The sequence below is a fragment of the Heterodontus francisci genome, unplaced genomic scaffold (assembly GCF_036365525.1).
Source record: "Heterodontus francisci isolate sHetFra1 unplaced genomic scaffold, sHetFra1.hap1 HAP1_SCAFFOLD_58, whole genome shotgun sequence".
NCBI classification, from domain to species: Eukaryota; Metazoa; Chordata; class Chondrichthyes; order Heterodontiformes; family Heterodontidae; genus Heterodontus; species Heterodontus francisci.
In genome coordinates, this window is record NW_027142006.1 from 803,783 (window position 1) to 875,871 (window position 72,089).

Here is a 72,089-nt window from a genome sequence, read left to right on the forward strand (position 1 = left end):
ATGCTGGTCTCCCCTCTCATTAAGGATGGGGATATTTGTGGAACCTCCTGTTGATTGTTTAATTAACCACCACCATTCAGGACTGGATGTGGCAGGACTGCAGAGCTTTGATCTGATCGATTGGTTGTGAGATCACTTAGCTCTGTCTATTGCATGCTGCTTCCACTGTTTGACATGCAAGTAATCCTGTGTTGTAGCTTCACTCATTTTTAGGTCTGCTTGGTGCTGTTCCTGACATGCCCTCCTGCACACTTCATTGAACCACTATTGCTCCCTTGGCTTGATGGTAATGGTAGAGTGAGGGATATGTCAGGCTATGAGGTAACATATTGTGTTTAAATACAATTCTGCTGCTGCTGATGGCCCACAGTGCCTCATGGATGCCCAGTTTTGAGTTGCCAGATCTGTTCATTTCTTCCCTCAGATATAATTGGAAAAAAATTCCAAAGGAATGCATGTACTAACTAAAAAGGAGAGAGAAATAAATACTGACAAAATAGATGGCAGCATTTGCAAGGTAAAAAGATTCATAAGTTTTATTATCGATGAGTGAGAGGAATATATCACACTTTGGGGCTTCTGTAAGTGGATTTACTGATAATTTTGGGAATTGACAGGAAGCTGCTTCATGGTTGGTGGAACAAACTCCGGCCCTTGGGGTGGAGCCAACAGCTGCATCCGTCCAATAACAGACAGAGTAGAAGTACTGTATCAGGCCTTGTTAGCTCAGTTGGTAGAGCATGAGACTTTTAATCTCAGGGTCTTGGATTTGAGACCCTTGTTGTGTGGTTGTTCTTCCCTTTTTCAGACTTCATCGGCAGAGAGTTCAAGGGGTGTTTGAAATTAAATTCAACAACATCACCAGATTTCAACTCCCCCCCTCCCAGTGTAGTTGAATGGACCTTCAACCTCTGCCCTCCCCCTTCCCCTCCCTCCCAGAACTGCAACAGGGATCCCCTTGTCCTCACTTTCCACCCCACCTGCCTCCACAGCAGCACAGTGGTGCAGTGGTTAGCACTGCAGCCTCACAGTTCCAGCAACCCGGGTTCAATTCTGGGTACTGTCTGTGTGAAGTTTGCAAGTTCTCCCTGTGTCTGTGTGGGTTTCCTCCGGGTGCTCCAGTTTCCTCCCACAAGCCAAAAGACTTGCAGGTTGGTAGGTAAATTGGCCATTATAAATTGCCCCGAGTATAGGTAAATCGTAGGGAAATATAGGGACAGGTGGGGATGTGGTAGGAGTATAGAATTAGTATAAATGGGTGGTTGATCGTCGGCACAGACCATGTGGGCCGAAGGGCCTGTTTCAGTGCTGTATCTCTAAACATAAACACATCCAAAGGATCATCCTCCACCATTTCCGCCACCATTTCCGCCACCTCCAGCGTGATGCCACCACCAAACGCAACTTCCCCTCCCTTGTCAGCATTCCAAAGGGATTGTTCCTTCCACAACACCCTGGACCGCTCCTCCATTACCCCAACACCTCTTCCCCTTCCCAAGGCACCTTCCCATGCAATCGCAGGAGATATAATACCTGCCCTTTTCTGTCCTCTCTGCTCATTATCTAAAGCCCCAAATACTCCTTTTAGGTGAAGCAGCGATTTACTTGTACTTCTTTCAATTATGTATACTGTATTCACTACTCACAATGCGGGCTCCTCTAAACTGGGGAGACCAAAAGCAGATTAGGTGGAACACCTCTGCTCAGGCCGAAAGCATGATCCTGAGCTTCTGATTGCTTGCCATTTCAACACTCCCCCCTGCTCTCATGTCAACATTTCTGTCTTTGGCCTGCTCCAGTGTTCCAGTTAAAATCAACCCAAGCTCGAGGAGCAGCACCTGACCTTTTGATTCGGCACTCTACAGCCTTGTGGATTGAACATGACTGGTGTCAGGCAACCACAAGCATTAGCACACTTTGTCCCAGGACAGCTTTGTTATTTAATCTCTCCTGCCCTCTGCCCTAACAAACACCTTCCCCTTTGTTCTCTCCCACATGCCCCTCCCCTTCACTTGTTTAAAACCTAATTCTTTTCTAACCTGTGTCAGTTCTGATGAAAGGTCACAGACCAGAAATGTTAACTCCGTTTCTCTCACCACAGATGCTGCCAGAGCTATTGAGTATTTCCAGCCCTTTTTGTTTTTATTTCAGATTTCCAGCATCTGCAGTATTTTGCTTTTATTGTGTCAGAAAGTCTTTCCTTGATTCAGGACTCTTACCTCTCTCCAGAATCTCTCTGCTAAAGATTGAACTTTATCTCATTTCACTCACAGCTCAGGGTCAGTGTGGCACAGTGGGACTTCTGGCTGTCTCTCACTTCACAGTCCATCAGTACTGAGAAAACAATGGGGAATATTACTCACATGTTGTGTTCTGTAACTTTTTACAAACACTTTAATGTATATATTGTCTTCCAAAGCAGTGACAGAATGGTGGCTTTAGTGTGTTGTTGAAATAGCTTTGTTGAGTTCGTGCTGTACTAACAATTAAACAGTTCTTGGTTCAATACCAAGTATTGGCACTTTCAAACTCTCCTGTGTATTTTTCTTTGGCTCCAATTGTCAAGCTGCATGATTTATTCTGAAATTAGCACCACAGAACCAAGGCACCAGCGAGCATGAGGAGCTGAAATTAGCACAGATCAAATCCACTTAATACTTCTGACTGAAGATGGTTGCAAATGCTTCAGTTTTGCCTTTTGCACTGACTTGCTCAGCACCACCATCATTGAGGATGTGAATGTTTTTGGAGCCTCCTCATCTTGTTAGTTATTTAATTATCCACCACCATCCACGACTGGATGTGGCAGGACTGTGGAGCTGTGATCTGATCCTGAGGGAGATATCCGTGCGTGGAATGGCGGGATGTATGGAGAGTGATCCTGAAGAGGGTGCCTGAGCCTGGAGTGGAAGCTTTCTGTGGAGGTGCAGGAGTAGGCCATTCAGCCCCAGTGTTTTATAAAGGTTTAGCATAACTTATTTGCTTTTACTCTATGCCTCTAGTAATAAAGCCAAGTGTCCTGTTTGCTCTGAGCAACCTTTTCGAACCTTGATCAAAAAAGATTGGTGTACATTGTCTCATTCTTCCTCTCAAACTGTATCACTTCCCAATTCTCTGTGTAAAATTTTATCTGTTGTGTGAAAGCCCATTTTACCAGTGTGTTTAAGTTCCTCTGAAGTGTGTTACTGTCACTGGCATAGGATGAAATTCACGAGCATTCTTTGATGCTATCTCCGTGGAAAGAGCAATCTTACCCACTAGCTCAAATTGGGATTTTGTGTGTTTAGTATCTTTCCTCATCCACCAATATAAGCACAAATCTGTCTCATAATGTACGGTCTAAGAATGTGCCAATGTTGCAATGTGGTGATAAATTCTTCAGTGTCACAATGTACTCACCAACTGTTTCACTGCTTTTCTGATTTCTGGATGCAAGTTTGTAGCTTTCCGCGATCTCTAGTGGCTTAGGCTTGAGCCTCACTTCAACGAAGAAACGGAAAATTATGATTTAAAGATTACACTGTCAATCATTCACATCTCTGTCTTCTCCTGAACTTCGAGTTCAAATTTGTTTGTGAAGTTGAGTCACACGTTAAGACAGCACAGTCTTTTTCTTTGTGAAGGAAGTGATTTGGGAAGGGCTGTTTGAAACTGTCCCTTCTTGCACAGAAATTCAGTGCAAATACTTGATCACTCACAATTTCCTTGAGAGAAATTTGTTCACAATCGCATTCGACACGGAAACTGCCTCAGCATTAATCTCACTGAAGCAGAATGTGACCGTGTTGTTTGTTTCAGAATGTTGGTGCCGTTATTTGTCGCTTTTAACCGAGACTGGGAGACAGGGCAAGTTTGATCCGAGGTTGGAATATATTATCATTCAGGAGCAAGAAAAATCAAAAGGAACAAAATAAGAAAACCCAGTCTCTGGATTTGAGAATCTGTAGATCCGCTTTGGGAAAGTGAATCAGAGCAGAATGAAGGGTGAACTGTCCAGAAGAGATGAAGACACAGCTCAGTCAACACGTTCCCCTGGTTTATGATGCTGGAACATTCATCACACAGAAATGATTCAACCCAATGACAAACATTCTTACAGCTGATAATTTATGCTACTGATTTAAGGATGTCTCATGTGGTTACCGAGTGATGACGAGAAGATATTAAACTTTGTTCTGTTCAATCTAGCTGTGATGAAGTTTGAATTTTTCTACCTTTTATAAACAGTATTTGAAGGGTCTCGGTAACAATGTTCAGTGTTGATGAGAGTGGGGTCTGGGTGAGAAGCTGCTGAGTGTGACAGCGTCAGGACTGGATGCAGGAAGTTATCTGACAGTCTCCCTCTATCTCTCTAATGGGTTTGAGTTGATTTACGACTGGTAGCTTTTATTTTACTTTTCTTATTCAGAGATACAGCACTGATACAGGCCCTTCGGCCCACCGAGTCTGTGCCAACCAGCAACCACCCACTTATACTAATCCTGCATTAATCCCATATTCTCTACCACATCCCCACCATTCTCCTACTACGTACCTGCACTCGGGACAATGTACAATGGCCAATTTACCTACCAACCTGCAAGTCTTCTGGAGGTGGGAGGAAACCAGAGCACCCGTCGGAAACCCACACAGACACAGGGAGAACTTGCAAACTCCACACAGGCAGTACCCAGAACTGAATCCTGGTCGCTGGAGCTGTGAGGCTGCGGTGCTAACCATTGCGCCACTGTGCTGTTGTTGGTGTTTTGATAAATGAAGGAAGTTCCCTCCACCCATTTTTTTTGGACAGACAGTGTGGTATAAGGATGTAAAGGGTTAATGCTGAAGATAGTGGGATCAACCCCTCCCACTGTCAGAGTGATGATGAAACAGTCACATGAGATGAAGTTTGGGAGAAGAGAGAGCAGCACCAAGGATGCTAGCTTAGCAGGCTTGATGAGTGTGTATAGAATATTGTGCAAATTAGAAAGAGTTCTTAGTTCTTTCAGCAGGAAATGTGTCCAGAAAATATCGAGAAACTCACAATTTTATTATTCAGGAGACGGAACACAGATATTAATTCCAAGTGACAGTTCTGGGACCAATTAACAAAAAAAGTAGAGAATAATATTGCTCACTGATTGAAATCCCCCAGTGAGGAGACAGTTAAACAGGTGATCTGTTGGGGCATCCTTCGATCCAAGGTTTCAGCAACATTTAATCTCCCTTTTTGGTGAAATTCTCTGTTATTTGCAACTTTTTTTATCAGCTTTGATGGGCGAGTGAAAAAACTGAAAAAATTGAACAGTTCCATCCTTTCTTTTCTTCCTTCTTCTCTTCTTTCCATCAGTTTCTCTTTTCTGTCCCAGATCAATATAATGATGAGAATCCCACTTTAATCTGTTGCTTCTGGTGTTTTATCCATTCCAATCAAAATTTCAACATTCCAATCAAATCTATTTGTTATTCCACAGTGTCTCTCCATGTGTTTTATTCTGTTGTATTCTCTCACAGTCTGTTTGATGATCAATGTTACATCACACTATCTGTTCTGGTGAAGATCAGAAGCAGTGATATCTGTTTACACCACCCGACAAGTCGGCCTGAGGCTGTGCCTCGCAGATCACGGGGAGTTAAAGCAATTCTTCCAGTCAGTTAGTTCAGTTGTAATTTCATGAGAAATTCGGTCATCATGACTTCGTCAGTGACCTAATAGTTCAGGTGTCTGAGTGATGTTAATCATGATGTGATGAAATGATTGTATGTTCTAGTCTTTCCGTGGTGGGTTTTCACATTGAGTAGAAACGAGTTGGACATGGTCTGGAAATGTTTCACACCACTCCATTCCCAACTTCATTTACTTCCAGAAGGTCTTTTTCCATCATTACACAGCTAGCTGCACAGCCAGAAACTGTGCTGAAGGTGACAGCTATGTCTAACCAACTGACAAGGTGGCTGAGAGGTTAAGGTGATGGACTGCTAATCCATTGTGTTGTGCACACGTGGGTTCAAATCCCATCTTTGTCGTTAGTTTATGAACTGTTTAGTGCATTGTTTCTGTTGGGGGAGTTGATGTGTCAAGTCAGCCTCGAAACCTGTTCTTGTCCATGTCCAGACAGTGATTCCAGAATTGGTTATACTTTCTGAAAATTGAGACAGACAATTGGAATTCTTCACCCAAACTACACTGGAATGAAGATCAAATAGGGATCACGAAACGGAGCAGGATTTTCCCTCCCCTCCTTCCTTCCATCTAGATTTGCACCAAGTGAAAGACAAATGGGAAAAGCAAATGGCGAGGGAGCAGATGCAGAAAATTATCCTTTGGCAAGAAATTTATTTTCAAATCTTCTTGATAGATTAAGTGAGTGAGCAATGCTTTGGCAGTTGGAGTTTAAAATGAGTGTTCATTTAGTACCTACGACAGATCAGAGTGTTTTTTTGTAAGAGGTGAGATGTTAGAAACGGCGGAGGAGCAGAGACACGAATGCTGAATTAAAAAAAGCTCGTGGACTGGTAGAAAATAATGTGAAAAGTGATTAGAATATGAAGATTGGAGCTCATATTGCAGTGATAGAAAGCTCTGTGCTCCTGAAGTAAATGTCCAAGCCCAGATTGTGGGGAATCTGTGGAGAGTGATTTGGTTTTTATTCATTCTTGGGTGTGAGTATCGCTGATAAGGCGAGCATTTATTACCCATTCCCCTTGCCGTTGAGAAGGTGGTGGAGAGCTGCCTTCTTGAACTGATGCAGTCCATATGGTGCAGGAACACCCACAGTGCTATTGGGGAGGGAGTTCCAGGATTGTGACCCAACAACAGTGAAGAAATGGCGATATCATTCCAAGTCAGGATGGTGAGTGACTTGGAGGGGAACCTGCAGGTAGTGAGTTCCCATGCATCTGCTGCCCTTGTCCTTCGAGGTGGTAGTGGTCACGAGTTTGGAAGGTGCCGTTGAAGGATGCTTGGCGAGTTGCTGCAGTGCATATGGAGATGGTACACACTGCAGCCACTGTGTACTGGTTGTGGAGGGATTGAATGTTTAGGGTGGCGGGTTAGGTGCCGATCAAGTGCGCTGCTTTGTCCTGGATGGTGTTGAGCTTCTTGAGTGTTGTTGAGTGGGATGTATTCCATCACACTCCTGACTTGTGCCTTGTAGATGGTGGACAGGATTTGGGGTGTCAGGAGGTGAGATACTTGCTGCAGAATTCGTAATCTCTGACCTGCGCTTATAGCCACAGCATAGATGTGACTGGTCTAGTTACGTTTCTGGTCAAGATGTTGATGGTGGGGGATTTAACGATGATAATGCTTCTGAATATCAAAAGGTAGATTTTTTTTCTCTCTCATTGGAGATGTTCACTGCTTGGCACTTGTGTGGCCAGAAGGTTGCTTGTCACTTATCAGCTCAAGCCTGAATGTTGTTCAGGTCTTGCTGCTTGCAGGCACAGAAAGCTTCAGTATCTGAAGAGTTGTGAATCATCATCTAACATTCCCACTTCTGACTTATGTTGAAGAGAAAGTCGTCAATGAAACAGCTGGGATGTTTGTGTCTAGGACACTACCCTGAGAAACTCCTGAGGCAATGTCCTGGGCTGAGATGATTGGCCTCCACTAACAACAACCATCTTGCTTTGTGCGAGGTATGACTTCAACAAGTGGAGAGTTTTCCCCCTGATTCCCATTGACTTCAATTTTGCTGGGGATCCTTGATGCCACACTCATTCAAGGGCAATCACACTCACCTCTCCTCTGGAATTCCACTCTTACGTCTCTGTTTGGACCAAGCTGCAATGAGATCATACGAACATAAGATCAGAAGTACTAGTAGCAGGAGTAGGCCATTTGGCCCCTCGAGCTTGCTCCGCCATTCAATAGGATCATGGCTGACCTGATCATGACCTCAACCCCACTTTCTTGCCTGCCCACATAACCCTTGGCTCTCTTGTAGATAAAAATCTTGAAGACATTCAATGACCCAGCCTCCACTGCTCTCTGCGGTAAAGAATTCCAAAGATTAATGACCCTCTGAGAGAAGAAATTCCTTCTTAAATGAAATACCCCTAAATCTGAAGCTGTGTCCCCTAGTTCTAGATTCCACCACGAGAGGAAACATCCTCTCAGCATCTACCCTGTCAAGCCCCCTCAGAATCTTATATGTCTCAATACGTTCACCTTTCATTTTTCTCAACTCCAATGAGTATTAGTCCAACCTGCTCAACTTTCCCCATAAGACAACACCTTCATCACAGGAATCAATCCAATGAACCTTCTCTCAACTGCCTCCAATGCAAGTATATCCCTCCTTAAATAAGGAGACCAAAACTGTACACAGTACTCTCGGTGTGGTTTCACCAGCACCATGTACATTTGTAGCAAGACTTCTCTACTTTTATACTCCATCCCCCTTGCAATGAAGGGTGACATTCCATTTGCCTTCCTAATTATTTGCTGTACCTGCATGGTAACTTTTTGTGATTCATGCACGAGGACACCCAGATCCTTCTGCACCGCAGCATTCTGTAATCTCTCACAATTTAAATAATATTTTCCTTTTCTATTCTTGCTACCAAAGTGGATAACCTCACATTTTCCCACATTCTCCTCTATCTGCCAAATTATTTCCTGGAGCTGAGAGACCCTGGCAGAACCTAAATTGTGCATCGATGATCAGATTATTGCTAAGTGTGTGGTGCTTGATAGCACTGTTGGTGACATTTCCATCGCTTTGCTGATGATTGATAGTCGACTGATGGGGCAGCAAGTAGATGACTGTGTTGTCGCTCCACTGGAACAGCTTGGCTGAGGGCGCAGCGAGTTCTGGAGCACAAGTCTTCAGTACTAGAGCCGGAATGATGTTCGGGCCCATAGTCTTTGCTGTATCGAGTGCCTGCAGCTGTTTCTTGCCATTATGTGGAGTGAAGCAAATTGGCTGAAAACTGGAAGCTGTGATGCTGGGAAACTCAAGAGGCCAAGTTGAATCATCCACTGAGCAATTTCTGACTGAAGATGGTTTCAAATGCTTCAGCTTTATCTTTTGCACTGACGTGCTCGGCTCCACCAACATTGAGGATAGGGATGTTTTTGGAGCCTCCTCATCTGGTTCGTTATTTAATTGTCGACCACCATTCATGACTGGATACCTAGTTTCTCAGGGCAGTGTCCGAGGCCCAAACATCCTCAGCTGTTTCATTGATGGCTTTCTCTTCAACATAAGTGAGAAGTGGGAATGTTCGCTGATGATTCACAACTCCTCAGATACTGAAGCAGTCTGTGCCTGCAAGCAGCAAGACCTGAACAACATTCAGGCTTGAGCTGATAAGTGACAAGCAACATTCTTTGATCTGATCCTGAGGGAGATATCCGTGCGTGGAGCGGCGGGATGTATGGAGAGTGATTCTGAAGAGGGTGTGTGAGCCTGGAGGGCAGAATCTGTGGAGAGTGGTCCTCAAAGGATGTCCGTGTCTGGAGATTTAGGATCTCTGAAGAGGGTCTCCAAGCCCGTAGTGCTGGGATCTTTGGAGAGTGATCCTGAAGTGGGTGTCCGAACCTGGAATGGCGGGATCTGTGGAGAGTGATCCTGAAGTGGGTGTCCGAGCCTGGAGTGGCGGGATCTGTGGAGAGTGATCTGGAAGTGGGTGTCCGAGCCTGGAGTGGCAGGATCTGTGGAGATTGATCCTGACGAGTGTGTGTAAACCTGGAATGGAAGCTTTCTGTGGAGGTACAGGAAGAGGCCATTCATTCCCAGTATTTTATAAAGGTTTAGCATAACGTATATGCTTTTACTCTATGCCTCTATTAATAAAGCCAAGTGTCCTGTTTGCTCTAAGCAACCTTTTCAATCCTTCTGACATTGGTGTACATTGTCTCTCTGCTCCTGCACCCAGTTTAGAATTGTAACCTTTCATTTATATGGCATTCTTCCTTCCAAATTGTATCACTTCACACTTCTCTGTGTAAAATTTCATCTGTTATGTGAAAGCCCATTTTACCATTTTTTTTTTAAGTTGCCCTGAAGTGTGTTACGATCACTGGCATAGGACAAAATTCCTGAGCATTCTTTGATGCTATCTCCATAGACAGAGCAATCTTTTACGCGAGCTCAAATGTAGGATTTTGTGTGTTTAGTATCTTATTTCACCCACCAATATAAGCACAAATATGTCACGTAAATCTTGTTCACTGCAGTCCCTGCTGCTGTTTGCTGCCTATATTTACAGACTTTTATCTCAACCTCGTCACCATGTTCTCTAATATATTCAGGGGGCATCAGCAGAGAAAATGTTCAACAAGCGTGGCAAGTGCAAGGAAGTGTTTATTTATGTCATTATGTCATGAACATAATATACAAATTTTTACATGTGTGAATCATCAATATGTGTCTTCATAAATGGAACCCCGTCACAATAAACACTGTCACCTTTCAATCTTTAGCGGACAGGTTTGACGGCCTGATGTGTGTGATTCCCATATTAATGTGTTTGTACAAAGTTCAGGGAAAGATGGAGATATGAATAATTTACAGGGAAATCTTTCAAACATATTACCACATCTCTCACTCACAAAGATCTGCAAACACATGGATTCCAAAAGAACCTGAGTACAAAATCACCTAAAATAAACACTGCCAGAGAGACTTGCAATAACCTGCAGCTCAGGGAAAGTACATGATGTTATGGAAGGGATTCTGTTTCTTTTGTTAAAATATTTTTTGAAGAAGTCATAATCAAGCTGAATAAGTGTAGGACCAGTTCTTTTTCAAGAGGGCACCAAAAGAACCAATTTGGCAACTATGTTTACTGGTTGTCACATTCAAGTTAAGTATGGAACAGAAACCCTGGTAACAGGGAGAAATGTGGACAGAGAAGTCAGTCATGCCCCTTGATTGGACAAGCTTGGCAGCAGCAGCGCAAACCTAAGACGGCAGAAAACTCACAACCTTTGGTTGTAGCAGTCAGTGTGTTTTACCTGCTGGAGTGAGCAGCTGATAAAGTTAGCCTGAAGGATCGTCAAGGAAGGAGAGAAGACCACAACCCAGTTTGTTTTCCAGAAAATCTTTAAAAGTCCCTGAGAAGTCCACTGAGTTAATTCATCTTGTCGCATGTCTTTGAAGAAGGCCTGCTAAAATTAATTCTCAATGCCTTCTGAAAAGAACTGTTCTAAAATACCCTAGTGACCTGTCTACGTATACTCGGAAGTTAGACTGTATTCCAGTTTTGGAGCAACATATCTCATCTGATGATTTCTTCAAAAATGAGCAAATAAACAGCCCAAGAGGTTGTTTTTGTCTGTAACAGAGTGCTGAATGAAAAAAAAAATCCCTTTTATTTTTTCAGCTATCCGGTGTGTGTGTGTGTGTGTGTGCATGTGGCTCGAAGATAAAAAAAAAAGGACTTTAAAAGTTGGTAAAGGTTAAAAAGGAACTTTTAAAATTTCCACCTGTGTGTTTATGCTTTACTTCATGACTAGTTAAAACTTGTTCGACAATAAATTGATAATTTTGTTGTTCATTAAAGAAACCTGGTCAGTGTCTTCTATTCTGGGAAAAATAGAGTATATGATTGACTGTATCAGTATGTGGGAAAAGTTCACATAGATGTTGTGACCTGTGGAGAAGTGGGATGAGAACAAAGAGTGCCCTCCTCTGCCCTTAGTTGTCACAGCACTTGTGATCTGGCTCAGTAGCTTAATTGGTTCGAGTGTTTGTCTTCTCATCAGAAAATCTTGGATTCATATCCTTGCTTCAAAAGTTTAGCTATCAATCATTTACATCCATTTTCTTGTGAACTTTAACTTTTCTTATGAAATTCATTCACAAAAGAAAACAGCTCAGTGGTTGCCTTTGTGAAGGATGTGAGTTTGAAATGGCTGTTCCTGCTCGTACAGATGTCCAGTGCTAATATTACAACGGCAACTTAATCCCCTACAATTTCTTTGAGAGCAATGTGTTTGCAGTTGCATTTAACCTGGAAAACAGCTCAACATTAATCTCACTGAAGGAAAGTGTGACCGTGTTGTATGTTTCAGAGTGTTTGTGCCATTTTGTGTCTCTTTTAACCAAGACTATAACACGACGCAAAGTGGAGGGTTGATCCGAGGTTTAGAATATATTATCATTCAGGAGCAAGAAAAATCAAAAGGAACAAAATAAGAAAACCCCGTCTCCAGATTTGAGAATCTGTAGATCCGCTTTGGGAAAGTGAATCAGAGCAGAATGAAGGGTGAATGGTCCGACTGCCCAGAAGAGATGAAGACACAGCTCAGTCAGCACGTTCCCCTGGTTTATGATGCTGGAACATTCCTCACACAGAAATTATTCAATCAATATTCATCTGCCAAGTCGGTCTGAGGCTGTGCCTCGCTGATCACGTGGAGTTAAAGCAATTCTTCCAGTCAGTTAGTTCAGTTGTCATTTCATGAGAAATTCGAAGTCATCATGACTTCGTCAGTGACCTCATGGTTCAGGTGTCTGAGTGATGTTAATCATGATGTGATCAAATGATTGTATGTTCCAGTCTTTCCGTGGTGGATTTTCACACTGAGTAGAAACGTGTTGGACATGGTCTGGAAATGTTTCACACCACTCCATTCCCAACAGGCCATGACCTGATGTGATGGAAATGTCATTTACTAAAAGAAGCTACATTTCCATCATTGCACATCTGGATGCACAGTCAGGATCTGAGCTGAAAGTGACCATCCTGCCCAAATTTCCATAGAGGCAAAAACGTAGACAGATAGTCTTCCAATGCCATCTACATGTAAGCAGGATTTTAAAGGATAAGATGCAGTTTTTAAAAGTCATTTCAATCTTACTCGAGTCTTTGCAAAGAAGCCAGATAAATCTCGATAAAAAGTCATATATATTTAGAGATCTTTTAAAAGCACTTCAATCGTGTTCATAAAAAGTCAGATGTAAATTTAAGAACTCTGATAAGGTGATGCTAAAAAATTACATGCAATTAAGAAACAAAATACAACATTTAAAATGTCTGAACTCCCTCTGAAAGTTGACCCCTGCTGCTGCCGGTGTCTTCCTGTAATAGTGGAACTGTTGTGTCAACAGAAAAGTCCTTCCCGAGCACCCCTGAGCCTGTTGGTACCGGCTTTAATCCAACCCAGGTAAAAATCAGGGTACGTTGTGGGCAATGAGCCCAAATTGCTGAACTACAGGTCCCTGTCACTTTAAAGAGTGGGCTGGTGCGATTATGATCAGAGGCTCCTTCTAAGCACATTTCTCACCACCACAACTTCCAGATGCTGGTGTTAGTGTGTGCATGTACTGGCAGTTGCAGTGCTGTTCAGACCCTCAATAGCAGTGAAAGTCTCAGAGTTCACCACTATTGGGCTGCAAAATCCAGGCCAATATCTCACAGTCCTGTTAGATTTGCTCTCCCTCTGTACAAAATCAAACTCCACACATTGTCTTTCACTCACTCCTGTTTCCAGCCCTGATGGTGCAGAAATCCCCTCTCAAAGGTACACAATCCAGTTGATTTCTGATCAAATACCTCCTTCCTCATTCAATAGAGGAAACAGAGACATGAACAGGAGTCAGGTGCAAGAAAGTTTCACCAACAGAGCAAAGAAAGGCACCAACAAAAGTCACACCTACTTTCCAAATCATTTCACTGGAATATTCTTTCACTTCTTTTGTAAGTGACTGCAATAAATCTGAAAATGAGCACCATGAGGATTGTGTTCACTGGTCACTTGTTCTCCTGTGTTTGTCTGTCAGGTTTGTAATTCCATTTGTATTGGATATTGAAGAGAATCTCTTTTCAAGATGATTGCACATTGTACTGTGTTTAAAGCAACCAACTTGCAAAATGGAAGATAATGAATGTTTCAATACCTGTGTGACCAGATTCTTCCAATGCTTTTCAACAGCTAGGTTGATGATGCTTGTAATCTGTATCCTGTGGAGAATGGGAGAGGAGAATAAAAACATGGTGCATGAACAGGACAGACTGTGTAAAATGGGAGCACAGAAATACTGCCACCTCATTGAAAGTTAATGAGATTTATTCTAAGTCAGACACCTGTCCACAATGAACAAGTGAATACATTAATTGTCCACTTTCAATCTAAATGGGACTGAGGTTCCAACAGAGAGGTTTTCTGGAAAATACATGCTGCAGTTTTAAAACTGATGAACTGTAACATCTTATACTAACTTTCAAATAACTGTAGTGATTGTATAGTTCCCATAGTGGAGAGAAGGAGTTGTTTATAAATATAAGCAGAAAGACACATTTGTGGATTGGTGAATGAGCTTTAACTTTCTGAAATGTATTTGTCCATTGGTTGCAGGTCACTGGAAATTCTTTTTTACATTTCAATTGTAGCAGCAGCAGTTAGCAGCAAAATGTCTGATTAATCAGAGTAGTGGGTCTGGGAAACACTTAAACAGCCGAGACCCTGTAAAACAGAACTCCAAGTAATAGTTTAAATAAGGCACTGAACTGACAGAGCGGGAAAGGCCTGCTCAGGTCAGGAAAAAATACCCGACCCGAACCCGACAGAACCACATTGGACCCAAGCCCGACCCGGCCCGAGTATCTCCATTTATTCCCATGCCCAAACCGACCCGAGACTTTCCCGACCACCGGAATGTTCACTTTACCTACCTCCCGATTTCGAATCTACAGGAAGCTGCAGCATGAGCGCAATGACGTCATAGAGATGCTCACTTGCTCACTGAGCAGACTCAGAGTTTCCCTCCTTGATGACCCGGACTCCCAGCTTAGGTTGGCTTTTCAACTTTTGACACTTATTAAACTCAACTTCCCAGCAGAGTTAAATGTAATAATTACTGTGTGTGTCCGACACGGACTCAGCCCGACCTGGACCCAGCCCGACCCGAACCTGGCCCGACCTGAACCGAGCCCGAAAGCCAGACCCGGAAGAGCGACCCAACACGACCCGGACCCGACACAGGTCGTCGGGTCCCGTTGGGTTCAGGTCGGGTGGCAGGCCTTCACAGAGCGGAGGTCAGATGAGGATTGAATTAATTTCAATCACTGAATCTAAACAAGAAGTAAATCTGTCAGGAATGGAAGACTTTGCTTTATCTGTGAGCTTGTGGCGCAACGGTAGCGCGTCTGACTCCACATCAGAAGTTTGCGTGTTCAAATCACGTCAGGCTCAGTTATATTTTACAGCAGCTCAAGTTCCTGGATTTTATATCAGAAGAGAGTTCGTTCTCTTGGAATGTTCGTGCATGGTAGAATTTCAAGATCAACTTTAATAGATTAAAGTCCTGATTTCTGGTTCCGTTCCATTTCCATGCTCAGTTCTTATTTCACACTGTTTTATATCAGAACAATGTTTCAGGGATGTGATGTGTCCATTGTTTGTACAATTGCTCTGTCACCCAGTGTGAGAAATAAAACACAAACCGCACAGCGTGCGGCTCAAACCCATACCTGGCTCTGTCTATAGGCCGCTTAGTTCAGTTGGTTAGGACGCAGTGTTGATAACAACAAGGCTGTGGATTTGATCCCCATGTGCGCTGTCACATGGTCAGTCATTAATTTGACACATTTTTGTAACACTTAAAATCCAACTTTTAGATGCAAACAAGTTTACATAAAATGTCAAAGGGAATTTATTTTGAATAACATCCATTGCATCTTTGTCACTGGTCTGGAGTAACACAGAATTCTTTCCAATTATCTTCCGTTTGCTGATAAACATTGAACTCGTGGCCTGTTCTCGTTAATGGTCACGCGCAGCAAAAACAGACAGAGCAAGTCTGACCGCCCAGAGATGTGGAAAAGGCTTCAGTTTGGGACATATGCAGCAAATCAAATGTTCACCCGGCCCCGAAAGATTCAAAAACTGGGGAAAAGGACACAAGGAGATAGAGAATAAGCTAAAGCTGACAACGTAAATATTTCCCATCCTTGACATCTCTCTATTCCAATCCAACCTTCAGAGTTGGGGAAATAATTTCAGTGTAAATTGTGCAGCTCAAGAGTCAAAACCAAATGGCGATGCAGAATAAAGGAGAACTGCCAAAACCCCAGATTGAACCAGGGATCTTCAGTCGAACACACTCCCAACTGAGCTATTTCAGTCTCACAGGCTTGGGATGATAAGTGGCAAGTAGCATTCGCACCACACAAGTGCCAGGCAATGACCATCTCCAACAAGAGAGAATCTAACTATCTGCCCTTGACATTCAATACCATTACAATCACTGAATCCCCCACTATCAACACCATGGAGGTTACCATGGGTAGCCATACAAATAACGTGACGAGACGAGCAGCTCAGAGGCTTGGAATCCTGAGGTGAGTAATTACAGTGCAGCTGTTGGCTCCACACCAGGGGCTGAATTTGTTCTGTAAACCATGAAGCAGCTTCCTCTCAAATCCCAGGTTTATCAATAAATCCTCATACAAAAGCCCCAAAGTGTGATATATTCCTCTCACTCATCCATGACTCCTGACTCCCCAAAGCCTGCCCACCATCTGCAATTCACAAGTCAAGAGTGTGATGGAATACTCTCCACTTGCCTGGATGGGTGCAATTCCAACTCAAGAATCTCAACACCGTCCAGGACAAAGCAGCCCACTTGATTGGCACCCCATCTACAAACATTCGCTCCCTCCACCATCGGCACACAGTGGCAGCAGTGTGTACCGTCTCCAAGATGCACTGCAGCAATGCACCAAGACTCCTTAGACAGCACCTTCCAAACCCAGCGACCTTTACCACCGAGAAGGGCAAGGGCAGCAAATGCAGGGGATACCACCACCTGCAAGTTCCCCTCCAAGCCACACACCATCCTGACTTGGAACTATATCGCCGTTCCTTCACTGTCGCTGGGTCAAAATCCTGGAACTCCCTTTCTCACAGCAATGTGGGTGTACCTACCCCACATGGACTGCAGCGGTTCAAGAAGGCAGTTCACCACCACCTTCTCATTGGCAATTAGGAATGGGCAATAAATGCTGGCCTAGCCAGCGATGCCCACATCGCATGAATGAATGAATAAAAATGTGAAGTATCCCTTGTGTCATTGTTTTGGTAGAAAATATAACCCTGGTGGAATTGCCCCTCCCAATCACACCTCACTTCATAGAACATAGAAAATGGAGAAAATTTATGGCACAGAATGAGACCATTTAGCAATCGTGTCTGTGCCACCTGAAAAAGAGCGATCCAGCCCAATCCCACTTTCCAGGTCTTGGGAATGGGATCTGAACAGATGTCAGAGCTCACATTATGTGAATGTTCTGTTGAAGTGTTGGTGAGCTGATATACCAGGGGAGATTCACACTGTTGGACACAGTGTGAAATACATTCAAGTATTTATAAAACATTACAACGTGTGAGTAATATTCCCCATTGATTTCTCAGCACTGGTGGATTGTGAAGTGGGAGACAGCCAGAAGTCCCAGTGATCCACACTGACCCTGAGCTGAGAATGAAATGAGAAAAAGTTCAATCTTCAGCAGCGAGATGCTGCAGAGAGGTAAGAGGCCTGAATCAAGGAGAGACTTTCTCATACTGCTGTTGAATCTCATTTCAAACACTCCTTGAACTCTCTGCCGAGGAATTCAGAGCTGGATAACGCCTATAAAATCAGCCGAAAAAGGAAATAGAAAACACCCACCGTGGGCTCAAACTCAAAAACTTGAGATTCAGAGTTTCATGCTTTCATCGACTGAGCTCACCAGGCCTGAGACAGTGTCCCCGTCCTGTCTGTTATTGGACGGTGCAGCTGTTGGCTCCACCCCAGGGGCTGAATTTGTTCTGTAAACCATGAACCAGCTTCCTCTCAAATCCCAGGTATATCAGTAAATCCGCTTACAAAAGCCCCAAAGTGTGATATATTCCTCTCACTCATCCAGAATAAAAGTTACATCTTTTGCTCTTTTTACCTTCCAAACATTGACTTCTATTTTACTCAGCATTTATTTCTCTCTCCTTTTTCTGTTGTGCATTTCCTAATAAACATTTCATTTCAATTATTTATGAGGGATGAAATGAACAGAAAAGATTTTCTGCAATGGTACCGGGGTGTGGGACAGAGTGAGTGGTTCAGATCTGGAATACACTGCCTGAGAGTGTGCTGGAGGCAGATTCAATCGTGGCTTTCAAAAGGGAATTGGATAAACACCTGAATAGAGAAACTTTGCAGTGCTACAATGAAAGGGCAGAGGAGTGGAATTTGCTGATCTGCTCTTGCAAAGAGCTGTCAAGGACATGATGGACTGAATGGTCTCCTTCTGTACTGTCACCATTTGATTCCTTGATTCTAACTCTGTCAAAGTTGTTCTGAACTTGCTCTGCTCCAAGGAGAACAACCCCAGCTTTTCCAGTGTCTGCACATAACTGAAGTTATGAGGAACCATGGGGAACCCACTGTAAACCTTCCTCCAGACAGAAATACAACTGTTCACCACCACACTGTGACCCAGCTGTTCACATGATTTGGATGCGGGGACCAAATGTAGTATTTCCAAGTTTGCAGATGACACAAAACTAGGTGGGAATGTGTGTTGTGAGGAAGTTGCAAAGCGGCTTCAAGGGAATTTGGACAGACTTAGTGAGTGGACAAGAAATTGGCACATGAAATATAATGTGTCAAAATGTGAGGTTATCCACTTTGGTAGGAGAAACAGATGTGCAGATTATTTGTTAAATGGTAAGAGTGTGAATGTACAAAGGGGCCTGGGTGTCCTTGTCAATAAGTGACTGAAAGCTAACATGCAGGTGCAGCAAGCAATTAGGAAGGCTAATGATATGTTAGAGGATATGCAAGAGGATTTGAGTACATGAGTAGTGAAGCCTTGCTTCAATTGTATATAACCTTGGTTGGTCTGCACTTTGGAATACTGTGTGAAGTTTTGTTCCCCTTACCTTAGGAAGGATATCATTGCCATAGAGGGAGTGCAACGAAGGTTCACCAGACTTGTTCCCGGGATGGCGGGACTGTCAAATGAAGAGAGATTGGGGAAACTGGGCCTGTATTCTGTAGAGTTTTGAAGAATAAGAGGTGATCTCATTGAAACTTACAAAATATTTAAAGGGATAGACAGGTAGATGAAGCTAAGATGTTTCCCCCGGTTGAGGAGTCTAGAACCAGGGGACACAATTTCAACGTAAGGGGAAAGCCACTTAGGACAGAGATGAGGAGAAATTTCTTTACTCAGTGGGTTGTGAATCTTTGGAATTCTCTACCTCAGAGGGCTGTGGAAGCTCAGTCATTGAGTATGTTTAAAGCAGAGATTGACAGATTTCTAAATACAAATGACATAGGGGATATGGAGATAGTGTGGGAAAAAGGCATTGAAGTGGACGATCAGTCATCATCATATTGAATGGCAGGGTGGGCTCGACGGGCTGAATGGCCTACTCCTGCTCCTATGTTCCTATCAGTCTGCAAACTTCATATGCATGCTGTCATTGTCCCTTTTATTCCATGGGCTTCAGTTTTACTGGCAGTCTAGTATGTGACATCATCAAGAAGGTTTTTAATAAGTTTAATAAGGAGAAATTGTTTCCAGTGGCAAAAAGGTCAGTAACCAGAGGATGCATTTATCAGGTGATTGAGAAAAGAAGCAGAGGCGAAATGAGGTATGATTTTTTATACAGTGATGTGTTGTGATCTGGAATGCACTGTCTGATCAGGACTTGAAAGCAGCTGCAGTCGTAACTTTGAAAAGCAATTGGGATAAATACTGGAAGGAAAAATGGACAGATTACAGGAGACAGCACTGACACAATGGACCAAATGGTCTCCTTCTTTGGGTATCATTCTATGGTTTTATGAACATAATGTTGATACAATTCGCTGAGTTGGAAGGGAAGTGAACCCAGATTCCGGGTATTCTAAACACCAGACCCAAACCAACTGAACAAGCCTGTTGTTTAATCTCTGTTTTTCACACCAGCTTCTCCTCGCTCTTTCTGTGTTTCCAGCCTGGTCTGTTCCTCTGACCTTCATTCCTGACACTCTATTGAGAATGGCCAACTCACTGCACCTCTCACTCACACCGTCACTCCACCCCTTCACCCACTTCCAAACCTCTCTGTTCAACAGTACCTCACATCTGCTCCTCTGCTCCATTAATATAACAGGAAAACATTTTCAAACAGACATTTCCAGACAGTGAACGTTCCAGCAAGACAAGGTAAAGATCAGATTCATTCACTTTAAACACAGAGAGAGCAGCTCTCCCTGTTCAGTCTAAGGAGCAGATGTGGTTTCACTCCCATTAGTCTTAGAGACATGGGCCAGAATTTTAAGGGACCGTTGGAGACGGGAATGGAGGCCGGGGAGGGGGAGGGGGGGTGTATAAAATAGGGATGGAAGACGTTGGACCGGATTTTTCTGTCGGCGGCTGACATGGAGGGCAGACTTCGCACATCCACACGGCAAGAAGGCATTTAAAGTATTTATGAATCCAATTGTCAGCAATTTTATTCACTGGATCCAATTGAACTAATAGAACACGGGAACCACGGGGCTTCAGAGCCTCGCCTGGTTAAAGGAGGTGACTGGGAGGTGGGAGCTGAGTGTTGTCTTCACTGGGAAGCTATCGGGTGAGGCAGCGTCACTTGGCAGCAAGGGTGGAGGGGGAAAGGGCATCGGGAAACACTGTCAGGTGTGGGGGCCAATGTGCCAGCTCTGCAGAGGGAACAACACCAGGGTGCCATTGGGGCAGTGCCACTTCATTGAGGATGACAAATGAAGTAAATGTGGCTGGGTGTTGTTTACTGTGAAGGCCTTGCACTCAGGGAGGGGCAACCTGTCATGGGCCTCATTCGAGGCTCCCATTGAGGAGGAGGAGGAGGAGTAGAGAGGAAGGGAGGGAGGCGCAGGCACCAGCAGGGGCACCACAGCAGCTTGGGGGCCCACAGGAAGGCCAGCCTCGAACAGGAGGCTGGGGAAGGAGGCAGAGGAACACGTCAGCCGAGGTTCAACTACCTGCAGATGTCCGAGTGACAGTGTCTCCGCAGACTGCACCTCTCCACGGAGGTCGTCACTGATCTCTCTGCCATGATGCAGCTGTGCCCCATGCGACTTGGTGGGCACCTGATGCCAGTGTCACTGAAGGTCACCGTGCCACTGAACTTCTGCACCACCAGATCATTGTGGGGATCCACTGGAGATATGTGTGGAATCTCACAGTCTGTAGTGAATCAGTGCATCAAGGAGGTCACCAATGTCCTGTTCAGGAGGGCCGGTGACTATGTGCACATTGATCCAAACAGTCAAGCTGAGAGAGCTATAGGATTTGGGGCCATCGCTGGATTCCACCAGGTGTAGGGTGTCATTGACTGCACCCATGTGACCATCAAGGCTCCTGCAGACCAGCCAGCAGCCTTCAACAGGAAGGGCTTCCACTTGCTCAGTGTGCAATTGGTCTGCGACCACTGCAAATGGATCCCATAGGTGTGTGCACAAATCCCGGGAAGCAGCCACAACGCCTGCATACCAAGGCACTCCCAGGTGCCAGAACCTTTCCGCGGCCCCATCCGCTTTCAGAGATGGATCATTGGAGACAAGGGCTACCCACTGAGGACATGACTACTGACGTCTGTGAGGAACCCACGCACGGATGTAGAGGAGAGGTACAACACCTGCTGCGGGTCAACCCGAGCGACCATCAAGGAGGCCATTGGTCTCCTGAAGATGAGATTCAGGTGCCTAGATCGATCCAGTGGAGCCCTTCAGTATGTCCCGGCGAGGGTCTCGCATATCGTGGTGGTTTGCTGTGCACAGCACAATCTGGCATTACAGAGGGGTGAGGTGTTGACTAGTGAGGATATCGTGGAGTGTGATGTCTCCTCTGATGATGAGGATGTGGAGGAGGATGCTGCCCAAGCAGTGCCAGATGAAGAACCTCAGGCACAGCAGGAAAGGGGCCATGAGATACACACAAGGGAGACATGAGACACCCTTATACATTCAAGTTTCCTTTGAGCCTTACCACCTTCTGGAACCACAGCAATAAAGTCTTAGCTTTAAGCAGCCCTGTTGTCGCCTCCTTCCTTCTGCAATGAAGCGTCCAGGTACACATCGCACAGTGACAAGGCCGAAGCTTTGTGAACTCAGGGCTTGGTCCCTCACTTCCAGCCCCTTGGGAGGAAGGGTTTAAATGAAGTCCCAAAGGGCATCAACAATAGGAAGGAGACATAGTGAGAGAACATCATTTCTTTATTCCGTGTGACACCAAACGCAACCCTATCCATCTGGAATGCACATTCACCATGAACCCTAAGTGAATCTAGGTGCTCTTCTTAAATCTTTTCCGGGTGCTCCGACGTGGTGCTCCCCCTGCTCTGTCAGCTGAGATGGAGACAGGCTGCTGACCTTGCTGCCCCATGGCTTGGGATGACATTGGTTGCCGTCCTCTTGCTGCCTGAGGCCTGGAGGGCCCTGGCACACTGAGGGCCTCCTGCACAGGTACAGAGACCCCCCTCTGTCATCGAGGGTGATGGAGGCAGGCACTGGCATCACTGGTGTCACTGGCAGAGGGGCTTTAGAGCTACTGTCCACACCAGGAGCACCCAGAGAGGAGACCCCAGATGTAGCAGCCAGCTGCTCCTCCCCAGTTATAAGACACACTTGTACCTCCCTGCTGACCTGAGAGGGACGTGGACCTGGTGGAGAGTTCAGGTGCCTCGTCCCCCCTCTCGCCTTGTCACCACTGGATGGAGCTCATGGACAAAGTGATGGAGTGCAGGTCTGCGCACATCTCCGGCAGCCACTGATTGGTCGGCTGGATCTGGCTCTCCATCAGAGTCACCAATCTCTCAAGGAAGGAAGCCAGACACACCCCCATCGGAGACAGTACAGCATGCAAGGCCTGGATGGACTCCTCCATCATCCGAGCTTGGGTACACATAACCTCCGGCAACTCTGCCAGATGTTGCCTGACCTCTTGCTGCAGCTGCAGCATTTCCCGTGTTGCTGGTTACACCAGAGGCACGTCATCAGCCTGGGACTCAGCATGGGCCTGGCCTCCCACAGACTCCCAACTGCCAGTGGCCTCGGCTGTCACAGCCTCCGTCAGCTGCCCGGGCCTGTCTGTGACGTGCTCACCAGCTTGTGTGACCAAATCTAACAGCGAGTGGATTCCCACCGAGTGAGGGTTTCTGTGCTGGTGGAGGGTGCAGGGGAATGATGTGACGGTGCACCCTCTGAGGCTCCCACCTCCTCCTCAGTGGTGTCCGGCTGTCCCCCAGTCTCTCCAGCTCTTCACGCTTGTCGTTCATCCTAGCCTGCATGAAAAAACAGTGACATTGAAGGGTTAGGGTCTGCCCATCGCGACATTCCAACCACCCCTACTGTGCAGCTCCATTGATGCAGTGGTGAACAGATGTGCAGTGTGGTTCCTTTGCAGCGGATGCTCCCTTGTGCCCCGGGAGATGTTCAGTCACTCTCTTGGGTAGGTGACCCTGTCTCTCCATCAGCTATGGAGCAGCTGCCTTGCTGCCCGGCCTGTTCCATGGCCTCCTCCTCCATCGGGATGAGGACACGGAGATAAGGCACTCCACCGCCAGTCTTGACACGCTCTTTCCGATTGTGGGCTGTCTTCTCCTGCAGCCACTATGATGAACAAAGTTAGTCTCCCAGCGGGGACAAGCCCAACATCTCTGATGGTGATAGTGCAGCAGTCCATGATGGGGACACACGTATTCCTCCAGCATGTGGCCCCCTCTCGAGGGACTGTGTGAGTTTATAAAATGACTGACATGCACTTCTCACCGAGATGCAGCCAAGCCTCAGGCAGCATGTCCTGCTGCCCTTCCCCAATACACATGACTTAGTGGTCACTCCCTTTCCACCAAACACTCCCTCTCACTCTGCCACATGCAATGTCCAAAGGGTCCAAAGTGTTTGGAGTTCTCACCTGAGCAGCCTGGATCAGGTCATTGATCCACTTCCTGCACTGGATCCATGTCCTGGGGGTGACCCCACAGCTGCTGACTTCACCTACTATCTCCAGCCAGCTTCACTTGGTCAGGTGGGCAGGTCTTCACCTCCCATCCCTGGGAAAGAGGATCTTCCACCTATCTCTTGCCACCTGGAGGCGAACCTGCAGGAAGGCATCGCTAAACTGTGGGACCATGGTCACTGCAGGCTCGCATTCAGCTCCTTACCTGTCAGGCAGCAGAGGCAGCAGAACGGGTCGTGGGGCAGCAGATGCAGCAGAACAGGGCCTGGGGCAGCAGAGGCAGCAGAATAGGTCTTGGGGCATCAGAGGCAGCAGAACGGATCCTGGGGCAGCAGAATGGGTCCTGGGGCAGCAGAACGGATCCTGGGGCAGCAGAGACAGCAGAATGGGTCCTGGGGCAGCAGAGGCAGCACAACGGATCCTGGGGCAGATGAATGGGTCCTGGGGCAGCAGAGGCAGCAGAACGGGTCCTGGGGCAGCAGAACGGGTCCTGGGGCAGCAGAGGCAGCAGAACAGATCCTGGGGCAGCAGAGGCAGCAGAACGGATCCTGGGGCAGCAGAGGCAGCAGAACGGGTCCTGGGGCAGCAGAGGCAGCAGAACGGGTCCTGGGACAGCAGAGGCAGCAGAACGGATCCTGGGGCAGCAGAGGCAGCAGAAGGGGTTCTGGGACAGCAGAGGCAGCAGAACGGGTCCTGGGACAGCAGAGGGCTCTCAGGAAGACACTCCTTTAAACCAGGCAGCAGTGAATGCAGGTCTGGCAGCCCTTTCAATATGGTGCCAGCACCTGCCGTTGTGTCAGATGTCGGTGCCATCGGTGCCTCGTTCCCTGCCTCTGGTCCTTGTTTACATGGGCCCCACGCCTCCCCTTCATTAATTGGTCGGCTGCTCCGTGATCGGGGCCGGTCGGCCACATTTCACTCGTGTGGTGATGACACCCGCTTCCGGTGCCTCTGCCGAGAGCCGCACCGTTAGTTTAAAATTCAGCCCATGGGGTCAAGAGTGGAAAATCTCCCCTCTGATTCTCTCTACTTCAAATGAAGGAGACACCAAATTAAAACTGATGAAACCAGGGATTGTATCCTGGTTCTTCAATCTAGTGTTCTCCCAACTGAGCTATTCCGGCCTCACTGTGAACTCATCTTCATTGGAGACAAATATAACTCCAGGTGGAATTTCCCCACCCGTTCATTCCTCACTTCAGGGGAATGGGACCCGACCAGATCGCGGAACTCAGATTATGTTAATGTTCTGCTCTTGATATCTTAATATTATCTTGAGTTTGAGCCACTTTTAATCAGGTTCACGGACAAATTCTTCCATCATCCCTTCTCCCACATTCTCTCTCTCTCATTCATTCTTTATTCCTCACAGTCCAGAAAGGGTTAGGAATCAGAGCTCACCTCCAAACCCTCTGCACACAGACCTCTGTCTGTTACCCTGTTTGATCCAAGAGACCAGTCAATAAATTACACTCTTTATAAACACAGAAAGCTGCCTCACAGTGTTGGACAGAGTTAAATACACTGAAGTCTTTTGAAAAAAGTTCATCTTACGGGTTGTTACTGAACCCACAGAGCAGGGCGGGTCCAGGCTCCAGCCCCAGCCTGTGCTGTGTTAGCTGATGCCACCTGGTGTGATACTGATCCACACGGAGCAGGAAAGGGCCTGATTGTATTCATGGCCTGTGTTGAGTTAACTGATCCCACTCAGTGTGGTAGGAGCCACACAGAACAGAATGGGCCCAGGCTCCTTCCTCAGCCTGAGGGATGATAGTTCTTCTCACACGTTGTTGTACAGAGCCCCACACAGAACAGGGAAATCTCAGGCTCCATCCCCGGCCTGTGGTATTTTACTTCATCGCACCTGGTATGGTACGGAGTCCCCAGAGCAGGAAAGGTCCAGCTTCCATCTCCGGCCTGTGCTGAATTAGCTGATCTGACCTGGTTGGCACTGAACCACAATCAGAGAAGGATGGGCCGAGGCTCCCTGGCCTGTGGTGTGTTAGTTATTCTCATTTGGTGTGGTACTGAGCAGCATATAGAGCAGGAAGGGCCTGTGCTCAGTGAGCTGATCTCACCTTGTTTGGTCCCGCGACCCATACACAGAGCAGGACAGGCCTAGGCCTAATCCTCAGCCTGTGTTCAATTAGCTGACCTCATCCAAAAGATTTTGATAAGGTTCCACACAAGAGGCTTCTCTATAAGATTAAAGTCCCTGGTATCAGTGGTAATATATTGATCTGGATTGGGAACTGACTGGCAAGACGTAGGCAGAAAGTAGTTACAGATGGATCTGGATCTGTTTGGAGACCAGTCACCAATGGTATCTCACAGGGATCGGTGTTGGGTTTGTTGCTCTTTACTATTTTTATTAATGATCTGGATGTAGGTGGAGGGGGCACCATCTGTAAATTGACAGATGATTTGAAGATCTGTGCGAGTGTTTAGACTGCAGACGATGCTCGACTGTTTCAGGCTGATCTTAATGTGTTGGGAGATTGGGTTCATGACTGGTAAATGATGTTTAATTTGGGTAAGTGCAGTGTTATTCATGTGGACAGGGCGAATGCTCAACATTCATACACCCTTCAGGGAAAAACATTAAAGTAGGTGGAAAAAAGAAAATAATTTTGAGCAGAGATCTGGATGTTCTAGTGCACAGATCTCTAAAGGAACAGCAGCAATGCTGTGAAGTGATAGTTGGAGCAAATAGAGGGTTGGGATTCAGAGGACAATTGAGTATAAAATGAGGCATATTCTTTCATGGGATGTGAGCGACACTGACAAGTCCAGAATTTGTTACCCATCTCTAATTGTCCTTGACAAGGTGGCGGTGAGCTCCCTTCTCGAATTGTTGCACTCCATGTGGTGTAGGTACACCCACACTGCTGTTATGAAGTGAGATCCAGGATCTTGACCCAGCATCAGTGAATGAACAGCGATATATTTGCAGATCAGATGGTGTGTGACTTGGAGGGGAGCTTGCACATGGTGGTGTTTCCATGCATCTGCAGCCCTTGTCCTTCAAGGTGGTGGAGGTCTTCGGTTTGGAAGGTGCTGTCTGCGGAGCCTTGGTGAGTTGCAGCAGTGCATCTGGTAGATGGTACACACTACTGCCACTGTGCGTCAGTGGTGAAGGGAGTGAATGTTTAAGGTGGTGAATGGGGTGACAATCAAGGCGGCTGCTTTGTCCTGAACAGTGTCGAGTTTCTAGAGTATTGTTGGTGCTGCACTCATCCTGGTTTGTGCCTTGTAGATGGTTGACAATTTCTGAGAGTCAAAAATCACAATATTATTACAGTGCAGAAGGAGGCCATTCGGCCCATTGTGTCTGCATAGAATCATAGAACATAGAAAGTTTACAGCACAGGCAGGCCAAAAAACGAGCCACCCAGCTGAATCCCATTGCCCAGCATTTGGACCGTAGCCCTGCAGGTTCAGGTACTTGAGGTGCACATCCAGACTCCTTTTAAATGAGTTGAGGGTTTCTGCCTCAGCTACCCTTACAGTCAGTGAGTTCCAGACTCCCACAGCCCTCTGGGTGAAAAAACCTTTCCTCATCTCCCCTCTAATTGTTCAACACATCACTTTAAATCTATGCCCTCTAGTGACTGACCTCCCTACTAAGGTAAATAGTCCCTTCCCATCCATTCTATCCAGACCCATCACAATTTTGTACATTTCAATCAAATCTCCCCTCAGCCTCTTCTATTCCAAGGAGAACAACCCCAGTCTATCCAATCTTTCCTCATAGCTGCATTTTTCCAGTCATGGCAACATCCTCGTAAATCTCCTCTGTAACCTCTCTTGTGCAATTACATCCTTTCTGGAATGAGGTGACCAGAACTGCACACAGAACTCAAGTTGTGGCCTAACTAATGATATATACAGTTCCAGCATAACCTCCCTGCTCTGATATTCTATACATCGGCTAATAAAGGAAAGGATTCCATAAGCCTTCTCAAACAATTTATCAACCTGTCCTGCTACTTTCAGGGATTTGTGGACATTCACTTCAACGTCTCTCACTTCCTCTACACCTCTCAGCATTCACCCATTAATTGTGTATTCCTTTGCTGTGTTTGACCTCACCAAAGGCATCACCTCACACTTCTCCAAGTTGAATTCCATTTGCCACTTTTCTGCCCAAATGACCAGTCCATTTCTCCAGCTCTCCTAATGAGCATTTCACCACGTGCCTTGAGCTGAGTTACTCATCACAGAATTCCCACTATCTGATTTACTCTTGTAGCCAGAGTATGTATATGAATGGTCCAGTTAAGCTTTTGTCAATGGTAACCCCCAGGATGTTGATGGTGGGGGGATTCAGCGATGGTAATGCTGTTGAACGTCAAAGGGAGAATGTTACATTCTCTCTTGTTGGAGATGGTCATTGCCTGGTACTTATGTGGTGTGAATGTTACTTGCCACTTAGTAGCCCAAGTCTGAATGTTGTCCAGGTCTTGCTGCTTCTGGACACGGACTCCTTCAGTATCTGAGATGTCCCGAATTTGACCTTTTATGAAACCTTGGTCAGGACTCACTTGGAATATTGTATCCAGTCTTGGTCTCCTCACATGATGGGTGATATTGAGGCTTTGGAAAGGGTACAGAGGAGAGACATTCGACGAATTCCCAGTATAAGACATCTTCGTTATCAAGTTAGACTAAAAGAGTTGGGACCCTACACCTTAGAGAAACTTAGACTGAGGGGTGATCCGATTGAGGTTCATAAATAATGAAGGCTCCAATTTAGCATGGGAGAGGAGTCATAACTTTACATTGTCAAAGGCCAGATGGCATCCGGATCACATTAAATTTCATTTTCAGTGGTGTGTTAATGTACCAGGATGGCCGAGTGGTTAAGGCGTTGGACTTAAGATTCAATAGACATGTGTCTGCGTGGATTCAAACCCCACTCCTGGTATCTGTGCTTACAAAATGTTACTTATTCTGTCCCTGACTTTTGCCTTGCACCATCATCTCTTCTGTCATTTAATTACACTTGCCTTCCAACTGATCACAACTGCCTATTATTTGATCTGCCCCAGCACCGTTACTTGGCTCTGCGCTTGCTTATAAACTGGTAAATCTTTAACTTAATCTCCTCTGTACCCTGACAATGACCTTCTCATCCTTCCTTGATTGTGGTTCCTCACAGGATCCGCTGCCTCTCCGACTCCCCTCCAGGTCACTGAAGGCCCTGAGCCTTGGTCTCGCTTTATACGCTAGCTGGTAGTTGATTCCTTGCAGGTCTGCCACCGCTCAGGAGAAGCTCAAGACCCAGATCAAGCGAAGTATCAAGAGGAATGTGAACAAAGGCTCCCTGGTGCAGAGCAAGGGACAGGGCGCCTCCGGCTCCTTCAAAATCAGCAAGAAGGAAAACCCAGGGAAAGGTGGGAAAGAAGGTGAAGAAACCAGCAGCCAAGAAATCTTTAGTGAAGAAACCAGCAGACAAGAAATCTTCAGTGAAGAAACCAGCAGACAAGAAATCTTTAGTGAAGAAACCAGCAGACAAGAAAGTGACAACAAAGAAAGTAACAGCCAAGAAAACGAGCAGCAAGGCGGCGGCAACGCCAAATAAGGCGGTGAAGAAAGCAGTGCTTCAGAAAAAGTCTCCTGCGAAGAAGGTCAAAAAAGGCAAGAGTGCGGCGGGCGGAAAGGCGCTGAAGAAAGTGCAGACATGGAAGAGCAACGTCAAGCCGAAAGCAGCGAAGTCTCAGAAAGCAGGGTCTGGAAAGAAGTGAAAGCGCGGGAAACTTGTAAACATCTGAACACAAAGGCTCTTCTCAGAGCCACGCACATCTCTCAGGAAAGAGCTGATCCCCTGATCAAATGATCCCTGTCCCTGCCCCGCCTGCAGATTCCACATGGAAATGATTTGGAGTAAATCCAGGATCCCTGGTGACTCCCCTCCACCCAGCCCTTTCCCCACTCTCTGTAATAAAACAGAGGGATATCCGGCCCTCACTCTAACTGGAGATGTGTTCGGTGCAGTCTCAGTTCACAAAATCAGGGGGAGAGTCTGTGAGACAGTAACACTGGCGGAGAAACCCCACCTCACAACTCAAACCCCAACACATGAGTTTCTCCAATTCAGCTGGAGTCGGGTGACAACAGGAGCTGGGATAGGCTGTGATCGGGAATGTTCGGAATGGATTTGTTCAGGGAGGAATGTACCTGGAATCTCCGAAAATAATAGTTCCTTATTTCCCCAGATGACACATTCTGCAGTGAGAGTGAAAAGTCTCTTCACTGCTTCACATTTACTAATTGTTTGGTTCGAGATGAATAATGAGTCAGAGAGTAATGACAGGATCTGAAGCTTCTCTCACACCAGCCCTTGAATGACTCAGTGTGAAGTGTCCAATGTGTGAAGCTACTGCCAGGGTTTGTCAATCTGAACAGTTTCAGCTCAGTTCCTGGGGGCCTGAAATTCCAACAGTTTGACTCTGTCTCTGATTGGTCACCCGCTTCTCAATCCAATTCTTAACCAATCGGAGTGTCACATAAATTAAATAGAAGTTCTCATTGGCTGAAATTTTCCAATTGGAAAAAGCCCGGCAATTCCAGAGCAGGAAGGAATTGAAGTGATGGAAAATTTCAATTTTCAGGCAACAATTTTGAAACCTCTCATTTTATGTTCTGTTTCACTGTATTTACCGTCACAAAATCCTGACGCGATTTTAGGAATCGTTTTCATTTGTCAATCTGTTAACTGTAAGCGGCGGGAGGAAGGTCCGGTTCAGCAATTTAAAACGGGACAAATATCAGCTTCCTCTCTGTAAAAGGAACACATTAGCGACTAACCGCTTCTCACAGGCTTCTCGGGGACTGACAGAAACGAGCGGTTTCTGATCTTTTCTCCTGAAAGAGGCGGATAATGCTGCAGGGAGCAATGAACTGCCCTTCACTTTCTGGCTGCTAATACACCCCTGACTTTAAACAGTTCAAACAGCGACTGATGCTTCTGCCGGAAAATGAGCAGATTCACCAGAATGATCCCGGTCCATCATGGCCAAAGACATCCAGCTGGCCCGCCGCATCCGCGGGGAACGCACCTAAAATCCAGCTTCAGTAACAAGTGTAACAAGGGCTCTTTTCAGAGCCACCAAATCAGCAAACGAAAGAGCTGCCATCTCTGTTCATCATCAAACCCATTAGACTGGAGGGGCGGCCACATGGTTTCTGTTTTGTCACATCACTTTCCCGAAAGGCCTGTCGGACTGAGAGCTGATCTGGAATTTAGAAAGCAGCATTACTGGAGACTCATTGCTGCTCAGCACAATCTCAACCCCGCTCCTGGGATCCGTTAGCTGGCATTTGGGGAAAAGAAATGGATCCCAGTTTCATTTGGAAGGCATTAATGGAGCCAGGTCCGTTCACATGAGGGTTATTCACAAACATTACCCAATGAGTTCACTAATATTTGAATCCATTGGAGATTAGTACACAGGATATGTAAGGCAGCTCGGTCACTCTGACTGAAACCGCCAGTTCCCCGGGGTTGCAGACCCTGACACTGCGGGGAGAGAATCCCCGACTCTATCCCGCCGCCGGGGGAAACAGACAGCTCTGTGTCCGGAGAAAAGGGAGGGCCGGGGAGAAGGTACATATTAAAGCGCTGCAATGGACGCAGCTCCTGTGGGTGCACAACTCGCACTGATTCCGTCCTCTGGGAACAGTGCGGTCTAAACAGATCAGGTTAGGAGAGAAACACACAGCCCGAGAATGGCCTCTTCCTTCCTGCATTTACTCTGTTCCGGGAGCAGATTCTCATTGAGAAGCGGCGCTCAGATCACCAGAGAGAAAAAAAAAACACAATTCAAACTGTCCAAATAAAAAACAGAGAATTAACCCGGACACTTCCATTATTAAATTAATTCATCAGCTCCGAACCAGTTCCCGTTAATGTGCCGGGATATCTCGGGATTTATCAAATCGAAGACAGCGGGATTTATTAAATTGTTGATTCTGACACCCTGTAGTTCAGTTCTTCACTTAACTAGAAGGGGAGATGTGTGAGCAGAGAAACAGAGCGAAATCCAGAGAGGGAACTGAAAACACACCTGGACAGATGTGAAACAGGTAAATCCACTGTTCCAATAACTCCATCTCTGACTCCCTCCTGAGAGTAACCAGCCCTTTCACAGAGACTGTGAGTGGCTCTGAAAAGAGCCTTTGGTTTATTAGATGACATTTTGGCCGCTTTACTTTTTCTGGGAGCTCTTGAGTGCTGGTTTTCTTGGGCAGCAGCACGGCCTGGATATTAGGCAGCACCCCGCCCTGAGCGATGGTCACTCCTCCCAGCAGCTTGTTGAGCTCCTCATCGTTGCGGACGGCCAGCTGCAGGTGTCTGGGGATGATGCGGGTCTTCTTGTTGTCCCGGGCCGCGTTACCGGCCAGCTCGAGGATTTCAGCGGTCAGATACTCGAGCACAGCAGCCAGATCGACCGGGGCTCCGGCACCCACACGCTCAGCATAGTTACCCTTTCTCAGTAGCCTGTGAACACGGCCCACCGGGAACTGCAGTCCAGCCCGGGAGGAGTGAGACTTGGCCTTGGCCCGAGCTTTCCCGCCGGTCTTTCCTCTTCCAGACATTTCCACAATCTCACAAATACTTTCACAAAGAATGAATAATTTCCTTAGCATTGATAGTGCATCGCAGGCAGTCAGGATGGCCGAGCGGTCTAAGGCGCTGCGTTCAGGTCGCAGTCTCCAGTGGAGGCGTGGGTTCGAATCCCACTTCTGACAAGTTGTGTTTTGACTGAACTGGAGGCGTTTTGGAGCAGCGGGAAAGAGCAAAGAAAAAGCAGGAAAGAACCTGGACAAACAAAATAACAATGGACCCAAAGATGTTGCCTTCAAACATGAGAGTGAGAGGCAACTGAACAAACAGCAGGGCACATAAAATATCAAAAATGTAACCTTTGTATCGGGGTGGAAGATGTTGCCAATATCTTTAATGAATACTTTACTGTTTTCCCGAATGAGAGGGTGATGCAGATATTGTTATTAAGGAGGAGGAGTGTGAAGTATTGGACGTGATAACTTAAGGAGAGAGGAAGTCTTAATGGGATGAGCATCCTTGAATGTGGATAAATCATCAGGACCAGATGAAATGTACCCCAGGCTGTTGAAAGAAGCCAGGGAAGAAATAGTGGAACAAAAACAAGAAATGCCGGATTCACTCAGCAGGTCTGGCAGCATCTGTGGAAAGAGAAGCAGAGTTAACGTTTCGGGTCAGTGACCCTTCTTCGGAACTTCGGAGTTCCGAAGAAGGGTCACTGACCCGAAACGTTAACTCTGCTTCTCTTTCCACAGATGCTGCCAGACCTGCTGAGTGAATCCGGCATTTCTTGTTTTTGTTTCAGATTTCCAGCATCCGCAGTATTTTGCCTTTAAGAAATAGTGGAAGGTCTGACCATCATTTTCCAATCCCTCACTGGATACAGGTGTGGTGCCAGAGGATTGGAGGTCTTGTAACGTTGCAAGAAAAGCTAAATACGAGGCAGATCAAGCATGGCTGATCCTTTCGAGTAGAGAAACAGGGCTGAATTCCCTGAACCAGTGCTACACCTTCCAGAATAGAAGGAGCCTATACACACCTGATGGGTTCCACTTAAACAAAAGAGCTGGAGGTGTTGACGGTCAGAACAGATAAAATGTGGAGGAGTGTTTGAAGCAGATGCTGTGTGGTTACTGTAGTTGTGCTATGGAGTTATTTCAAGGAGGTTTTCGTTTAGTTTAGTTTAGAGATACAGCACTGAAACAGGCCCTTCAGCCCACCGAGTCTGTGCCGACCATCAACCACCCATTTATACTAATCCTACACTAATTCCATATTCCTACCACATCCCCACCTGTCCCTATATTTCCCTACCACCTACCTATACTAGGGGCAATTTATAATGGCCAATTTACCTATCAACCTGCAAGTCTTTTGGCATGTGGGAGGAAACCGGAGCACCCGGAGGAAACCCACGCAGACACAGGGAGAACTTGCAAACTCCACACAGGCAGTACCCAGAATTGAACCCGGGTCGCTGGAGCTGTGAGACTGCGGTGCGAACCACTGCGCCACTGTGCCACCCTAATTCTGAATGTAATGGATCAACGTGGACCCGTCCAAGGCAAAGGTTCTAAGCTTCCCTGTGGTCCAGCCTGGTTGAATGGAACTGAAGCAAACAAATCATCCAGAAGAGGAAAAGATATGTAAGGCCATGAAAGCACAGAATTCAGATGGATGCAATACCAGATGGTATGGCAAGAGTGTAAAACAGCAACAGACTGGTGAATAAAACTTTCCCATTGAATGAGACAAGAGAAAAGAAGGGTAATAATAGTGTCAGGTGAGTTGTGACACTATTCACATTCCACCTTGATCTGAATAGGACTGTTGAAGGGAGTGATTGAGAAGAATAGAGGAGAAATGAAAAGAAAGGAGAAATAAACAAAAGGTCTTTTGATTTTAGATTTCTTGTTTTTGGAAATGACAGACTGTAAAGTGTGTGTGTCAGAAGATATAGAGCGAAGTTGGGTATGACAAGATCACAGGAAAGTTGTGCCCTGAGACAAGGTGTGTGTTGACAGGAAAGCTGCTCTCTTTTGCACAATATGTATTTTATTCGTATAATTTGTGCAATTACATTGCAAAGCAGTTCAATTTTAATATTACATAAGGTACAATACAGATCAGTTTCCTTCAATAATGTACATGATGTATCTCACAATCCCTGCCTGCACAGGTTCTATTTACAGTATTTACATTACACATCAAACATTCTCTGGTGCAAACAGCCCGAGGGGTTTTACACGGGTTCCAGCCCCTCACTGTACTATGGCCTACTAGGGCCTCAGACTGCAGCCTTTCCCCATTGAGTCTCCATGGTGGCTTCCCCAAGCTTTAATGCCGTCCCACAGCACAAAGTCTTGGACGTTGCAATGTGCCAGTCTGCAACACTAGGTCATGGACAGCTCTTTGCACTGGAATACCTGTCCCACGGCTGGGCTCGTTCTCAATAGAGATCATTTCAAATGAACATTTCCTAAATCCGTGCTTTCTCTCTCGCAATAAAGAGAACAGGATGTCTGGCAGATTCAGTGTGAGACAATAACACTGCCGTGTAAAGGCCGCTTTCCAACTCCAATCTTAACACAGGAGATTCCCCAAACAGCTGCAGTCAGGTGCTGTAAACTGCTGGAAGCGGATGTGTGTGGAAATGGTGATGTTACTGAGGAGGTTTCTTGTTATAGAATGGACTGTGTTTAGGTGGGAATATTACTGAGTGTTAATTGCATCGGGACCATATGTAAAAGCTCCGGCTTTCTGGAAAGCCTTGACTATGAAGACCGAGTCTGAAAGGGTTTGTGTGGAGAGCTGGGTTTCGGTTCTACTGTTAATAAAGGGTTTGAAATTGGCAGCCCGGAGGAAACTGGAGGTGGAGCTGAAAGATGAGGGGCCGTTCTCTCTCTGTCTGTCACTCTGGGTGTCTCCTCCATCTAGCTCTCTGTTTAATCTTCACTCTTGTCTCCTCCCCTCCCTGCTCTCACTCTACCTTTCTCAGCCAGGTCCGGGTGGCCTGGATAAAAAGGAGCCTGACGGAATCAGTCTCTTTTATTGTGCACTGATTTGAGGCAAGAATCAACATGTCTGGCAGTAAACAAGAGTATGCTCCAGGCTGACAGTATGTTAGAATCCATGAGGAAAGTCATCATCACCCTCATCGACATGCAGAAGGCGGAGAGGACAGAAATAAGAAATTGGTGGCCCATTTCACTGCTTAATGCAGACTACAAGATTCTGTCAAAAGTCATAGCCAGTCGATTCAAGTCTGCTCTGGAGTTGGTGATTCACCCTGATCAGACCTATACTATACCAGGCAGGACAATCTCTGATAGCATTGCGCTACTCAGGGATATGATCACCTATGTACGGGACAGGAGGGTGGACACCTGCCTCATCAGCCTGGACCAGGAGAAGGCTTTTGACAGGATATCGCACACTTACATGATGGATGTGCATTCCAAAATGGGGTTTGGGGAGGGGATCTGCAATTGGGTCAAACTACTCTACACAAACATCAGCAGTGCAGTCTCAATCAATGGGTGGGAATCAGAAAGTTTCCCGATCCAATCTGGAGTCAGACAGGGCTGTCCTCTCTCCCCTGTCTTGTTTGTTTGCAGTATTGAACCCTTTGCTGAGTCTATTAGGAAGAATGCGAGCATCAGAGGGGTGACAATCCCAGGCAGCGGAGGCACTCAGGTGAAAACCTCCCTGTACATGGATGACATCGCCATTTTATGCTCGGATCCACTGTCTGTGCGCAGACTGATGAGCATCTGCGACCAGCTCGAACTGGCCTTGGGAGCTAATGTTAAACACGGCAAGAGCGAAGCCATGTTCTTTGGGAACTGGGCTGACCGATCCTTTGTCCCCTTCACCGTTAGGTCAGACTACCTGAAGGTGCTGGGGATATGGTTTGGAAGGGCTGGGACGTGCACCAAAACCTGGAAGGAGCGAGTAGCCAGGGTACAACATAAGCTGAGCATGTGGGAGCAGCGATCTCTCTCCATTATGGGTAAGAACCTGGTCATCAAGGGAGAGGTGCTCACATTGCTGTACATGGTGCTGGTCTGGCCCATACCGCATTCCTGCGCTGTGGCGATCACCTGAGCCATTTTCCGCTTCATCTGGGGATCCAAAATGGTCCGAGTCCGGAGGGACACGATGTTCAAACCTCTGGATAAGGGCGGGAAAAATGTACCCAACGTCGCCCTCATCCTTATGGCTACCTTTGTGTGCGGCTGCATCAAGCTGTGTGTAGATCCCCAGTTTGCAAACTTCAAGTGTCACTACGTGCTGAGGTTCTATCTGTCCCCAGTGTTGCAAAGCATGGGCCTGGTCATATTGCCGCGGAATGCTCCATCCAGTTGGACTGTGCCGTACTGCCTATCCTTCATGGAAAAGTTTCTGTGGAAAAACACCTTTGACCACCAATCCATCAGGCAGTGGTCTGCACGGAATATCCTCAAGGCCCTACGGGAAAAGGAGATGGTGGATCCTGTCGGATGGTCCCCTGAGCAGAAGTCCAAAGTCATTTGGCAGAATGCCTCATCACCAGAACTTTCAAACAAGCACCAAAATGTAGCCTGGCTGATGATGAGAAGAGCCCTCCCTGTCAGATCCTTCCTGCACACCCGAAGTCTCACCCCATCCACACGCATCCCTCGAGGTGGCTGTGGTGGAAAAGAGACGTTGCCCACCTCTTTCTGGAATGTGTCTTTGCAAAGCAGGTGTGGAAGAGATGCAGTGGTTTTTGTCGAGGTTCATCCCAAGCAGCTCTGGAGCACAGGAGTCTGTGCTCAGTGGGCTGTTCCCAGGGACGCACACCAAGATAAACATCAACTGTTGCTGGAGGACTATCAATTCGGTGAAAGATGCCCTTTGGTCTGCCCGAAACTTGCTGGTCTTCCAGTGCAAAGAGTTGTCCACGACTGAATGTTGCAGACTGACACATTCCAAGGTCCAGGACTATGTGCTGAGGGACGCACTAAAACTTGGGGCAGCCGCAGCAAAGGCTCAATGTGGAAAGACCACTGTGTAAGGTCCCCTCACCAAGCTGAACTGAGGGGCTGGATCCATGGGAAACCACTCGAACTGTAGCCAGAAAATATTTGTTTGCTGTAAAATGTACATGGCATGACAATGAAATGGAAGGGTTGTGAGGCAACTCACTCCTGTATTGAAGGAAACTGATCTCCTTTGCACTCTTTGTATTGTTTGACTTGGTGCTTTTGGGAACTGTTTTGTAATGTATTTTTTTTTACAGATTTTAATGAATAAAGTATATTTTGGAAATTAATAAAAGAAAGTCTGGAAGAGGTATAGGAGGGAAAGGACTGGGCAAAGGCGGAGCAAAGCGGCACCGCAAAGTGCTTCGTGATAATATCCAGGGCATCACCAAACCAGCAATCCGCCGCCTGGCTCGACGTGGCGGGGTCAAGCGAATCTCGGGTTTGATCTATGAGGAGACTCGCGGGGTGTTGAAGGTTTTCCTGGAGAATGGGATCAGGGATGCGGTCACCTACACTGAACACGCCAAGCGCAAGACGGTCACTGCCATGGATGTGGTGTATGCTCTGAAACGGCAGGGCCGTCCTCTCTCCGAATTTAGCGGCTGAACATCTCGACCCTTTCCAGCAAACACAACAAAGGCTCTTCTAAGAGCCAGCCACCGCCTCACAGAGAGAGCAGTGACCTGGAAACGAGAGCTGGGATAGGCTGTTTAGAAATGTCTGGAATAAATCTGTGCTGTGTTCGAGATACAAAACTAGAATCCCCAAATTTGACATTTCATTTGCAGCAAGGATGTGCAGTGGATTTGATTTTCTAAACGGGCTGTGTAAACAGTGCCCGAGACTCTACACTTAGTTATTTCCCCAGTCGACACATGCCCTCAGTGAAAAGCCACATCACTCCTCCAGAATCACTCATTGTTTTCATAGAATTTGAAAATGAATTCGCTGCAATGAGGGAATCCGGGAGTTTTGCAGCAGCCGTTGAATCAGTCACTGGACCCAGACCCACTTGTGATGTTATTTCCCCCGAGACGGTGTTTCCTGCACTGAAACTGACAGGGTTTGTGAAACTGATCAGTTTCAGCTCAGTCATTCAGGGACCTGGAATTCCCGCAGTTTGAGCCCGCGCGATCCAGAGCCCACTTCTGATTGGTCACCCTCTTCCCATTCGCATGTCTTAACCAATTGCCGAGCCTCGAATTAGAAAATACAGCAAATCATTGGCTTAAATTGTCGTCCTGGCAGAAAGGTTGAATTGAAAAAAGCCGCCAATTTCAGTGTTGGGCAGAATCGAATTACTCAACGAATCTCAATAACGAAATTGGCAGCACATTTTATACTTTCCCCGATTTTCCTTTCCATCGATTGGGGTGCTAATTCACTCGGGTGCGTTTGCTAATACTAACTGTAATCCTCAGATCCATTTAACATTTCAGTAATCCTATTAAATACAAAAGGAATTTTATGATTGAATTTCCATTGGAAGATAGTGAATTAGCACCCCGATCGATGGAAAGGAAAATCGGGCAGAGGATAAAATGTGCTTCCAATTCGTTATTGTGATTGGTTTATATAACTGACCAGGACTGACTTCACCCGAACGCAGCTACTAGCTCCCACCTCACTGACCGCTCTCCCCCCTCTGCAACTCGCTTTCTCCCCCTCCTCCCTACTGGCGAAATTCCGCACTCTGGCTGTTCGCTCTCCGCACCCCCACCCCCCACCCTGTCCCAGCCCAGCCCACAGCTGCTAGCTTTGGCCGTGACACTCGCTTCCACATTTCTTCACCAGGCGCCACCTGCAGAAGCAGGAGGGCCGCAAGGGGTGACAGGGCGACGGAGGAGTGAGTGGCTGAGAGGAGAGAAGCGGCGCGGCCTGGAGCGAGTGGCCAGAGAGTGGGGTAGTGCGTAGCGAGGAACAACTGGCCAGGGGAGTGGGGGGGTGGGGGAGCAGCGAGGTCTGGAGCGAGCGGCTGAGGGGGGGAATCGTCGAGGCCTGGAGTGAGTTGCCGAGGGGGGAGAGCTACAGCTTCAAAATCTCCCTTTCAGCCACTTCCTCCAGCCAAGTGGTGGGGGGATGGGGTGGCTAGATACCCAATGACGCTTTATCACGCATGCACGAAGATGGATTTGTTGCGGAAATGTGATGACGATGGCGCTGCAAAATGACATCATCCCGTGCACGCGCCACTCAATCCTGGCAAGATGTCAAAAATCACTTTGATTTTTTGGTCTTTTCAGTGCACTCCTCTTTCTTTAGTTGCCTCTTACCTTAATGTATTGAAGAAACATCTTTGGGTCCATTTTCATTTTCTTTGTCAATATTCTTCCATGCTTTCCCTTCACCGCTGCTCCCAAATCCCTCCAGTTCAGTCAAAACACAACTTGGTTGATTTGGGATTTGAACACACGCCTCCAGAAAACACCACGACCTGAACACAGCCCCCTGGACCACTCAGCCATCCTGACTGTTTCAAGCTTATGACAAAAGCTGAGAAATTATCCATTCTTTGTGAAAGTATTTGTGATATTGTGGAAATGTCTGGAGGAGAAAAGACCGGCAGGAAAGCTCGGTCCAAGGCCAAGTCTCGCTCCTCCCGGGCTGGACTGCAGTTCTCGGTGGGCCGTGTTCACAGGCTCCTGAGAAAGGGCAACTATGCTGAGCGTGTGGGTGCTGGAGCCCCGGTCTATCTTGCTGCTGTGCTCAAGTATCTGACCGCTGAAATCCTCGAGCTGGCTGGTAACGCGGCCCGGGACAACAAGAAGACCCGCATCATCCCCAGACACCTGCAGCTGGCCGTCCGCAACAACGAGGAGCTCAACAAGATGCTGGGAGGGGTGACCATCGCTCAGGGCGGGGTGCTGCCTCATATCCAGGCCGTGCTGCTGCGCAAGAAAACCAGCGCTCAGAGCTCCCAGAAAAAGTAAAGCGGCCAAAATGACATCTAATAAACCAAAGGCTCTTTTCAGAGCCACCCACAGTCTCTGTGAAAGGGCTGGTTACTGTCAGGAGGGAGTCAGAGATGGAGTTATTGTAACAGTGGATTGACCTGTTGCACATCTGTCCAGCTGTGTTTTCATTTCGCTCTGTTTTTCTGTTCACACATCTCCCCCTCGAGTTCATTGCAGAACTGAACTACAGGGTGCAGAATCAACAATTCCCAGGATCGGGGGTGAGATTGTGCTGAGCAGCAATGAGCCTCCAGTAATGCTGCTTTCTAAATTCCAGATCAGCTCTCAGTCCAACAGGCCTTTCATATTTTAAATATCACAACAGAGCTGAGCGGGGGTGAGTGCAGCCTCAGCTGCCCCGAGTCTCAGGGGCTCTCAGGACCCCAATCAGAGCCACCAGGCCTTCCGGACGTGCAGCGAGGACCCCGGGGGAGGGAGGGTGCACCATTAAAGTGATGGTGCAACACCTCCCCCATCCTCGCCGCCACTTCCCGGTTTCTTCTCCCGTTTATCTCAACATTAAGAAGACGCTTTTGCTCTGGACTACACTGGTTATAATGTAAGACCCAACTTTGTCTCTGAAAGTGATGAATAGCAGCAACAACAGCAGAATCCAACCCCTGCAGTTACATGTGAACTTGCTGATGTTGCAGCTGATTGAATGACTGAGTGAATCCCTTCCCACACACATGGCAGGGGAACGGCCTCTCCCCAGAGTGAATGTGTTGGTGTTTCAGTAGATCATTACTGCTTTTCAAGCTCTTCTCACAGTCAGGACATTGAAAAGGTCTCTGATCAGTGTGAACAAGTTGATGTTCAGTGAGGTTGGATGACTGAGTGAACCCCTTCCCACACACGGAGCAGGTGAATGATCTCTCCCCAGTGTGAACTCACTGGTGTTTCAGGAGGTTGACTCTGGCTGGGTTCAGTTCTACACTCACTGGTTCCTCTCTCTCTCCTCCCCTGAAGGTGCTGATTCTGACTGTATGTACGTGCTCTCTCCCCCACCGACCCTCCCTGTCCAATGTAGTATCTCCAGTTTTGGTGATGTGCTCTCCCTGACCTGTCTCCATTTCTCCTTCTTATACAGACTTGCCCTGACTGTCACTATTTCATAGAATCATAGAGCACAGAAGGAGGCCAATCGGTCTTTTGTGCCTGTGCTGAATCTGTGAATAAAATGATGCAATTAGTCCAACCCCCTGCCTATTTCCCCATAGTCCTGGAGAAATTCACTTTGAAATATTTGTCCAATTCCTTTATGGAAGTTATAATTGAATCTGTTTCCAGCACCCTGTCAGACAATTCATTCCAAATCCGAATCAGTTACTTCTTAAATGTTGTGAGGGTTCCGGCCTCTACCACCTCTTCAGGGAGTGCGTTCCAGATTCCAACTACCCTCTGGGTAATTTTTTTTTCCTCAAATCCCATCTAAACCTCCTGCCCCTTACCTTAAATCTATGCCACCTGGTTATTGACCCCTCCGCTAAGGTAAAACGTTACTTCCTATCGAACCCATCAATGCCCCTCATAATTTTGTAAACCTCAATCTTATCTCCCCTCAGCCTTCTCTGCTCTAAGGAAAACAACGCTAGCCTTTTCAGTCTCTCTTCATAGCTGAAATCCTTCAGCCCAGGCAACATCCTGGTGACTCTCTTCTGTACTCTCTCCAGTGCAATCACATCCTTCCTATAGTGTGGTGCCCAGAACAGTACACAGTACTCCAGCTGTGGCCTAACTAGCATTTTATACAGCTCCGTCATAACCTCCCTGCTCTTATATTCTCTGCCTCGGATGATCTATATTGGCCTGTAATCTAAGGCTTTCCTCCTCACTATTTACGACACCACCAATTTTCGTGTCATGTGTGAGAAAGGGTTTGATTCTATCCCTATCAGTATCCGTTACATGCATGTGTTTTTAATCTGCACCCCCTCTGTTTTATTCTCTGTACTTGTCAGCCTCTTGTCGGTGTGTCTGTGTGTTGCTCTTTATCTCTCAGTCTTCGAAGTATGAGCCTGGGTTTGTACCTAATTTTCTTTGTACCTTGCAGGATGGATATTGAAGAGAGGTTTTTACACATTAACTGCCAAATCCTGATAAGTGATTTTTGGGTTTCACACAGTATCGGTCAGTTTCTTGTCTAGGACTGTTGGTTTTACTCTGTCCCTGGCGTTTGCTGGTTTGTTAGTGTGGGGTTTACACTGTACCTGTCAGTTTCTCAGATGTGAGTGTTGGTTTCACTTTGTATAGAATCATAGATCACAGAATACTTACAGCACAAAAGGAGGGATTCGGCTCATCGTGCTTGTGCTGCCTCTCTGCACAAGCAACTCAGCTCATGCCACATCCTCAAGAATTCCATGAAAAGCTGATTTTTTCCCCCTTCAGATAATTATCATATATCCTTTTGAAAGCTATGGTTGAATCTTCCTCCGTCACACTCTCAGGCAGTACATATCAGATCTTAACCATTTGCTGCAAAAAAAAGGTTTTTCTTCATGTTGCCTTTGGTTCTTTTCCCATTCACCTTCAATCGGTGTCCTCTGCTTACTCAGCCATGAGTAATATTTCCCATTGCTTTCTCAGCACTGATGAATTGTGAGGTGGGAGACAGCCAGAAGTCCCACTGAGCTGCACTGACCCCCAGCTGAAAATGAAATGAGATAAAGTTCAATCTTTCACAGCGAGATGCTGCAGAGAGTTAAGATCCCGAATGAAAGAGAGCGTTTCTCATACTGTTGTTGAATTTCATTTCAAACACTCCTTGTACTCTCTGCTAATGAAGCCTAAAAAATGGAAACACTAAATGGCGCTCAAACTCACAACCCTGAGATTTAAAGTCCCATGATCGACAGACTGAACTGAATATGTCACTTCTACTGTACCTCTGTTTGGATGGATGCAACTGTATGCTCCAATGCAAGGGCAGCTTTCAAATCCTCCCATGGGTCCACACGTCAGACTAAGTTCCATGTTGTAAACTCAAGCAAAGGAAATCTGCTCACTTCCAAAACTATCAGCAAATTGAAGCTGATTACGATCAACATCCTCAGAGGTCAGAACTACCTGGTGAAAGAAGACACGCTGAAGAAGGATCCACAATTATTCAAAGGCATCGACAAAGTGAAAAACAAGAAAATCAATGAGTCAATCCAAGCTAAACAGGAACACTGAAGAATTCCATTCCAGACCAGAACACAATTAGAGGCATTTTTTGTATTCAAAGCTGGGCATTAGCATTTAATAGTTGATATATAATTTTGAATATATTTGAATTTCTTTATTCATTTGGCACTGCTGAACATGAAGCAGTCTTAAATCATTTAATTTTTTTTGGTAAAATCTGACTTACCAGATTAAAATATTAGATCAAGGTAGAAATTTCAAAGATTACTGGACCAGTAATCCAGAGGCCTGGATTCAAGATCCAGTGAGAGCCAGGACGTCAAGGCGGGAAACACTCCACACTAGTCTGCAGTGAGCGATTCCATCGAAGGTAGAGCACAATCTCTTTAATATAAGAATGTATATTTTATAATAACTAATCACTCAAGACCTTCCTGGTCTCTGCATCTCAGCTGCTCTCTGGATAAATTTGCAGAAAGTATTTCAACCTGTAAAGCAGGAGTCTAGGGAATGTATAATGATATTTTCTCGCCTTCGGGCAATATTTTAACCAATGCAGTGTGAGACAACCTGTCTGGGCACAACTCCATGAGTTTCTCTTTAACCAGTGACCTAACAATCACTAACTTCTATGGTAACAATCTTCAGCTCATCACCTCCGGTACGTAGCTCTAATCTTAATGTACATTTAAACAACATTTCAAGTCCAGTTACAGTTTTTGTTGCTTACCTGCACAAGCTTAAAAAGTGAAAAACGGAAGCAAGTTTAACTGAACATTCTGGTGGTCAGTTCGGGCACGGGAAAAAAATGAAAGGACTCGGACCAGGTCGGATGCGGTGCTGTCAAGCTTGGGTCGGGTTTCATTTGCTGACCCGAGCAGGCCTTTAGTTACTGTTGCAACCTTAAATTCCCACTTGACAATCTGTATATTTTGTTCATTTAAATTTTGTCGACAAGCTCTTTGAATTCAGTTCCCCTGTCCTCAAGCAGGCTCAGTTTGGAAATCGATTCCGCTTTCTGGAAGGCTGAAAGCAATCGATGACCTTAAACTAAAAATGGCAACAGAGAAGGGCTCGTCTGGGATTTGAACCCAGGATCTCTCACATATTGATCACTGAGATACCCAAAGCGAGAATCATACCCCTAGACCAACGAGCCACCGTTGCCATAGCTTTTATTCGCTCCTGTGGAATTTCACTGGCACCCACAGCCGATCATGCATTTTTTTCAGATCAAAACAATATCCTACAAAGCTGAAATAAAAACAGAAAGTGCTGGAAATACTCAGCACCTCTGACAGCATCTGTGGAGAGAGAAACAGAGTTAACATTTCAGGGTTTTCACCTTTTGTTTGAGCCATCTTTTCAGACTGCTTCTGTCCATCCAATCTCACTTTTTACTCTATCCACATTCTAAGGGTGGTGCAGTGGTGAGCACTGTAGCTTCACAACTTCAATGACCCCGATTCAGTTCTGTATACTGCCTGTGTGGAGTTTGCAAGTTGTTTATGTGGGCTTCCACAAGGTACTCTGGTTTCCTCCCACAACGAAAGACTTGTGGGTTGATAGATAAATTGACTGTTGTAAATTGGCCCTAGGGTAGGTGATAGGAGAAATGTGGGGATGTGGTAGGGAATTCTGGGTTAACATAGGATTAGTATAAATGGGTGGTTGATGGTCAGTGCAGACTCAGTGGGCCAAAGGGCCTATATCAGTGCTGTATATCTCTATAACCATTCTCTAAGCAAATGCATTTTTCATGAATTCCTCATTTCTTTTATTAACGACAATTTTATATTTCCGGCCCTTGCTTCATACGATACCACAAGTGGAATCATGTTTCTATCAACCCGATCAAACCCCTTCACTATTTCCGCAGATTGCAATGTTTCTTTCACCCTGACAGACTGTGGAGTTTCTGCTGCTTGATTGCAGTTCTTGCTTCCCGCCAGTAGATGTCACCTCACTCCAATATCGTGAAGTTTACAAATCTGAGAGAGACACAACAGGAAATAATTGTTCACATTATAGTGAATGTGTGGGATTTAGAAATACTAGGAGTGGAGACGAGTTATTATTGAATTTGTCAAACCAAACATATGTTATAATGTTGTGTTAAATCTGTCACTCTGTTGTCTTGATTCTGAGAGTGACATAGACTCATCGAGTCATTGGGTCATTTGTGGTATAGAAGGAGGCCATTCGCCCCATCGAGTACAGGCCAGCTCTCCATGGAGCGATCCAGTCAGTCCCACTCGTCTGCTCGATCCCCCTAGCCCTGTAAATTTATTTCCTTCAAATGCCCATCGAAATTCCTTTTGTAACCAACGATTGTCTCCACTTCCTCCGCCCTCGGGGGCAGCGAGTTACAGATCATTACCAATCACTGTGTAAAAAAGTTCTTCCGCACATTCTCCCTGCATCTCTTGTCCAAAACCTTCAATCTGAATCCCCTAGTCCTTGTACCAATAGTTAATGGGAACAATTTTTCCTTGCCAACTTATCTAAAACTGTCATAGCCTTCGACACCTCTATCAATTCTCCCCTCAATCTCCTTTGATACAGGCAGAAAAAACCTTGTTTTTCTAACCTAACCTTGAAACTAAAACCCTCCATCCCTGGAACTATTCTGGTAAATCTCCTCTGCATACTCTCAAGAATCCGCACATCCTTTCTAAAGATTGGTGAGCTGATCTGGATGCAACACTCCAACCAGGGGCCTAACCAGAGTTCAGCATAACAACCCTGCTTTTGTACTCAATGTCTCTATTTATCAAGCCCAAGATCCCACATGCTTTGCTAACCACTCTCGCAATATGTCTGAACAGTTGAGGTGACTGAGCGGTTTCAGCTTCTCTGTTCAGGTTGCAGCTTTCACTGGAGGCATGTGTTTAAATCCCACTTCTGACAACTTGATTTTCAGTTACTTTGCAGAGCTTCCTTGAAGGTTTGAGGTAGACTAAATACTGAGGAACTGTTTCTAACTGCTGAACCGTCAATAACCGAAGGTTACAGATTTAATGTGACTCACAAAACTGGAAAGAACTTGAGGAAAAATTCCTTTCTGCAACGTGTGGTTAGGATTTCAGTTATGTGGATAGATTGGAGAAGCTGGGGTTGTTCTCCTCAGAGAGGAGATTTGATAGAGGTGTTCACAATCATGAGGGGTCGTGACAGACCCAATAGAGAGAAACTGTTGGTAGAAGGATTGAGACTCAGGTAAAAGCTGTGGCTCAGTTGGTCTCACTCACCTCGAAATCACAAGCTTCTGGGTTCAGAGTTCACAGCTGCCACTGCAGTACAGCACTGAGGGTGTTGAAGGTGCTGCCTTTCAGGTGTGATGTTAAACCAAGACCTGGTCTGCATGTTTGGGTGAATGTAAAAGATCCCATGCTGCAATTTCAAACAAGTGAAGAGCAATTCTCCCTGGTGTTGTGATCAATATTTGCCCCTCAATCAGATCAGTTGGTCATTATCACATTGCTGTTTGTGGGTATTAGCTGCTGCATTTCTGACATTATATCAGTGATTACACTTCAGAAGTATTTCATTGTCTACAAAGTGCTTTGATATGTCCAGTGGTCTTGAAAGGTGCTATATAAATGCAAGTCTTTTCTTTCTTTATCACAACACATTACTGTGTAAAAAATGGTTCTTCATGTCACCTCTGGTTCTTCTACCAATCACCTGATATCTGTGTCCTCTGCTTACTGACCCTTTTACCACTGGAAACAGTTTCTCCTTATTTAAACTATTGAAAACCTCCATGATTTTGAACAAATGTGTCAAATCTTTTCGGAACTTTCTCTGCTGCAAGGAGAACAACCCCAGCTTCTCCAATCTCTCCACATCACTGAAGTCCCTCACCCTGCTACCGTTGTGGCAAATCTCTTTTTTATTCTTTCACGGAATGTGGGCATCGCTGGCAACGCCAGCATTTATTGCCCATTCCTAACTTCCCTTGAGAAGGTGGTGGTGAGCAGCCTTTTTGAGCTGTTGCAGTCCATGTGGTGTAGGTAAATCCACAGTGCTGTTCGGAAGGGAGTTCCAGGATTTTGATCCAGTGACAGTGAAGGAACAGTGATATAGTTCCCAGTCAGGATGGTGTGTAGCTTGGATGGGAACTGGCAGATGGTGGTGTTCCTATGCATCCAATGTCCTTCGAGGTGGTCGAGGTCATGGGTTTGGAAGGTGCTGTCGAAGGAGGCTTGGTGAGTTATTGCAGTGCATCTTGTAGATGGTACGCACTGCTACCACTGTTCACTGGTGGTGGAGGGAGTGAATATATAAGGTGGTGGATGGGGTGCTGATCAAGCGAGCTGCTTTGTCCTGGATGATGTTGTGCTTCTAGAGTGTTGTTGGAGCTGCACTCATCCAGGCAAATGGGGAGTATTCCATCACGCTCCTGACTTGTGCCTTGTAGATGGTGGACAGGAGGTGAGTGATTCACAGCAGAATTCCCAGCCTCTGACCTGCTCTTGTAGCTACGGTATTTATATGGCTGATCCAATTCAGTTCCTGCTCAACGGTAACCTCCAGAATGTTGATAATGTGGGATTCAGCAATGGTAATGCCATTGAATGTCAAGGGGAGATGGTTAGATTCTCTCTTGTTGGAGATGTTCATTGCCTGGCACTTTTGTGGGATGAATGTTCCTTGTCACTTATCAGCCCAAGCCCAATGTTGTCCAGGTCTCTCTACATGTGGACATGGACTGCTTCAGTAGCTGAGGAGTTGCTAATGCTACTGAACATTTTGCAATCATCAGCGAACATCCCCACTTCTGACCTTATGATAGAGGGAAGGTCATTGATGAAGCAACGGAAGATGGTTGGGGCCTAGGACACTACCCTGAGGAACTCCTGAGTGCTGTTCTGGGACTGAGATGATTGGCCACCCACAACTATCACCATATTCCTTTGCGCTAGGTATGACTCCAACTAAAGAACAAAGAACAAGGAAAATTACAGCACAGGAACAGGCCCTTCGGCCCTCCAAGCCTGCGCCGATCCAGATCCTCTACCTAAACATGTCGCCTATTTTCTAAGGGTCTGTATCTCTTTGCTTCCTGCCCATTCATGTATCTGTCTAGATACATCTTAAAAGACGCTATCGTGCCCGCGTCTACCACCTCCGCTTGCAACGCGTTCCAGGCACCCACCACCCTCTGCGTAAAGAACTTTCCACGCATATCCCCCCTAAACTTTTCCCCTCTCACTTTGAACTCGTGACCCCTAGTATTTGAATCCCCCACTCTGGGAAAAAGCTTCTTGCTATCCACCCTGTCTACACCTCTCATGATTTTGTACACCTCAATCAGGTCCCCCCTCAACCGTCGGCTTTCTAATGAAAATAATCCTAATCTACTCAACCTCTCTTCATAGCTAGCACCCTCCATACCAGGCAACATCCTGGTGAACCTCCGCTGCACCCTCTCCAAAGCATCCACATCCTTTTGGTAATGTGGCGACCAGAACTGCATGCAGTATTCCAAATGTGGCCGAACCAAAGTCCCATACAACTGTAACATGACCTGCCAACTCTTGTACTCAATACCCCGTCCGATGAAGAAAAACATGCCGTATGCCTTCTTGACCACTCTATTGACCTGCGTTGCCACCTTCAGGGAACAATGGACCTGAACACCCAAATCTCTCTGTACATCAATTTTCCCCAGGACTTTTCCATTTACTGTATAGTTCACTCTTGAATTGGATCTTCCAAAATGCATCACCTCGCATTTACCCTGATTGAACTCCATCTGCCATTTCTCTGCCCAACTCTCCAATCTATTTATATTCTGCTGTATTCTCTGACAGTCCCCTTCACTATCTGCTACTCCACCAATCTTAGTGTCGTCTGCAAACTTGCTAATCAGACCACCTATACTTTCCTCCAAATCATTTATGTATATCACAAACAACAGTGGTCCCAGCACGGATCCCTGTGGAACACGTCTCCATTTTGAGAAACTCCCTTCCACTGCTACTCTCTGTCTCCTGTTGCCCAGCCAGTTCTTTATCCATCTAGCTAGTACACCCTGGACCCCATGCGACTTCACTTTCTCCATCAGCCTACCATGGGGAACCTTATCAAACGCCTTACTGAAGTCCATGCATATGACATCTCCAGCCCTTCCCTCATCAATCAACTTTGTCACTTCCTCAAAGAATTCTAGTGGAGATTTTTCTCCCTGGTGGCCATTGACTTCAATTTTGCAAGGGCTCCTTGATGCCGTTGGCAAGAGCAGTCACTGTCTCCTCACCTCACCTCTTGAGTTCAGCTCTTTTGTCCAAATTTGGGTCAAGGCTGCAACGAGGTCAGGAACCAAGTGGCTCTGGCAGAACCCAAAATGCGCATTGATGAGCAGGTTATTGCTGTGTAAGTGCTGCTTGATAGCACTGTCAATGACACCTTCCATCACTTTACTGATGATCAAGAGGAGGCTGATGGGGCAGTAATTGACAGGGTTGGATTTGTCCTGCTTTTTGTTTGCAGGACATACCTGGGTAATTTTCCACGTTGCTGGGTAGATGCCAGTGTTGTAGCTGTACTGGAACAGCATGGCTAGTGGCGCGGCTAGTTCTGGAGCATAAGTCATCAGCAGTACAGCCGGGATGTTGTCAGTATCCAGTGCCTTCAGCCATTTCTTGATATCATGTGGAGTGAAGTGGATTTGCTGAAGCTTGGCATCTGCGATGCTGGGGACATCAGGAGGAGGTCGAGATGCATCATTTAGTTGATACTTCTGGCTGAAGATGGTTGCAAATGATTCAACCTTGTATTTTGCACTGATATGCTGGTCTCCCCTATCATTAAGGATGGGGATATTTGTGGAACCTCCTGTTGATTGTTTAATTATCCACCATCATTCAGGACTGGATGTGGCAGGACTGCAGAGCTTTGATCTGATCTATTGGTTGTGAGATCACTTAGCTCTGTCTATTGCATGCTGCTTCCACTGTTTGACATGCAAGTAATCCTGTGTTGTAGCTTCACTCATTTTTAGGTCTGCTTGGTGCTGTTCCTGACAAGCCCTCCTGCACACTTCATTGAACCACTATTGCTCCCTTGGCTTGATGGTAATGGTAGAGTGAGGGATATGTCAGGCTATGAGGTAACATATTGTGTTTAAATACAATTCTGCTGCTGCTGATGGCCCACAGTGCCTCATGGATGCCCAGTTTTGAGTTGCCAGATCTGTTCATTTCTTCCCTCAGATATAATTGGAAAACAATTCCAAAGGAATGCATGTACTAAATAAAAAGGAGAGAGAAATAAATACTGACAAAATAGATGGCAGCATTTGCAAGGTAAAAAGATTTATAAGTTTTATTATCGATGAGTGAGAGGAATATATCACACTTTGGGGCTTCTGTAAGTGGATTTACTGATAATTTTGGGAATTGATAGGAAGCTGCTTCATGGTTGGTGGAACAAACTCTCGCCCTTGGGGTGGAGCCAACAGCTGCATCCGTCCAATAACAGACAGAGTAGAAGTACTGTATCAGGCCTTGTTAGCTCAGTTGGTAGAGCATGAGACTTTTAATCTCAGGGTCTTGGATTTGAGACCCATGTTATGTGATTGTTCTTCCCTTTTTCAGACTTCATCAGCAGAGAGTTCAAGGGGTGAAATTAAATTCAACAACATCACCAGATTTCAACTCCCCTCCTCCCAGTGTAGTTGAATGGACCTTCAACCTCTGCCCTCCCCCTTTCCCTCCCTCCCAGAACTGCAACAGGGATCCCCTTGTCCTCACTTTCCACCCCACCTGCCTCCACAGCAGCACAGTGGCGCAGTGGTTAGCACTGCAGCCTCACAGTTCCAGCAACCTGGGTTCAATTCTGGGTACTGTCTGTGTGAAGTTTGCAAGTTCTCCCTGTGTCTGTGTGTCTTTCCTCCGGGTGCTCCAGTTTCCTGCCAAAAGACTTGCAGTTTGGTAGGTAAATTGGCCATTATAAATTGCCCCTAGTATAGGTAGGTCGTAGGGAAATATAGGGACAGGTGGGGATGTGGTATGAGTATAGAATTAGTATAAATGGGTGGTTGATCGTCGGCACAGACCATGTGGGCCGAAGGGCCTGTTTCAGTGCTGTATCTCTAAAGATAAACACATCCAAAGGATCATCCTCCACCATTTCCGCCACCTCCAGCGTGATGCCACCACCAAACGCAACTTCCCCTCCCTTGTCAGCATTCCGAAGGGATTGTTCCTTCCACAACACCCTGGACCACTCCTCCATTACCCCAACACCTCTTCCCCTTCCCAAGGCACCTTCCCATGCAATCGCAGGAGATATAATACCTGCCCTTTTCCGTCCTCTCTGCTCATTCTCTAAAGCCCCAAACACTCCTTTTAGGTGAAGCAGCGATTTACTTGTACTTCTTTCAATTATGTATACTGTATTCACTACTCACAATGCGGGCTCCTCTAAACTGGGGAGACCAAAAGCAGATTAGGTGGAACACCTCTGCTCAGGCCGAAAGCATGATCCTGAGCTTCTGGTTGCTTGCCATTTCAACACTCCCCCCTGCTCTCATGTCAACATTTCTGTCTTTGGCCTGCTCCAGTGTTCCAGTGAAAATCGACCCAAGCTCGAGGTGCAGCACCCGACCTTTTGATTCGGCACTCTACAGCCTTGTGGATTGAACATTGTGTTCAATAACATCAGAGCATGACTGGTGTCAGGCAACCACAAGCATTAACACACTTTGGCCCAGGACAGCTTTGTTATTTAATCTCTCCTGCCCTCTGCCCTTTCAAACACCTTCCCCTTTGTTCTCTCCCACATGCCCCTCCCCTTCACTTGTTTAAAACCTAATTCTTTTCTAACCTGTGTCAGTTCTGATGAAAGGTCACAGACCAGAAATGTTAACTCCGTTTCTCTCACCACAGATGCTGCCAGAGCTATTGAGTATTTCCAGCACTTTTTGTTTTTATTTCAGATTTCCAGCATCTGCAGTATTTTGCTTTTATTGTGTCAGAAAGTCTTTCCTTGATTCAGGACTCTTACCTCTCTCCAGAATCTCTCTGCTAAAGATTGAACTTTATCTCATTTCACTCACAGCTCAGGGTGAGTGTGGCACAGTGGGACTTCTGGCTGTCTCCCACTTCACAGTCCATCAGTACTGAGAAAACAATGGGGAATATTACTCACATGTTGTGTTCTGTAACTTTTTACAAACACTTTAATGTATATATTGTCTTCCAAAGCAGTGACAGAATGGTGGCTTTAGTGTGTTGTTGAAATAGCTTTGTTGAGTTCGTGCTGTACTAACAGTTAAACAGTTCTTGGTTCAATCCCAGGTTTTGGCACTTTCAAACTCTCCTGTGTCTTTTTCTTCGGCTCCAATTGTCAAGCTGCATGATTTACTCTGAAATTAGCACCAGAGAACCAAGGCACCAGCGAGCATGAGGAGCTGAAATTAGCACAGATCAAATCCACTTAATACTTCTGACTGAAGATGGTTGCAAATGCTTCAGTTTTGCCTTTTGCACTGACTTGCTCAGCACCACCATCATTGAGGATGTGAATGTTTTTGGAGCCTCCTCATCTTGTTAGTTATTTAATTATCCACCACCATTCACGACTGGATGTGGCAGGACTGTGGAGCTGTGATCTGATCCTGAGGGAGATATCCGTGCGTGGAGTGTCGGGATGTATGGAGAGTGATCCTGAAGAGGGTGTCTGAGCCTGGAGTGGAAGCTTTCTGTGGAGGTACAGGAGTCGGCCATTCAGCCCCAGTGTTTTATAAAGGTTTAGCATAACTTATTTGCTTTTACTCTATGCCTCTATTAATAAAGCCAAGTGTCCTGTTTGCTCTTGGCAACCTTTTCAAACCTTGATCAAAAAAGATTGGTGTACATTGTCTCATTCTTCCTCCCAAACTGTATTACTTCACAATACTCTGTGTAAAATTTTATCTGTTGTGTGAAAGCCCATTTTACCAGTGTTTTTAAGTTCCTCTGAAGTGTGTTACTGTCACTGGCATAGGACGAAATTCACGAGCATTCTTTGATGCTATCTCCGTGGAAAGAGCAATCTTACCCACTAGCTCAAATTGGGATTTTGTGTGTTTAGTATCTTTCCTCATCCACCAATATAAGCACAAATCTGTCTCATAATGCACGGTCTAAGAATGTGCCAATGTTGCAATGTGGTGATAAATTCTTCAGTGTCACAATGTACTCACCAACTGTTTCACTACTTTTCTGATTTCTGGATCCAAGTTTGTAGCTTTCCGCGATCTCTAGTGGCTTAGGGTTGAGCCTCACTTCAACGAAGAAACGGAAAATTATGATTTAAAGATTACACTGTCAATCATTCACATCTCTGTCTTCTCCTGAACTTCGAGTTCAAATTTGTTTGTGAAGTTGATTCACACGTTAAGACAGCACAGTCTTTTTCTTTGTGAAGGAAGTGATTTGGGAATGGCTGTTTGAAACTGTCCCTTCTTGCACAGAAATTCAGTGCAAATACTTGATCACTCACAATTTCCTTGAGAGAAATTTGTTCACAATCGCATTCGACACGGAAACTGCCTCAGCATTAATCTCACTGAAGCAGAATGTGACCGTGTTGTCTGTGTCAGAATGTTGTTGCCGTTATTTGTCCCTTTTAACCGAGACTGGGAGACAGGGCAAGTTTGATCCGAGGTTGGAATATATTATCATTCAGGAGCAAGAAAAATCAAAAGGAACAAAGTAAGAAAACCCAGTCTCTGGATTTGAGAATCTGTAGATCCGCTTTGGGAAAGTGAATCAGAGCAGAATGAATGGTGAACTGTCCAGAAGAGATGAAGACACAGCTCAGTCAACACGTTCCCCTGGTTTATGATGCTGGAACATTCCTCACACAGAAATGATTCAACCCAATGACAAACATTCTTACAGCTGATAATTTATGCTACTGATTTCAGGACTGTTTCATGTGGTTACCAAGTGATGACGAGAAGATATTAAACTTTGTTCTATTCAATCTCGCTGTGATGAAGTTTGAATTTTTCTACCTTTTATAAACAGTATTTGAAGGGTCTCGGTAACAATGTTCAGTGTTGATGAGAGTGGGGTCTGGGTGAGAAGCTGCTGAGTGTGACAGGGTCAGGACTGGATGCAGGAAGTTCTCTGACAGTCTCCCTCTATCTCTCTAATGGGTTTGAGTTGATTTACGACTGGTAGCTTTTATTTTACTTTTCTTATTCAGAGATACAGCACTGAAACAGGCCCTTCGGCCCACCGAATCTGTGCCAACCAGCAACCAACCACTTATACTAATCCTGCATTAATCCCATATTCTCTACCACATCCCCACCATTCTCCGACTACGTACCTGCACTCGGGACAATGTACAATGGCCAATTTACCTACCAACCTGCAAGTCTTTTGGAGGTGGGAGGAAACCAGAGCACCCAGCGGAAACCCACACAGACACAGGGAGAACTTGCAAACTCCACACAGGCAGTACCCAGAACTGAATCCTGGTCGCTGGAGCTGTGAGGCTGCGGTGCTAACCAGTGCGCCACTGTGCTGCTGTTGGTGTTTTGATAAATGAAGGAAGTTCCCTCCACCCATTTTGTTTGGACAGACAGTGTGGTATAAGGATGTAAAGGGTTAATGCTGAAGATAGTGGGATCAACCGCTCCCACTGTCAGAGTGATGATGTAACAGTCACATGAGATGAAGTTTGGGAGAAGAGAGAGCAGCACCAAGGATGCTAGCTTCGCAGGCTTTTTGAGTGTGTATAGAGTATTGAGTAAATTAGAAAAGAGTTCTTAGTTCTTTCAGCAGGAACTGTGTCCAGAAAATATCGAGAAACTCACAATTTTACTATTCAGGAGTCGGAACACAGATATTAATTCCAAGTGACAGTTCTGGGACCAATTAACAAAAAAAGTAGAGAATAATATTGCTCACTGATTGAAATCCCCCAGTGAGGAGACAGTTAAACAGGTGATCTGTTGGGGCATCCTTCGATCCAAGGTTTCAGCAACATTTAATCTCCCTTTTTGGTGAAATTCTCTGTTATTTGCAACTTTTTTTATCAGCTTTGATGGGCGAGTGAAAAAACTGAAAAAATTGAATAGTTCCATCCTTTCTTTTCTTCCTTCTTCTCTTCTTTCCATCAGTTTCTCTTTTCTGTCCCAGATCAATATAATGATGAGAATCCCACTTTAATCTGTTGTTTCTGGTGTTTTATCCATTCCAATCAAAATTTCAACATTCCAATCAAATCTATTTGTTATTCCACAGTGTCTCTCCATGTGTTTTATTCTGTTGTATTCTCTCACAGTCTGTTTGATGATCAATGTTACATCTCACTCTCTGTTCTGGTGAAGATCAGAAGCAGTGATATCTGTTTACACCACCCGACAAGTCGGCCTGAGGCTGTGCCTCGCTGATCATGTGGAGTTCTCGCAATTCTTCCAGTCAGTTAGTTCAGTTGTAATTTCATGAGAAATTCGGTCATCATGACTTCGTCAGTGACCCAAGAGTTCAGGTGTCTGAGTAATGTTAATCATGATGTGGTGAAATTATTGTATGTTCTAGTCTTTCCGTGGTGGGTTTTCACATTGAGTAGAAACGTATTGGACATGGCCTGGAAATGTTTCACACCACTCCATTCCCAACTTCATTTACTTCCAGAAGGTCTTTTTCCATCATTGCACAGCTAGCTGCACAGCCAGAAACTGTGCTGAAGGTGACAGCTATGTCTACACAACTGACAAATTGGCTGAGAGGTTAAGGTGATGGACTGCTAATCCATTGTGCTGTGCACATGTGGGTTCAAATCCCATCCTTGTTGCTAGTTTATGAACTTTTTAGTGTATTGTTTCTGTTGGGGGAGTTGATGTGTAAAGTCAGCCTCGAAACCTGTTCTTGTCCATGTCCAGACAGTGATTCCAGAATTGGTTATACTTTATTAAAATTGAGACAGACAATTGGAATTCTTCACCCAAACTGCACTGGAATGAAGATCAAATGGGGATCACGAAACGGAGCAGGATTTTTACCTCCCCTCCTTCCTTCCATCTTTACTTTCTCTCGATTTGCACCAAGTGAAAGACAAATGGGAAAAGCAAATGGCGAGGGAGCAAATGCATAAAATTATCCTTTGGCAAGAAATTTATTTTCAAATTTTCTTGATAGATTAAGTGAGTGAGCAATGCTTTGGCAGATGGAGTTTAAAATGAGGGGTCATTTAGTACCGACGATAGATCAGAGTGTTTTTTTGTAAGAGGTGAGATGTTAGAAACGGTTGAGGAGCAGAGACCCGAATACGGAATTAATAAAAGCTCGATGACTGGTAGAAAATAATGTGAAAAGTGAACAGAATATGAAGATTGGAACTCATGTTGCAGTGATATAAAGCTCTGTGCTCCTGAAGTAAATGTCCAAGCCCAGATTGTGGGGAATCTGCGGAGAGTGATTTGGTTTTTATTCATTCTTGGGTGTGAGTATCGCTGATAAGGCGAGCATTTATTACCCATTCCTCTTGCCTTTGAGAAGGTGGTGGAGAGCTGCCTTCTTGAACTGATGCAGTCCATATGGTGCAGGAACACCCACAGTGCTATTGGGGAGGGAGTTCCAGGATTGTGACCCAACAACAGTGAAGAAATGGTGATATCGTTCCAAGTCAGGATGGTGAGTGACTTGGAGGGGAACCTGCAGGTAGTGAGTTCCCATGCATCTGCTGCCCTTGTCCTTCGAGGTGGTAGTGGTCACGAGTTTGGAAGGTGCTGTTGAAGGATACTTGGCGAGTTGCTGCAGTGCATATGGAGATGGTACACACTGCAGCCACTGTGTACTGGTTGTGGAGGGATTGAATGTTGAAGGTGGCGGGTTAGGTGCCGATCAAGTGCGCTGCTTTGTCCTGGATGGTGTTGAGCTTCTTGAGTGTTGTTGAGTGGGATGTATTCCATCACACTCCTGACTTGTGCCTTGTAGATGGTGGACAGGATTTGGGGTGTCAGGAGATGAGATACTTGCTGCAGAATTCGTAATCTCTGACCTGCGCTTATAGCCACAGCATAGATGTGACTGGTCTAGTTACGTTTCTGGTCAAGATGTTGATGGTGGGGGATTTAACGATGATAATGCTTCTGAATATCAAAAGGTAGATTTTTTTCTCTCTCATTGGAGATGTTCACTGCTTGGCACTTGTGTGGCCAGAAGGTTGCTTGTCACTTATCAGCTCAAGCCTGAATGTTGTTCAGGTCTTGCTGCTTGCAGGCACAGACTGTTTCAGTATCTGAAGAGTTGTGAATCATCATCTAACATTCCCACTTCTGACTTATGTTGAAGAGAAAGTCGTCAATGAAACAGCTGGGATGTTTGTGTCTAGGACACTACCCTGAGAAACTCCTGAGGCAATGTCCTGGGCTGAGATGATTGGCCTCCACTAACCACAACCATCTTGCTTTGTGCGAGGTATGACTTCAACAAGTGGAGAGTTTTCCCCCTGATTCCCATTGACTTCAATTTTGCTGGGAATCCTTGATGCCACACTCACTCAAGGGCAATCACACTCACCTCTCCTCTGGAATTCCACTCTTACGTCTCTGTTTGGACCAAGCTGCAATGAGATCATACGAACATAAGATCAGAAGAACTAGTAGCAGGAGCAGGCCATTTGGCCCCTCGAGCTTGCTCCGCCATTCAATAGGATCATGGCTGACCTGATCATGACCTCAACCCCACTTTCTTGCCTGCCCACATAACCCTTGGCTCTCTTGTAGATAAAAATCTTGAAGACATTCAATGACTGCTCTCTGCGGTAAAGAATTCCAAAGATTAATGACCCTCTGAGAGAAGAAATTCCTTCTTAAATGAAAAACCCCTAAATCTGAAACTATGTCCCCTCGTTCTAGATTCCACCACGAGAGGAAACATCCTCTCAGCATCTACCCTGTCAAGCCCCCTCAGAATCTTATATGTCTCAATACGTTCACCTTTCATTTTTCTCAACTCCAATGAGTATCGGTCCAACCTGCTCAACTTTCCTCATAAGACAACACCTTCATCACAGGAATCAATCCAATGAACCTTCTCTCAACTGCCTCCAATGCAAGTATATCCCTCCTGAAATAAGGAGACCAAAACTGGACACAGTACTCTAGGTGTGGTTTCACCAGCACCATGTACATTTGTAGCAAGACTTCTCGACTTTTATACTCCATCCCCCTTGCAATAAAGGGTAACATTCCATTTGCCTTCCTAATTATTTGCTGTACCTGCATGGTAACTTTTTGTGATTCATGCACGAGGACACCCAGATCCTTCTACACAGCAGCATTCTGTAATCTCTCACAATTTAAATAATATTTTCCTTTTCTATTCTTCCTACCAAAGTGGATAACCTCACATTTTCCCACATTCTCCTCTATCTGCCAAATTATTTCCTGGAGCTGAGAGACCCTGGCAGAACCTAAATTGTGCATCGATGATCAGATTATTGCGAAGTGTGTGGTGCTTGATAGCACTGTTGGTGACATCTTCCATCGCTTTGCTGATGATTGATAGTAGACTGATGGGGCAGCAAGTAGATGCCTGTGTTGTCGCTCTACTGGAACAGCTTGGCTGAGGGCGCAGCGAGTTCTGGAGCACAAGTCTTCAGTACTAGAGCCGGAATGATGTTCGGGCCCATAGTCTTTGCTGTATCGAGTGCCTGCAGCTGTTTCTTGCCATTATGTGGAGTGAAGCAAATTGGATGAAAACTGGAAGCTGTGATGCTGGGAAACTCAAGAGGCCAAGTTGAATCATCCACTGAGCAATTTCTGACTGAAGACGGTTTCAAATGCTTCAGCTTTATCTTTTGCACTGACGTGCTCGGCTCCACCAACATTGAGGATAGGGATGTTTTTGGAGCCTCCTCATCTGGTTCGTTATTTACTTGTCGACCACCATTCATGACTGGTTACCGAGTTTCTCAGGGCAGTGTCCTAGGCCCAAACATCCTCAGCTGTTTCATTGATGGCTTTCTCTTCAACATAAGTGAGAAGTGGGAATGTTCGCTGATGATTCACAACTCCTCAGATACTGAAGCAGTCTGTGCCTGCAAGCAGCAAGACCTGAACAACATTCAGGCTTGAGCTGATGAGTGACAAGCAACATTCTTTGATCTGATCCTGAGGGAGATATCCGTGCGTGGAGCGGCGGGATGTATGGAGAGTGATTCTGAAGAGGGTGTCTGAGCCTGGAGGGCAGAATCTGTGGAGAGTGGTCCTCAAAGGATGTCCGTGTCTGGAGATTCAGGATCTCTGAAGAGGGTCTCCAAGCCCGTAGTGCTGGGATCTTTGGAGAGTGATCCTGAAGTGGGTGTCCGAACCTGGAATGGCGGGATCTGTGGAGAGTGATCCTGAAGTGGGTGTCCGAGCCTGGAGTGGCAGGATCTGTGGAGAGTGATCCTGACGAGTGTTTGTAAACCTGGAATGGAAGCTTTCTGTGGAGGTACAGGAAGAGGCCATTCATTCCCAGTATTTTATAAAGGTTTAGCATAATTTATATGTTTTTACTCTATGCCTCTATTAATAAAGCCAAGTGTCCTGTTTGCTCTAAGCAACCTTTTCAATCCTTCTAACATTGGTGTACATTGTCTCTCTGCTCCTGCACCCTGTTTAGAATTGTAACCTTTCATTTATATGGCATTCTTCCTTCCAAATTGTATCACTTCACACTTCTCTGTGTAAAATTTCATCTGTTATGTGAAAGCCCATTTTACCATTTTTTTTTTAAGTTGCCCTGAAGTGTGTTACGATCACTGGCATAGGACAAAATTCCTGAGCATTCTTTGATGCTATCTCCATAGACAGAGCAATCTTTTACGCGAGATCAAATGTAGGATTTTGTGTGTTTAGTATCTTATTTCACCCACCAATATAAGCACAAATATGTCACGTAAATCTTGTTCACTGCAGTCCCTGCTGCTGTTTGCTGCCTATATTTACAGACTTTTATCTCAACCTCGTCACCATGTTCTCTAATATATTCAGGGGGCATCAGCAGAGAAAATGTTCAACAAGCATGGCAAGTGCAAGGAAATGTTTATTTATGTCATTATGTCATGAACATAACATACAAATTTTTACATGTGTGAATCATCAAGATGTGTCTTCATAAATGGAACCCCGTCACAATAAACACTGTCACCTTTCAATGTTTAGCAGACAGGTTTGACGGCCTGATGTGTGTGATTCCCATATTAATGTGTTTGTACAAAGTTCGGGGAAAGATGGAGATATGAATAATTTACAGGGAAATCTTTTAAACATATTACCACATCTCTCACTCACAAAGATCTGCAAACACATGGATTCCAAAAGAACCTGAGTACAAAATCACCTAAAATAAACACTGCCAGAGAGACTTGCAATAACCTGTAGCTCAAGGAAAGTACATGATGTTATGGAAGGGATTCTGTTTCTTTTGTTAAAATATTTTTTGAAGAAGTCATAATCAAACTGAATAAGTGTAGGACCAGTTCTTTTTCAAGAGGGCACCAAAAGAACCAATTTGGCAACTATGTTTACTGGTTGTCACATGATTCAAGTTAAGTATAGAACAGAAACCCTGGTAACAGGGAGAAATGTGGTCAGAGAAGTCAGTCATGCCCCTTGATTGGACAAGCTTGGCAGCAGCAGCGCAAACCTAAGACGGCAGAAAACTCACAACCTTTGGTTGTAGCAGTCAGTGTGTTTTACCTGCTGGAGTGAGCAGCTGATAAAGTTAGCCTGAAGAATCGTCAAGGAAGGAGAGAAGACCACAACCCAGTTTGTTTTCCAGAAAATCTTTAAAAGACCCTGAGAAGTCCACTGAGTTAATTCATCTTGTCGCATGTCTTTGAAGAAGGCCTGCTAAAATTAATTTTCAATGCCTTCTGAAAAGAACTGTTCTAAAATACCCTAGTGACCTGTCTGCGTATGCTCGGAGTTAGACTGTATTCCAGTTTTGGAGCAACATATCTCATCTGATGATTTCTTCAAAAATGAGCAAATAAACAGCCCAAGAGGTTGTTTTTGTCTGTAACAGAGTGCTGAATTTTTTTAAAAATCCCTTTTATTTTTTCAGCTATCCGGTGTGTGTGTGTGTGCATGTGGCTCGAAGATAAAAAAAATGACTTTAAAAGTTGGTAAAGGTGAAAAAGGAACTTTTAAAATTTCCACCTGTGTGTTTATGCTTTACTTCATGACTAGTTAAAACTTGTTCGACAATAAATGGATAATTTTGTTGTTCATTAAAGAAACCTGGTCAGTGTCTTCTATTCTGGGAAAAATAGAGTACATGATTGACTGTATCAGTATGTGGGAAAAGTTCACATAGATGTTGTGACCTGTGGAGAAGTGGGATGAGAATAAAGAGTGCCCTCCTCTGCCCTTAGTTGTCACAGCACTTCTGATCTGGCTCAGTAGCTTAATTGGTTCAAGTGTTTGTCTAATAATCAGAAAATCTTGCGTTCATATCCTTGCTTCAAAAGTTTAGCTATCAATCATTTACGTCCATTTTCTTGTGAACTTTAACTTTTCTTATGAATTTCATTCACAAAAGAAAACAGCTCAGTGGTTGCCTTTGTGAAGGATGTGAGTTTGAAATGGCTGTTCATGCTCGTACAGATGTCCAGTGCTAATATTTCAACGGCAACTCAATCCCCGACAATTTCTTTGAGAACAATGTGTTTGCAGTTGCATTTAACCTGGAAAACAGCTCAACATTAATCTCACTGAAGGAAAGTGTGACCGTGTTGTATGTTTCAGAGTGTTTGTGTCATTTTGTGTCTCTTTTAACCAAGACTATAACACGACGCAAAGGGGAGGGTTGATCCGAGGTTTAGAATATATTATCATTCAGGAGCAAGAAAAATCAAATGGAACAAAATAAGAAAACCCAGTCGCCAGATTTGAGAATCTGTAGATCCGCTTTGGGAAAGTGAATCAGAGCAGAATGAAGGGTGAACTGTCTGACTGCCCAGAAGAGATGAAGACACAGCTCAGTCAGCACGTTCCCCTGGTTTATGATGCTGGAACATTCCTCACACAGAAATTATTCAATCAATATTCATCTGCCAAGTCGGTCTGAGGCTGTGCCTCTCTGATCATGTGGAATTAAAGCAATTCTTCCAGTCAGTTAGTTCAGTTGTCATTTCATGAGAAATTAGAAGTCATCATGACATCGTCAGTGACCTCATGGTTCAGGTGGCTGAGTGATGTTAATCATGATGTGATCAAATGATTGTATGTTCCAGTCTTTCCGTGGTGGATGTTCACACTGAGTAGAAACGTGTTGGACATGGTCTGGAAATGTTTCACACCGCTCCATTCCCAACAGGCCATGACCTGATGTGATGGAAATTTCATTTACTTACAGAAGCTGCATTTCCATCATTGCACATCTGGCTGCACAGCCAGGATCTCCACTGTCCAAACAGCTGACAAGGTGGTCGAGAAGTTAAGACGGTGGCGTACTAATGCATCTTGCTTTGCATGTGTGGGTTCGGATCCCAATTTTGTCGTTAGTGTATGAAGTGTCTAGGACATTGTTGTGGGGTAGCTTTTGTGGAAAGTTGGCCTGGAAACATGTTCTTATCAATATCTCGCTGGTGATTCCAGAATTATTTATACTTTATTAAAATTGAGACAGACAATCGGAATTCTTCACCCAAATTGGACTGGAATGAAGATCAAATAGGGATCACGAAAAGGAGGAAGATTTTTCCCTCCCTCCTTCCTTCCATCTTTACTTTCTCTGGATTTACTCCAAATGAAAGACTAACGGGAAAAGCAAACGGCGAGGGAGCAGAAGCAGAACATTATCCTTTGGCAAGAAATTTATTTTCAAATCTTATTGACAGATTAAGTGAGTGAGCAATGTTTTGGCAGATGGAGTTTAAAATGTGGGGTCATCTAGTACCTACGATAGATAGATCAGAGTGTTTTTTATAAGTGATGAGATGTTAGAAACTGGAGAAGCAGAGACCCACTTGCTGAATCACTAAACACTAACGGACTGGTTGAAAATAATGTGAAAGGTGAATGGAATCTGAAGATTGGAACTCACGTTGTAGTTATATAAAGCTCTGTGCTCCTGAAGTAAATGTCCAAGCCTGAATTGTGGGGAATCTGTGGAGAATGATTTGTTTTTTTTTTATTCTTGGGTGTGAGTATCGCTGGCAAGGCTGGCATTTATTGTCCATCCCTAATTGCCCTTGAGAATGTGGTGGGGAGCTGCCTTCCTGAACTGCTGCAGTCAATGTGGTGTAGGAACACCCACAGTGCTATTGCGGAGGGAGTTCCAGGATTTTGACCCAACAACAGTGAAGAAATGGTGATATAGTTCCAAGTCATGATGGTGAGTGACTTGGAGGTGAACCTGCAGGTGGTGGTGTTCCCATGCATCTGCTGCCCTTGTCCTTCGAGGTAGTGATCACGGGTTTGGATGGTGCTGTCGAACGTTACTTAGCGAGTTACTGCAGTGCATCTTGTAAGTGGTACACACTGCTGCCACTGTGCTCTGGTGGTGGAGGGAAAGATTGTTTAAGGTGGTGGGTGAGGTACCGATGAAGAGGACTGCTTTGTCCTGGGTGGTATTGAGCTTTTTATGTGTTTTTGGAGCTGCAGCTATCCAGAAAAGTGGAGAGTATTCCATCACACTCCTGACTTTTGCCTTGTAGACAATGGACAGGCTTTGGCATGTCAGGAGGTGAGATACTTGCTGCAGAATTCCCAATTTCTGACCTACGCTAAAAGCCGCAGCATAGATGTGACTGGTCCAGTTTAGTTTATAATCAATGGTAACCCCCAAGATGTTGTTGGTGAGGGATTCAGTGATGATAATGCTGCTGAGTATTAAAAGGTAGATGGTTTGATTCTCTCTCATTGGAGATGTTCACTGCGTGGCACTTTTGTGGCAACCAAGTCCCTTGTCACTTATCAGCTCAAGCCTGAATGTTGTTCAGGTCTCGCTGCTTGCAGACACGGACTGCTTCAGTATCTGAGGAGTTGTGAATCATCACCTAACATTCCCACTTCTGACTTAAGTTGAGGGGAAACTCATTAATAAAACAGCTGAGGATGGTTGAGCCTAGGATACTACCCTGAGAAACTCCTGAGGCAATGTCCTGGATTGAGATGATCGGCTTTCACCAACCATAATCATCTTGCTTTGTGCTAGGTATGACTCCAACAAGTGGACAATTTTCCCCTGATTCCCATTGATTTCAATTGTGCTAGGTACCCTTGATGCCACACTCACTCAAGGGTAATTACTCTCACCTCTCCTCTGGAATTCCACTCTTTTGTCTCTATTTGGAACAAGCTGCAGTGAGATCACAAGAACAGAAATAGTAGCAGCAGGAGGCCATTTGGCCCCTCGAGCCTTCTCCGGCATTCAATAGGATCATCGCTGATCTGATCATGGCATCAACCCCACTTTCTTGCCTGCCCCCCATAACCCTTGACTTCCTTGTAGATAAAAATCCAAAGATGAACGACTGTCTGAGAGAAGAAATTCTTCCTCATTTCCTTCTGAAATGGAAAATCCCTAATTCTGAAACTGTGTGCCCTAGTTCTAGATTCCACCACGAGGGGAAACATCCTCTCAGCATCTACCCTGTCAAGACCCTTCAGAATCTTATCTGTCTCAATACGATCACCTCTCATGTTTCTAAACTCCAATCAGTATAGGTCCAACCTGCTCAATCCTCCTCACAAGACAACCCCTTCATCACAGGAATAAAACCAGTGAACCTTCTCTGAACTTTTTTTAAAATTTCCAACACATACTTTATTCGTTAAAAAAACTGTAAAAAGATACATTACAAAACAGTTCAAAAACAGCACCAAGTCAACAATACAAAGATTGCAAAGGAGATCAGTTCCCTTCAGTACAGGAGTGAATTGCCTCACAACCCTTCCATTTCATTTTACCTGCCATGTACATTTTGCAGCAAACAAATATTTTCTGGAATAAAAACAAGAAGTACTGGAACCACTCAGCAGGCTGGCAGCATCTGTGGAAAGAGAAGCAGAGTTAACGTTTTGGGTCAGTGACCCTTCTTCGGAACAGACAAATATTAAAAATGTCACAGGTTATCAGCAAGTGAGGTGGGGGTGGGGCAAGAGATTACAAAGGAGAAGGTGCAGGTTGGACAAGGCCACATAGCTGACCAAAAGGTCAGCAATATAAAAGGTTGTAAAAAATGTAAAAAAGCAAAAAAGAAGAAAAAAGAAAAAACAACTAAAAATGAAAGTAAAATGGGGGGCTGTCATGCTCTGAAATTATTGAACTCAATGTTCAGTCCGGCAGGCTGTAGTGTGCCTAATCGATAGATGAGATGCTGTTCCTCGAGCTTGCGTTGATGTTCACTGGAACACTGCAGCAATCCCAGGACAGAGATGTGAGCATGAGAGCAGGGGGGAGTGTTGAAATGGCAAGAAACCGGAAGCTCAGGGTCCTGCTTGCAGACCGAGCGGAGGTGTTCCGCAAAACGGTCACCCAGTCTCCGCTTGGTCTCCCCAATATAGAGGAGACCACATTGTGAGCAGCGAATACAGTATACTACATCGAAAGAAGTACAAGTAAATTGCTGCTTCACCTGAAAGGAGTATTTGGGGCCTGGGATAGTGAGGAGAGCGGAGGTAAATGGGCAGGTATTACACCTCCTGCGATTGCAGGGGAAGGTGCCATGGGATGGGGACGAGGTGGTGGGGGTAATGGAGGAGTGGACCAGGTTGTCGCGGAGGGAACGATCCCTTCGGAATGCTGACAGGGGAAGGGAGGGACAGATGCGTTTGGTCGTGGCATCACGCTGGAGGTGGCGAAAATGGCAGAGGATGATCCTTTGGATATGGAGGCTGATGGGGTGGAAAGTGAGGACAGGGGGAACCCTGTCACGGTTCTGGGAGGGAGGGGAAGGGTTGAGGGCAGAAGTACGGGAAATGGGCCGGACACGGTTGAGGGCCCTGTCAACAACAGTGGGGGGGATTCCTCGGTTGAGGAAAAAGGAGGTCATACCAGAAGCACCGTCATGGAAGGTAGCATCATCAGAGCAGATGCGTCGAAGACGGAGAAACTGGGAGAATGGAATGGAGTCCTTACAGGAGGTAGGGTGTGAAGAAGTGTAGTCGAGGTAGCTGTGGGAGTCGGTGGGCTTATAATGGATATTGGGAGACAACCTATCCCCAGAGATGGAGACAGAGAAGTCGAGGAAGGGAAGGGAAGTGTCAGAGATGGACCACGTATGGGTGAGAGAAGAGTGAAAATTGGAAGCAAAGTTGATAAAGTTTTCCAGTTCGGGGCGGGAGCAGGAAATGGCACCGATACAGTCATCAATGTACCGGAAAAAGAGTTGGGGGAGGGGGCCTGAGTAGGGCTGGAACAAAGAATGCTCGACATATCCCACAAAAAGACAGGCATAACTAGGACCCATGCGGGTACCCACAGCGATACCTTTTACTTGAAGGAAGTGCGTGGAGTTGAAGGAGAAGTTGTTCAATGTGAGAACAAGTTCAGCCAGGCGGAGGAGGGTGGTGGTGGATGGGGACTGGTTGGGCCTCTGTTCCAGGAAGAAGCGGAGAGCCCTCAAACCATCCTGGCGGGGGATGGAGGTGCAGCGCGATTGGACGTCCATAGTGAAGAGGAGGCGGTTGGGACCAGGAAACTGGAAATTGTCAAAATGACGTAAGGCGTCAGAAGAGTCACAGATGTAGTTGGGAAGAGACTGGACCAGCGGAGAAAAGATAGAGTCAAGATAGGAAGAAATAAGTTCAGTGGGGCAGGAGCAGGCTGACACAATGGGTCTGCCGGGACGTACCCGTTTGTGGATTGTGGGAAGGAGGTAGAAGCGGGCTGTCCGGGGTTGCGGGACTATGAGGTTGGAAGCTGTAGAGGGAAGATTTCCAGAGGAGATGAGGTCAGTGACAGTCCTTTGGACGGTGGCTTGATGTTCGGTGATGGGGTCATGGTCCAGAGGGAGGTAGGAATAAGTGTCTGTGAGTTGGCACTGAGCCTCTACAAGGTAGAGGTCGGTACGCCATACAACAACAGCACCACCCTTGTCTGCAGGTTTGATGACCATGTCGGGGTTAGACCTGAGAGAACGGAGTGCCTCAAGATCAGAGGGGGACAGGTTAGAGTGAGTGAGGGGGGCAAAGAAATTGAGATGACAAATGTCTAGCCGACAGTTTTCAATGAAGAGATCAAGAGCGGGTAAGTGGCCAGGGTGGGGGGGGGTGTCCAAGTAGAGGGAGAATGCTGGAGGTGGGAGAATGGGTCTGCTGGTCGGGAGGAGGACTCCTGGTCAAAGAAGTGAGCCTGGAGGCGGAGAAATATTTTCTGGATACAGCCCGAGGGGATTTCCATGGATCCAATCCCTCACTTCACCTTGGTGGGGGTACCTTACACAGTGGTCTTCCCCAGTGAACCTTTGCAGCGGCTGCCCCAAGCTGTAGTGCGTCCCTCAGCACGTAGTCTTGGACCTTGGAATGTGCCAGTCTGCAACATTAGGTCGTGGACAACTCTTTGCGCTGGAAGACCAGCAAGTTTCGGGCAGACCAAAGGGCGTCTTTCACCGAATTGATAGTCCTTCAGCAGCAGTTGATGTTCATCTCGGTGTGCATCCCTGAGAACAGCCTGTGGAGCACAGACTCCTGTGTTACACGGCTGCTTGGGATGAACCGCGATAAAAACCACTGCATCTTTTTCTACACCTGCTTTGCAAAGACAGACAGGGCAGTCCTCTCTCCTCTGTCTTGTTTGTTTGCTGTATTGAACCCTTTGCTGAGTCTATTAGGAAGGATGCAAGCATAAGGGGGGGGGGTTACAATCCGAGGCAGTGGAGTCACTCAGGTTAAAACTTCCCTGTACCTGGATGACGTCGCCGTCTTTTGCTCGGATCTGCTGTCCGTTCGCAGACCGATCAGCATCTGCGACCAGTTCGAACTCACCTCGGGAGCCAAAGTTAACCACGGCAAGTGCGAGTCCATGTTCTTTGGGAACTGGGCTGACCGATCCTTTGTCCCCTTCACCGTCAGATCAGACTACCTGACGGTGCTGGGGATATGGTTCGGAAGGGCCGGGGCGTGCACCAAAACCTGGAAGTAGCGAGTAGCCAGGATACACCATCAGCTGAGCATGTGGGAGCAGCGATCTCTCTCCATTGTGGGTAAGAACCTGGTGATCAGGTGCGAGGCGCTCACGTTGCTGTACGTGGTGCAGGTCTGGCCCATACGCCACTCCTGCGCTATGGCGATCACCCGAGCCATTTTCCGGTTCATATGGGGTTCCAAAATGGACCAGGTCTGGAGGGACACGATGTTCAAACCCCTGGATAAGGGCGGGAAAAATGTACCCAACGTCGCCCTCATCCTGATGACTACCTTCGTGTGCGGCTGCATCAAGCTGTGCGCAGATTCCCAGTGCACAATCTCCAAGTGTCACTACGTGCTGAGGTTCTATCTGTCCCCAGCGTTGTGAAGGATGGGCCTGGTCACATTGCCGCGGAATGCTCCATCCAGTTGGACCATGCCGTACCACCTATCCTTCGTGGGAAAGTTTCTGTGGAAAAACATCTTTGACCACCAATCCTTCAGGTAGTGGTCTGCACGGAATGTCCTCAAGGCCCTACAGGAAAAGGAGATGGTGGATCCAGTCGGATGGTTCCCCGAGCAAAATTCCAAAGTCATTTGGCGGAAAGCCTCATCACCAGAACTTTCAAACAAGCACCAAGATGAAACTTGGCTGGTGGTGAGAAGAGCCCTCCCCATCAGATCCTTCCTGCACGCCCGAAGTCTAACCCCCTCCGCACAATGCCCTCGAGGTGGCTGTGGTGGGGAAGAGACAGTTGCCCACCTCTTTCTCTGAATTGCCTCCAATGCAAGTATATCCCTCCTTAAATAAGGAGACCAAAACTGTACACAGTACTCCAGGTGTGGTTTCACCAACACCCTGTACATTTGTAGCAAGACTTCTCTCCTTTTATACTCCATTCCCCTTTGTAATAAAGGGTAACATTCCATTTGCCTTCCTAATTATTTGCTCCAGGTGCATGCTAGCTTTTTATGATTCATGTACGAAGACACCCAGATCCTTCTATACCGCAGCATTCTGTAGTCTCTCGCAATTTAAATAATATTTAATTTATCTGTTCTTACTACCAAAGTGAATAACCTCACATTTTCCCACATTATACTCCAGCTTCCAAATGTTTGCCTGGATCCGAGAGGCCCTGGTGGAATCTAAACTGAGCATCGATGAGCAGATTATTGCTAAATGCGTGGTGGTTGATATCACTGTTGATGACATCTTCCATCACTTTGCTGATGATTGATAGTAGACTGATGGGGCGGTAATTGGTCAGATTGGATTTGTCCTGCTTTTCTTTTATGGACAGGGCACACCTGGGCAATTTTCCACATTGTCGAGTAGCTGTTTGTGTTGTAGCTCAAAAAAAAATTATCTTAATAAATTATCGGCTGTAAGCACGTTTGTCATCGGGTTGAATAATTTCTGTGTGAGGAATGTTCCAGCATCATAAACCAGGGGAACGTGCTGACTGAGCCGTGTCTTCATCTCTTCTGGGCAGTCGGACAGTTCACCCTTCATTCTGCTCTGATTCACTTTCCCAAAGCAGATCTACAGATTCTCACATCTGGAGACTGGGTTTTCTTGTTAGGTTCCTTTTGATTTTTCTTGCTCCTGAATGATAATATATGCCAACCTTGGATCAACCTTGCGTTGTGTCCCAGTCTTGGTTAAAAGCGACACATAACGGCACCAACACTCTGAAACAAACAACACAGTCACACTTTCCTTCAGTGAGATTAATGTTGAGGCGGTTTCCATGTCGAATGCAATTGTGAACAAATTTCTCACAAAGAAATTGTGGGTGATTTGAGTATTTGCACTGAATTTCTGTGCAAGGAGGGGCAGTTTCAAACAGCCATTCCGAAATCACTTCCTTCACAAAGACAAAGACTGTGCTGTCTTAACGTGTCACTCAACTTCACAAACAAATTTGAACTCGAAGTTCAGGAGAAGACAGAGTGGTGAATCTTTGGATGAGAAAAGATACTTAACATACAAAATCCAACATTTGAGCTAGCGTGTAAGATTGATCTTTCCATGGAGATGATCACTGGAACACTGGAACAGGCCCAAGACAGAAATGTTGACATGAGAGCAGGGGGGAGTGTTGAAACGGCAAGGAACCAGAAGCTCGGGGTCATGCTTTCGGACTGAGCAGAGGTGTTCGACATAATCTGCGTTTGGCCTCCCCAATTTGGAGGAGACTGCAATGTGAGCAGCGAATACAGTACACTAAATTGAAAGAAGTACAAGTAAATCGCTGCTTCACCTGAAAGGAGTGTTTGGGCTTTAAATAATGAGCAGAGAGGAGGGAAAAGGGTAGGTATTATATCTCCTGCGATTGCATGAGAAGATGCCTTGGGAAGGGGACGAGGTGTCAGGGATAATGGAGGAGTGGACCAAGGTGTCGTGGAGGGAACTATCCCTTCAGAATTGTGAGAAACATAGCCCACTTAATAATAATTTACACCAAGTCAAACTCTGAAGAAGTAAGTTTATTTAACGTTCTTGCAAGATCGGGTGTCCGACAAGCAGGCACACCGATCAACATATTCAGTTCATGTTTATACAATACAAATCCATTTGTCCACGCCTTTATTTTACATTATTGGTTATAACGTATTATGACACTAACCTATCCTTTGGTTGCTACAGTCTCCTCCTCTGTTTACTTCTCCCCCTACTCTAACTTTCTAGCCCCTAACTCTTGTTTTTGTTTTACCTTATTTGGCTCTCCATTGTGTGTTTTAACTTGCAGCTGTCAGCCTTTATCTTAGTGGGGCAGTTTCTTATTCACTACATCCTTTGTTCGAACTCTTGCTGTTTCTCTTTTATCTGCCTAAGCACAATTTTTAAGTGATGTACTGTCCCAAGGTCTGTACTTACATACCCTTATCAGTTCTCTTTTTCAGTGATGTACTGTCTTAAGGTCTCCACTTACATACCCTTATCAGTTCTCTTTTTCAGTGATTTCATTATGTTGTGTACAAATGACTTCTTGGTAACTTTCCACAAGCTGTAGAAACAACATTTCAGTATTTCTTATTCTCACAATTCCCCCTTTTCTTTTACTTAATCCTTGTTGTTTTCTACATACTGCGGAGGGTTCTCATATGTCCTCTCAAATCCTCTGAGCATTATTTCAGCCGCCTTTTCAATGTCTGTATTTCCGTTGATACTGTCCACTTTGTCATTACCTAACAGGTCCATACTCTCTTCCTGGCCTCTTTGTATTGACATCTGCTTCGTCAAAGCTGTCTCAATCAATCGCTGTGTCAGCCCTCTTACACAAGGAATAATACAACACCCGATGGCTATTAGTATTCCGACAACCATGATCAGGGAGGTAAAAACCGAGATTATCATGCCTTTCCATTTTCCAAACCAGGATTCAAGCCACCCCGTCAGAGAAGTGTCTGCTCCAGAATTGTCGGCCATCTCCTCTGCTAATGTT

At 45.7% G+C, this 72,089-nt stretch overlaps 4 non-coding genes across 4 annotated transcripts; all 4 read left to right on the plus strand.

The window, feature by feature from the left end:
- Positions 1–5,924: 5,924 nt before the first annotated feature.
- On the plus strand, positions 5,925–6,006 carry trnas-gcu (transfer RNA serine (anticodon GCU)). The gene has a single exon. It is a non-coding gene; the product is annotated as a tRNA-Ser (tRNA).
- A 9,049-nt stretch (positions 6,007–15,055) lies between these two features.
- On the plus strand, positions 15,056–15,127 carry trnaw-cca (transfer RNA tryptophan (anticodon CCA)). The gene has a single exon. It is a non-coding gene; the product is annotated as a tRNA-Trp (tRNA).
- Positions 15,128–28,745: 13,618 nt separating this feature from the next.
- On the plus strand, positions 28,746–28,828 carry trnal-uaa (transfer RNA leucine (anticodon UAA)). The gene has a single exon. It is a non-coding gene; the product is annotated as a tRNA-Leu (tRNA).
- Positions 28,829–32,572: 3,744 nt separating this feature from the next.
- On the plus strand, positions 32,573–32,655 carry trnal-cag (transfer RNA leucine (anticodon CAG)). Its single transcript has one exon. It is a non-coding gene; the product is annotated as a tRNA-Leu (tRNA).
- The last annotated feature ends 39,434 nt before the right edge of the window (positions 32,656–72,089 follow it).